At 44.2% G+C, this 72,089-nt stretch overlaps 1 protein-coding gene across 1 annotated transcript; it reads left to right on the top strand.

Moving 5' to 3' along the window:
• Positions 1-20,055: 20,055 nt before the first annotated feature.
• On the top strand, positions 20,056-43,882 carry LOC121566248 (receptor-type tyrosine-protein phosphatase F-like). The gene is made up of 9 exons (XM_045218112.1): positions 20,056-20,246; positions 33,903-34,048; positions 34,268-34,509; positions 36,413-36,606; positions 37,839-37,981; positions 38,283-38,409; positions 41,275-41,420; positions 41,641-41,879; positions 43,666-43,882. Exons 1-9 carry the CDS (start codon positions 20,147-20,149, stop codon positions 43,880-43,882), a joined length of 1,554 nt encoding a protein of 517 aa, XP_045074047.1. The 5' UTR covers positions 20,056-20,146.
• Positions 43,883-72,089: the final 28,207 nt, after the last annotated feature.

The raw sequence follows: 72,089 nt of genomic DNA, 5'->3' as shown, positions 1-72,089 counted from the left end.
GGACATTAGGAAGGATGACTGGTTTTAGTGGTGTAATCCCCCCTCATGATGATTAATCTCTGGACATTAGGAAGGATGACTGGTCTTAGTAGAGTAATCCCCCTCATGATGATTAATCTCTGGACATTAGGAAGGATGACTGGTCTTAGTAGAGTAATCCCCCTCATGATGATTAATCTCTGGACATTGGGAAGGATGACTGGTTTTAGTGGTGTAATCCCCCTCATGATGATTAATCTCTGGACATTAGGAAGGATGACTGGTTTTAGTGGTGTAATCCCCCTCATGATGATTAATCTCTGGACATTAGGAAGGATGACTGGTCTTAGTAGAGTAATCCCCCTCATGATGATTAATCTCTGGACATTAGGAAGGATGACTGGTTTTAGTGGTGTAATCCCCCTCATGATGATTAATCTCTGGACATTAGGAAGGATGACTGGTTTTTAGTGGTGTAATCCTCCTCATGATGATTAATCTCTGGACATTAGGAAGGATGACTGGTTTTAGTGGTGTAATCCCCCTCATGATGATTAATCTCTGGACATTAGGAAGGATGACTGGTTTTAGTGGTGTAATCCCCCTCATGATGATTAATCTCTGGACATTAGGAAGGATGACTGGTTTTAGTGGTGTAATCCCCCTCATGATGATTAATCTCTGGACATTAGGAAGGATGACTGGTTTTAGTGGTGTAATCCCCTCATGATGATTAATCTCTGGACATTAGGAAGGATGACTGGTCTTAGTAGAGTAATCCCCCTCATGATGATTAATCTCTGGACATTAGGAAGGATGACTGGTTTTAGTGGTGTAATCCTCCTCATGATGATTAATCTCTGGACATTAGGAAGGATGACTGGTTTTAGTGGTGTAATCCCCCTCATGATGATTAATCTCTGGACATTAGGAAGGATGACTGGTTTTAGTGGTGTAATCCCCCTCATGATGATTAATCTCTGGACATTAGGAAGGATGACTGGTCTTAGTAGAGTAATCCCCTCATGATGATTAATCTCTGGACATTAGGAAGGATGACTGGTTTTAGTGGTGTAATCCCTCCTCATGATGATTAATCTCTGGACATTAGGAAGGATGACTGGTTTTAGTGGTGTAATCCCCCTCATGATGATTAATCTCTGGACATTAGGAAGGATGACTGGTTTTAGTGGTGTAATCCCCCTCATGATGATTAATCTCTGGACATTAGGAAGGATGACTGGTTTTAGTGGTGTAATCCCCCTCATGATGATTCATCTCTGGACATTAGGAAGGATGACTGGTTTTAGTGGTGTAATCCCCCTCATGATGATTAATCTCTGGACATTAGGAAGGATGACTGGTTTTAGTGGTGTAATCCCCCTCATGATGATTAATCTCTGGACATTAGGAAGCATGACTGGTTTTAGTGGTGTAATCCCCCTCATGATGATTCATCTCTGGACATTAGGAAGGATGACTGGTTTTAGTGGTGTAATCCCCCTCATGATGATTAATCTCTAGACATTAGGAAGGATGACTGGTTTTAGTGGTGTAATCCCCCTCATGATGATTAATCTCTGGACATTAGGAAGCATGACTGGTTTTAGTGGTGTAATCCCCCTCATGATGATTAATCTCTGGACATTAGGAAGGATGACTGGTCTTAGTAGAGTAATCCCCCTCATGATGATTAATCTCTGGACATTAGGAAGGATGACTGGTTTTAGTGGTGTAATCCCCCTCATGATGATTAATCTCTAGACATTAGGAAGGATGACTGGTTTTAGTGGTGTAATCCCCCTCATGATGATTAATCTCTGGACATTAGGAAGGATGACTGGTCTTTGTGGTGTAATCCCCCTCATGATGATTAATCTCTGGACATTAGGAAGGATGCCTGGTCTTTGTGGTGTAATCCCCCTCATGATGATTAATCTCTGGACATTAGGAAGGATGCCTGGTCTTTGTGGTGTAATCCCCCTCATGATGATTAATCTCTGGACATTAGGAAGGATGACTGGTTTTAGTGGTGTAATCCCCCTCATGATGATTAATCTCTGGACATTAGGAAGGATGACTGGTCTTAGTAGAGTAATCCCCCTCATGATGATTAATCTCTGGACATTAGGAAGGATGACTGGTTTTAGTGGTGTAATCCCCCTCATGATGATTAATCTCTGGACATTAGGAAGGATGACTGGTTTTAGTGGTGTAATCCCCCTCATGATGATTAATCTCTGGACATTAGGAAGGATGACTGGTTTTAGTGGTGTAATCCCCCTCATGATGATTAATCTCTAGACATTAGGAAGGATGACTGGTTTTAGTGGTGTAATCCTCCTCATGATGATTAATCTCTGGACATTAGGAAGGATGACTGGTTTTAGTGGTGTAATCCCCCTCATGATGATTAATCTCTGGACATTAGGAAGGATGACTGGTTTTAGTGGTGTAATCCTCCTCATGATGATTCATCTCTGGACATTAGGAAGGATGACTGGTTTTAGTGGTGTAATCCCCCTCATGATGATTAATCTCTAGACATTAGGAAGGATGACTGGTTTTAGTGGTGTAATCCTCCTCATGATGATTAATCTCTGGACATTAGGAAGGATGACTGGTTTTAGTGGTGTAATCCCCCTCATGATGATTAATCTCTGGACATTAGGAAGGATGACTGGTTTTAGTGGTGTAATCCCCCTCATGATGATTAATCTCTAGACATTAGGAAGGATGACTGGTTTTAGTGGTGTAATCCTCCTCATGATGATTAATCTCTGGACATTAGGAAGGATGACTGGTTTTAGTGGTGTAATCCCCCTCATGATGATTAATCTCTGGACATTAGGAAGGATGACTGGTTTTAGTGGTGTAATCCCCCTCATGATGATTAATCTCTGGACATTAGGAAGGATGACTGGTTTTAGTGGTGTAATCCCCCTCATGATGATTAATCTCTGGACATTAGGAAGGATGACTGGTTTTAGTGGTGTAATCCCCCTCATGATGATTAATCTCTGGACATTAGGAAGGATGACTGGTCTTAGTAGAGTAATCCCCCTCATGATGATTAATCTCTGGACATTAGGAAGGATGACTGGTTTTAGTGGTGTAATCCTCCTCATGATGATTAATCTCTGGACATTAGGAAGGATGACTGGTTTTAGTGGTGTAATCCTCCTCACGATGATTAATCTCTGGACATTAGGAAGGATGACTGGTCTTAGTGGTGTAATCCCCCTCATGATGATTAATCTCTGGACATTAGGAAGGATGACTGGTCTTAGTGGTGTAATCCTCCTCATGATGATTAATCTCTGGACATTAGGAAGGATGACTGGTTTTAGTGGTGTAATCCCCCTCATGATGATTAATCTCTGGACATTAGGAAGGATGACTGGTTTTAGTGGTGTAATCCTCCTCATGATGATTAATCTCTGGACATTAGGAAGCATGACTGGTTTTAGTGGTGTAATCCCCCTCATGATGATTAATCTCTAGACATTAGGAAGGATGACTGGTCTTAGTAGAGTAATCCCCCTCATGATGATTAATCTCTGGACATTAGGAAGGATGACTGGTCTTAGTAGAGTAATCCCCCTCATGATGATTAATCTCTGGACATTAGGAAGCATGACTGGTTTTAGTGGTGTAATCCCCCTCATGATGATTAATCTCTGGACATTAGGAAGGATGACTGGTTTTAGTGGTGTAATCCCCCTCATGATGATTAATCTCTGGACATTAGGAAGGATGACTGGTCTTAGTGGTGTAATCCACAAGATCCCACAACATAGGTGGGCAACATGGCTGCCTAAGTATGATCCCCAATCAGAGACAACGATCGACAGCTGCCTCTGATTGGGAACCACACCCGGCCAACATAGATATAGAATATCTAGACCTACACATAGAACTTCACACCCTGACCAAACCAAATAAAGAAAACCGGGCTCTCAAGGCCAGGGCGTGACAGTGGTGTAATCCTCCTCATGATGATTCATCTCTAGACATTAGGAAGGATGACTGGTTTTAGTGGTGTAATCCTCCTCATGATGATTCATCTCTAGACATTAGGAAGGATGACTGGTCTTAGTAGAGTAATCCCCCTCATGATGATTCATCTCTGGACATTATCTGACAGTCACTCTGAACTAGAGCCCTCAGCCCTGAATGTTATGTGATAATGTCAATCAGAGGCCACTGCCTGCATTATCTGATCATCGTCACATGGGCTACTGTCACCCAGGAGACAGGAGAGGAGAGGAGGACATGATAAGGGCAGAGCTGGTGTTGAGGGATCAGCAGAGTTATGACAGGAGAGACGTCCTGATACACTCTAGTCGTTATTAGGAGTTACTGCTGGAGATCAGTGTCCTGATACACTCTAGTCGTTATTAGGAGTTACTGCTGGAGATCAGTGTCCTGATACACTCTAGTCGTTATTAGGAGTTACTGCTGGAGATCAGTGTCCTGATACACTCTAGTCGTTATTAGGAGTTACTGCTGGAGATCAGTGTCCTGATACACTCTAGTCGTTATTAGGAGTTACTGCTGGAGATCAGTGTCCTGATACACTCTAGTCGTTATTAGGAGTTACTGCTGGAGATCAGTGTCCTGATACACTCTAGTCGTTATTAGGAGTTACTGCTGGAGATCAGTGTCCTGATACACTCTAGTCGTTATTAGGAGTTACTGCTGGAGATCAGTGTCCTGATACACTCTAGTCGTTATTAGGAGTTACTGCTGGAGATCAGTGTCCTGATACACTCTAGTCGTTATTAGGAGTTACTGCTGGAGATCAGTGTCCTGATACACTCTAGTCGTTATTAGGAGTTACTGCTGGAGATCAGTGTCCTGATACACTCTAGTCGTTATTAGGAGTTACTGCTGGAGATCAGTGTCCTGATACACTCTGAGTCGTTATTAGGAGTTACTGCTGGAGATCAGTGTCCTGATACACTCTAGTCGTTATTAGGAGTTACTGCTGGAGATCAGTGTCCTGATACACTCTAGTCGTTATTAGGAGTTACTGCTGGAGATCAGTGTCCTGATACACTCTAGTCGTTATTAGGAGTTACTGCTGGAGATCAGTGTCCTGATACACTCTAGTCGTTATTAGGAGTTACTGCTGGAGATCAGTGTCCTGATACACTCTAGTCGTTATTAGGAGTTACTGCTGGAGATCAGTGTCCTGATACACTCTAGTCGTTATTAGGAGTTACTGCTGGAGATCAGTGTCCTGATACACTCTAGTCGTTATTAGGAGTTACTGCTGGAGATCAGTGTCCTGATACACTCTAGTCGTTATTAGGAGTTACTGCTGGAGATCAGTGTCCTGATACACTCTAGTCGTTATTAGGAGTTACTGCTGGAGATGAGTGTCCTGATACACTCTAGTCGTTATTAGGAGTTACTGCTGGAGATCAGTGTCCTGATACACTCTAGTCGTTATTAGGAGTTACTGCTGGAGATCAGTGTCCTGATACACTCTAGTCGTTATTAGGAGTTACTGCTGGAGATCAGTGTCCTGATACACTCTAGTCGTTATTAGGAGTTCCGTCTGGAGATCAGTGTCCTGATACACTCTAGTCGTTATTAGGAGTTACTGCTGGAGATCAGTGTCCTGATACACTCTAGTCGTTATTAGGAGTTACTGCTGGAGATCAGTGTCCTGATACACTCTAGTCGTTATTAGGAGTTACTGCTGGAGATCAGTGTCCTGATACACTCTAGTCGTTATTAGGAGTTACTGCTGGAGATCAGTGTCCTGATACACTCTAGTCGTTATTAGGAGTTACTGCTGGAGATCAGTGTCCTGATACACTCTAGTCGTTATTAGGAGTTACTGCTGGAGATCAGTGTCCTGATACACTCTAGTCGTTATTAGGAGTTACTGCTGGAGATCAGTGTCCTGATACACTCTAGTCGTTATTAGGAGTTACTGCTGGAGATCAGTGTCCTGATACACTCTAGTCGTTATTAGGAGTTACTGCTGGAGATCAGTGTCCTGATACACTCTAGTCGTTATTAGGAGTTACTGCTGGAGATCAGTGTCCTGATACACTCTAGTCGTTATTAGGAGTTACTGCTGGAGATCAGTGTCCTGATACACTCTAGTCGTTATTAGGAGTTACTGCTGGAGATCAGTGTCCTGATACACTCTAGTCGTTATTAGGAGTTACTGCTGGAGATCAGTGTCCTGATACACTCTAGTCGTTATTAGGAGTTACTGCTGGAGATCAGTGTCCTGATACACTCTAGTCGTTATTAGGAGTTACTGCTGGAGATCAGTGTCCTGATACACTCTAGTCGTTATTAGGAGTTACTGCTGGAGATCAGTGTCCTGATACACTCTAGTCGTTATTAGGAGTTTCTGCTGGAGATCAGTGTCCTGATACACTCTAGTCGTTATTAGGAGTTACTGCTGGAGATCAGTGTCCTGATACACTCTAGTCGTTATTAGGAGTTACTGCTGGAGATCAGTGTCCTGATACACTCTAGTCGTTATTAGGAGTTACTGCTGGAGATCAGTGTCCTGATACACTCTAGTCGTTATTAGGAGTTACTGCTGGAGATCAGTGTCCTGATACACTCTAGTCGTTATTAGGAGTTACTGCAGGAGATCAGTGTCCTGATACACTCTAGTCGTTATTAGGAGTTACTGCTGGAGATCAGTGTCCTGATACACTCTAGTCGTTATTAGGAGTTACTGCTGGAGATCAGTGTCCTGATACACTCTAGTCGATATTAGGAGTTACTGCTGGAGATCAGTGTCCTGATACACTCTAGTCGTTATTAGGAGTTACTGCTGGAGATCAAATAAGCCACATGAATGTGTACAAGCATGACACACACACGACCACGCGTTCAGTTCATGTATTGCTCAAGTTCTCTGAACAGCATACAGATACTAGAATACTATAGATAACGCAGTGAAGTCAAGGAAAACAAAGGACCTTGTAGTTTTCTTATTGCCAATCTTTTTGGGGGAAGCCTGGTTGTGTAGCCTATTGATATAGACTGTGGTGTGTAGTACCTGGATCATAATCTTATGCTAATTAGCGTATTTGTTCTTAGGTGTTTAGCTCCTCACCCTTGTTATAAGATCCATATTTATTTACGCCTTATTTGTCTCTGTGTAGTAAGCCTAGCACGCCGCCACCGCCACCATTTAGCGCTTAAATATATATATATATTTTTTTGGGTCACATTTAGCTCTACGGCGGGTGGCTGTGTGGTCGGTCGTCCCAACGGAAGGGGAGGAAGCATAAATCCGCTTTGTGGGAAGTGACATTTCCCTGCTCGCCTCGCTAAAACTAATTTCAAATCATGCCATTACTCCTCTGCTGATTTTTAGCAGCATCCATTTGGAAGCAGATGCATTGTGTGTGTGTGTGTGTGTGTGTGTGTGTGTGTGTGTGTGTGTGTGTGTGTGTGTGTGTGTGTGTGTGTGTGTGTGTGTGTGTGTGTGTGTGTGTGTGTGTGTGTGTGTGTGTGTGTGTGTGTGTGTGTGTGGTACAGTGCCTTCTGAAAGTTTTAAAACCCCTTGACTTATTCCACATTTTGTGTTTCAGCCTGAATTCAAAATAGATTAAATTGATTTTTTTCTCACCCATCTACACACAGTACCCCATAATGACCAAGTGAAAACATGTTTTTAGAAATGTTAGGAAATGTATTGAAAATGAAATACAGAAATATCTCATTTACATAAGTATTCACACCCCTGAGTCAATACTTTGTAGAATCACCTTTGGCAGCGATTACAGCTGTGAGTCTTTCTGGGTAAGTCTCTAAGAGCAACATTTGTGCAACATTTGCCTATTATTATTTTCAAATTCAATTCTTCCACCTTGCCGTAGATTTTCAAGTAGATTTAAGTCAAAACTGTAACTTGGCCACTCAGGAACATTCACTGTGTTCTTGGTAAGCAACTCCAGTGTAGATTTGGCCTTGTGTTTTAGGTTATTGTCCTGCTGAAAGGTGAATTCATCTCACAGTGTCTGGTGGAAAGCAGACAGAACCAGGTTTTCCTCTAGGATTTAATTTTTTATCCTGAAAAACTCTCCAGTCCTTAACGATTACAAGCATACCCATAATATGATGCAGCCACCACTATGCTTGAAAATATGGCGAGTGGTACTCAGAGATGTGTTGTATTGGATTTGCCCCAAACATAACACTTTGTATTCAGCACAAAACATTTAATTGCTTTGCCACATTTCTTTGCAGGAATACTTTAGTGCCTTGTTGCAAACAGGATGCATGTTTTGGAATTTTTTATTTTTTTTTAAAGGCTTCCTTCTTTTCACTCTGTCATTTTGGTTAGTATTGTCGTGTAACTACAATGTTGTTGATCCATCCTCAGTTTTCTCCTATCACAGCCATTAATCTGTAACTGTTTTAAAGTCACCATTGGCCTCATGGTGAAATCTCTGAGCGGTTTCCTTCCACTCCGGCAACTGAATTAAGAAGGACGCCTGTATCTTTGTAGTGACTGGGTGTATTGATACACCATCCAAAGTGTAATTAATAACTTCACCATGTTCAAAGGGATATTCAATGTCTGCTTTTTTTTCATTTATTCCCCATCTACCAATAGGTGCCCTTCTTTGTGAGGCATTGGAAAACCTCCCTGGTCTATGTGGTTGAATCTGTGTTTGAAATTCACTGCTCAACCGAGGGACCTTACATATAATTGTATGTGTGGAGTACAGAGAAGAGGTAGTCATTCAAAAATCATGTTAAACACTGTTATTGCAGTCCATGCAACTTATTATCTGACTTGTTAAGCAATTTATACTCCTGAATGTATTTAGGCTTGCCATAACAAAGGGGTTGAATACTTATTGACTCAAGACATTTCAGCTTTTAATTTTGAATAAATTTGTAAACATTTTGAAAAACATAATTCTACTTTGACATTATGGGGTATTGTGTGTTAGGCCAGTGTACATTTTTCCAATTTAATCCATTCTAAATTCAGGCTGTAACACAACAAAATGTGGAAAAAGTCAAGAGTGTGAATACTTTCTGAAGGCACTGTATGCATGGCAGGCGTATGTAGTTAGGAGCAATGTTATGGTGGCATTTTTATTAAGAGCAGGTTAGAAAAGAGGCAGGTGATGCAAATGAAAAACCATGGATACAATATGGAGGAGATGGAATGAGTTCTGTTCCATGGAGCAAGCTCGGCTTTGTTATGCAATAAAGTCTAATTCTTGGATTCACAAGCTCTGGTGTCTTGAGAGATGTTTTAGAGTTGATTAATTATTAGTCAAATATTTCTACGACACCATCAACTGTGGGGAGAAACCTTTACAGATAACCAAGGTGTGTGCCACTTCGTTGGCTCTCCATTGAACCCGCGGATTTCACGCATTTTGGACCAGTGGGAGGAGCTTAGGCTGCATTTTGCAGTCACCAAGTCCAGTGAACACTGCTACATTGCTGTGGTTTTATACTCCATGTACAGTGATCCTCAAAACATATTGTATTTTGAAGTCAGTGCTGGGTGAGGTACAGTTGGCCATCAAGGCTTTTGAGGGAGAGCAAGTAGAACCTTTTAAGCTACTTGACAGCTTGGTTAAGCCTGATCAAGTCTGTGTGCAGCAGGGTGCTGAATCCACTGGCAAATGTTGATGTACTCAAAGGGTCAATAGATGGATACATCAGTCCCAAACCGTACCATGGTTACCTTTTTTGAGTCAAAGGCAGCTGAGCTCCACCTTCCGCCTGAGGATGAAAACAATGTCCAAAGCGGTGTGTAGCCTTCTCCTCACTAATGAGTTGAGGGTGAGACTGCCGGACAACATCGAAGCATTGTAATACATGTCAGTTTTCAATGTGGAGGAAACTCTAAAGCACAATAAGAGCCCTGGAGAAATATAAAAAAATAGCCAAGCTCCTTGCAGAGATAGACAATGGAATGAGACAACTTCTGGATGCAGCTGATATCAACCCGTTTCAAGAACTTGCCATGGCTGCTGTGTCTGTGTTGTCCTTGCCACACTGGAATGCTGAAGTCGAGAGAGTATTCAGCCAGATGAGTGTGGTAAAAAGCAAACTTAGAAATCGGATGTCCTTGCAGACCCTTAACTCCATCCTGACCAAAATGACGATGACCCACTCTTTCTGTGAGCTAGCACAGCCTGTGTGTGTGGGGGGGGGTCTGAAAAAAAATATACAATTAACCTAAATTAGGCCAGACTAGTTACCATCATTTTCTCCCATTGCCATTGACAGTTTTTTATTTTGTCTATTTTTGGTCCATTTTGATTGTTAATGTAGATTGTATACCTTTTTTTTGTTTTATGTTATGGTTAAAAATGTTAATGTTTTACTGTGACTTGTTGTAGGCTCCTAAGTGGACCATAAGGTTAAAACCAAACCAAACTTAAGAAAACTAAACTAAAAAAATAAAATAAAAAATAGGTAACTCTGTCAGCTCAGTGTGTGATCAACCTTTGGTGCTGAAGGGTCTCTCTGCAAACTGCTATAGACTCTCTCCTCCGTAATACTGAGTAGTAGAGTGGAGGGAGGGAGGGAGGGAGGAGGGAGAGAGAGAGATAGAGAGAGAGAGAGAGAGAGAGACAGAGAGAGAGAGAGAAGAGAGAAGAGAAGACAGAGAGAGAGAGAGAGAGAGAGAGAGAGAGAGAGAGAGAGAGAGAGAGAGAGAGAGAGAGAGAGAGAGTTTCCTTCAGCCTTGTGAACTGTTAGTAGTGGTTAAGCTAAGCAGGGGGAAGAGTGACTTGAGTTCTATAAGGAGAGATTTCTTTAAGGAATCTCTTAACCTTCCCTGGATTCTGGAGGATATTCCTTAAAGATTTCTGGAAGGATTTGGATATTCTGGTAGAACATTCTTGGGACTAACTGCCAAAAGAAGGTTTCTCACAGGAATAAAAAGATATATATTTTCTAGGGATTTTTATAGATCTATGCAAGTGACATTTTGAATGTTTCTGTTGTAAAACATGGTAATGGAAGTGACTGAAACTAAGACTGAAACTTTGGACTAGTAGGTTACTTCAGTTTTTTCCCTTCAGCACAGTCCCCCCCAAAAAGATCCTTGTTAACTTGGCTCTTAAAAGAACTAGGTTGATGTGATTCACGTCTTCAACACTGAGGTGTTTCCTTTCTATTCTTTTGTGGCCTTTTTATTTTGTCCTTCGTTCACTCTTCCTCGTTAAGCCAAAAACAATAGTTTAACCTTCTCCTGGCTCAGCTCTATTGGCTGGCGCAAACCCTCCCCTGTTTTTTTTAACAGGACTTTGAATAGCGGGTCCGGGGTACGTCCTGTTTTTCCAGTTGTCTGTTTGCTGCGTCCCAAATGGCACCCTATTCTACGGCCCATTAGGGGCTCTGGTCAAAAGAAGTGCACTATGTTGGGAATAGGGTGCCATTTGGGATGCAGGGTTTATCTCCCCTGGCAATCTACAGGCTGGACATAACAGTTTACCATCACAGGTCAATGTCTGGGAAGGTAAACGGACCCACGGTCACAACATTATGATGGGCATGTGACTTAGACTGCTGTGGACACACACTCAATACAAAGGTTTTTGCCATCATTATGAGGACTATTGAATTATATTAAAAAAACGCTGTTTTGCTGTTGTTCTCCACTTAATGTAGGTCACTTAATTTATATTAAGAATTTGTACTGAGACTGCAAAAGTATTTGTTATGCTGTTAGAAAAATGTGTTATTACGCAAGGAAGGATGACTGGTTTTAGTGGTGTAATCCCCCTCATGATGATTAATCTCTGGACATTAGGAAGGATGACTGGTCTTAGTAGAGTAATCCCCCTCATGATGATTAATCTCTGGACATTAGGAAGCATGACTGGTTTTAGTGGTGTAATCCCCCTCATGATGATTAATCTCTGGACATTAGGAAGCATGACTGGTTTTAGTGGTGTAATCCCCCTCATGATGATTAATCTCTGGACATTAGGAAGCATGACTGGTTTTAGTGGTGTAATCCCCCCTCATGATGATTCATCTCTGGACATTAGGAAGCATGACTGGTTTTAGTGGTGTAATCCCCCTCATGATGATTAATCTCTGGACATTAGGAAGGATGACTGGTTTTAGTGGTGTAATCCTCCTCATGATGATTAATCTCTGGACATTAGGAAGGATGACTGGTTTTAGTGGTGTAATCCTCCTCATGATGATTAATCTCTGGACATTAGGAAGGATGACTGGTTTTAGTGGTGTAATCCTCCTCATGATGATTAATCTCTGGACATTAGGAAGGATGCCTGGTCTTAGTAGAGTAATCCCCCTCATGATGATTAATCTCTGGACATTAGGAAGGATGACTGGTTTTAGTAGAGTAATCCCCCTCATGATGATTAATCTCTGGACATTAGGAAGGATGACTGGTCTTAGTAGAGTAATCCCCCTCATGATGATTAATCTCTGGACATTAGGAAGGATGACTGGTCTTAGTAGAGTAATCCCCCTCATGATGATTAATCTCTGGACATTAGGAAGGATGACTGGTTTTAGTGGTGTAATCCCCCTCATGATGATTAATCTCTGGACATTAGGAAGGATGACTGGTTTTAGTGGTGTAATCCCCCTCATGATGATTAATCTCTGGACATTAGGAAGGATGACTGGTCTTAGTAGAGTAATCCTCCTCATGATGATTAATCTCTGGACATTAGGAAGGATGACTGGTTTTAGTGGTGTAATCCTCCTCATGATGATTAATCTCTGGACATTAGGAAGGATGACTGGTCTTAGTGGTGTAATCCCCCTCATGATGATTAATCTCTGGACATTAGGAAGGATGACTGGTTTTAGTGGTGTAATCCCCCTCATGATGATTAATCTCTGGACATTAGGAAGGATGACTGGTCTTAGTGGTGTAATCCCCCTCATGATGATTAATCTCTGGACATTAGGAAGCATGACTGGTTTTAGTGGTGTAATCCCCCTCATGATGATTAATCTCTGGACATTAGGAAGGATGACTGGTTTTAGTGGTGTAATCCCCCTCATGATGATTAATCTCTGGACATTAGGAAGGATGACTGGTTTTAGTGGTGTAATCCCCCTCATGATGATTCATCTCTGGACATTAGGAAGGATGACTGGTCTTAGTGGTGTAATCCACAAGATCCCACAACATAGGTGGGCAACATGGCTGCCTAAGTATGATCCACAATCAGAGACAACGATCTCCTCTCCTCTCCTCTCCTCTCCTCTCCTCTCCTCTCCTCTCCTCTCCTCTCCTCTCCTCTCCCTCTCCTCTCCTCTCCTCTCCTCTCCTCTCCTCCTCTCCTTTCCTCCCCCCTGCCAATGGGCTCTCCTCTCCTCCCCCTGCCACTGGGCTCTCTCCTCTCTCTCCTCCTCTCCTGTCCTCCCCCTGGCACTGGGCTCTCTCCTCCTCTCCTCCCCCCTGCCACTGGGCTCTCTCCTCTCCCTCTCCTCTCCTCTCCTCTCCTCTCCCTCTCCTCTCCTCTCCTCTCCTCTCCTCTCCTCTCCTCTCCTCTCCTCTCCTCCTCTCCTCTCCCCCCCTGCCACTGGGCTCTCTCCTCTCCTCTCTCTCCTCCTCTCCTCTCCCCCCTGCCACTGGGCCCTCTCTCTCCTCTCCTCTCCTCTCCTCTCTCTCCTCTCCTCTCCTCTCCTCTCCTCTCCTCTCCTCTCCTCTCCTCTCCCTCTCCTCTCCTCTCTCTCCTCCTCTCCTCTCCCCCCCTGCCACTGGGCCCCTCTCCTCTCTCTCCTCTCCTCTCCTCTCCTCTCCTCTCCTCTCCCTCTCCTCTCTCTCTCCTCTCCTCTCCCTCTCTCCTCTCCTCTCTCTCCCTCTCTCTCCCCCCCTCCCACTGGGCTCTCTCTCTCCTCTCTCTCTCTCCTCTCCTTCTCCCTCCTCCCACTGGGCTCTCTCTTCTCTCTCTCTCTCTCTCTCTCTCGCTCTCTCTCGCTCTCTCTTTCTCTCTCTCTCTCTCTCTCTCTCTCTCTCTCTCTCTCTCTCTCTCTCTCTCTCTCTCTCTCTCTCTCTCTCTCTCTCTCTCTCTCTCTCTCTCTCTCTCTCTCTCTCTCTCTGTCTAAAATGTAAATGTAAATGTAGATATACCCCATCAAGGAGGGGTTAGAGGGGTAGATATACCCCGTCAAGGAGGGGTTAGAGGGGTAGATATACCCCGTCAAGGAGGGGTTAGAGGGGTAGATATACCCCGTCAAGGAGGGGTTAGAGGGGTAGATATACCCCGTCAAGGAGGGGTTAGAGGGGTAGATATACCCCGTCAAGGAGGGGTTAGTTTTCTTAGTTTTCTTGTCTCACCACGATTCTCTGTTGATTGTTATACCACATTTATACCATCTACTAACCTGGTGTGTAACGATCCCTGCAGTCTGAGTCGGTTTCTGTCTGGGTATTAGTTTTTCTGCTCGGGATCTCCAGTTTCCCGAGGGTTCTGGAACGCTCCCTGCCTGGTTGCCGGGCAACGCTTGCTAGGCGGAGCTCTCTTGATTTCCGCACCTGCATCCCATCAGCAATCTGCACACCTGGTCCTGATCATCACCCTTCTTAGGCTCTGTCCTAACATCCATTCCCTGCCGGATCGTTAGCCATGAACAGTATGTTTGTCCGTGTATCAGCCTTGGAACTTCTAGCGTTAGTTTTGTTGTTTTGCACCTTTTTGACTTGCTGTATACTTACCTCCGTTTTGTTCTATCTGCAGTCACTCACCCGGAACCTTCACCCAACCTCTGCCTGATGGTCGGCGGCTGCCGAGCAATTACTGGACCTACCACTGCACCCTCAACAACCCATCCACGCCACCCGCTCTGTTCCCTGGATTATTCAGCCTCACTCGTGGATCTATTAAATAAACACTCACCTTTGTTTCAATTTACCTTGTCCTGGTCTGCTTCTGGGTTCTGGCTTAGTAAACCGTGACAGAACGATCCGGCCAGTAATGAACCCAGCGGACCTGGACTCTGTTCGCCATGCCATTACCCATCAGGAGAAGATGTTGGGCCATCATAGCACGGAGCTACAGGAGATCGCGTTGGCAGTTCGGAACCTTTCTACCGGTCTGACGGAGGTCCAGAACCAGCGCAAGTTTCCGGTGGAGGATCCACTACCGGTTTCACCCATCTCGCCTGCCGCTTCTGGAGCTGTGTCCTTCCCGTGAGCCCAAGGTTCCGACGCCGGATAAATATGAGGGGAGCTGGGAAGATGCCGTTCTTTCCTTATGCAGTGTGGGTTAGTGTTCGATCTACAGCCCTACTCTTATGCCACAGACAAGGCTAGGATAGCCTTTGTGATTGAGTTGCTGCGTGGTCGAGCGCTGGAGTGGGCTTCAGCCGTTTGGGAACGACAAGACCTCTGCATGGCGTCATACCAGGGGTTCACGGCCGAGATGAGGAAGCTCTTCGACCATTCCGTCCGAGGGAGGGACGCAGCTAGGCGCCTGTTTTCGCTTCACCAAGGAACTCGCAGCGTGGCCGACTTCGTGATCGAGTTCAAGACGTTGGCTGTGGAGAGTGGGTGGAATGAGGAGTCTCTGCAAGCGGCCTTTTACCAGGGTCTGTCGGAGCAGCTCAAGGATGAGTTGATCTCCTATCCGAGCCTAGTGACCTGGACAGCTTGGTAGCCTTGTCTATTCGGGTGGATAATCGAGTCCGAGAGCGAAGGAGGGAGAAGCAATGGGTTCCGTCCAATCGATCAGCTTCTCAGGTTCCAGTCGGGTCGGGATTGGACCAGAATACGTCGATCATCGTCCACCACACAGGATTAGTGGAGAGGTCCTGTCTCCCGATTCTGAACCAATGCAAGTAGGGCGGCACGGGTTAACCAAGGAGGAACGCCAACTCAGACGTAGGACTAACTGTTGCCTCTACTGTGGTGGTTCGGGACAGTACCTCGCCACCTGTTCCCGGCGCGTCGCCAAACTGCGCGGCTCGCTAAAGTTGGGAGGACTTTTAGCGAGCCAGTTTCGACCTCTCAATACCTCTGTCAGACCCCGTTTCCCGGCTACCCTTATGAACAGGAATCAGAGCTTAGCGATTAACGCTTTATCGATTCAGGTGCCGGTGGAAGCTTTCTTGATGCGAAGTTGGTGGAACAGCTGGGGCTTTCCAAGGAGCAATTGCCGGAAGCCATTGAAGCGACCACTCTGAACGGCAGTAGTCTGGCACGTATCACGATGAGGACTGAACCGGTTAAGATGCTGTTGTCGGGGAATCATTCGGAGATGATTTCATTCTTCATTCTGCCGTCTTCCCATGTTCCTCTGGTCCTTGGATACCCCTGGCTGAAGGAACACAATCCCACGTTCGATTGGGTGACGGGCAAGGTAACGAGTTGGAGCCTTGATTGTCATGCTAACTGTCTCAAGACTGCCTGTCCCCATTCGGTTCCCAGTCAGGTGATTGAGGCTAAACCCCCAGATTTGTCCCTGGTTCCCGAGACATATCACGATTTGGGGGAAGTGTTCAGTAAGCAGAAGGCTCTGTCACTCCCTCCCCCACCGACCATATGATTGTGCCATCAACCTGTTCCCTGGAGCTGTCTACCCCAAGGGAAGGTTATACAGTATCTCCCGACCTGAACGTGAGGCTTTGGAGACCTACATCAAGGAGTCCCTAGCTGCTGGTCTCGTTCGTCCCTCGTCATCACCCCCTGGGGGTAGGATTCTTCTTTGTGGGTAAGAAGGATGGCTCTCTTCGACCGTGTATTGATTATCGGGGGTTGAATGACATCACGGTCAAGAACAAGTATCCCCTGCCCTTGATGAGTTCTGCCTTCGACTCCTTACAGGGTGCTACGGTGTTCACCAAGCTAGACCTACGCAATGCGTATCACATGGTCCGGATCAGAGAGGGGGACGAGTGGTTGACGGGTTTCAATACACCGATGGGTCACTTCGAGTATCAGGTGATGCCGTTTGGACTGACCAATGCTCCAGCGGTATTCCAGAGTATGGTGAACGACGTCCTGAGAGATATGATCGGTCTCTTTGTGTTTGTTTACCTGGATGACATTCTGATCTTCTCGAAGGAACCTTCCGACCACGTCCAGCATGTCCGGCAGGTTCTGCAGCGATTGTTGGAGAATCGCCTGTTCGTGAAGGCCGAGAAGTGCGAGTTTCACGCCCACACAACATCCTTTCTCGGGTACATCATCTCCAGGGGAGAGATTAGGATGGACCAGGAGAAGGTTAGAGCGGTTCTGGAATGGGCCCAGCCCGGTACGAGATTGCAGCTCCAGAGATTTTTGGGGTTTGCGAATTTCTACCGCAGATTCATCCGGGATTACAGCCGTGTGGCCGCTCCGTTAACTGCCTTGACTTCCAGTATCAGGATCTTCAAGTGGAATCCGGAGGCGGATCGAAGCGTTTCTGGATTTGAAGAGGCGATTCACCAACGCACCGATTCTCTCTCAACCGGACACGGCCCGTCAGTTCGTCGTTGAAGTGGACCGCGTCTGATGTGGGAGTTGGCGCCATCCTGTCGCAGCGATGCTCCACGGACAGTAAACTCCATCCCTCGCCTACTACTCGCCGCCTTTCGCCTGCGGAGAGGAATTACGATGTGGGTAACCGGGAGCTTCTCGCGGTGAAACTTGCCTTGGAGGAGTGGCGCCACTGGTTGGAGGGGCGGAGCAACCGTTTATTGTCTGGACTGACCACAAGAATCTTGCTTACGTGCAATCGGCTAGACGTCTCAACTCCCCGTCAGGCCAGGTGGGCGTTGTTTTTCGGACGATTCAATTTTTCCCCTGACGTTCCGACCTGGATCTAAGAACGGCAAGGCGGACGCCTTGTCCCCGGATGTTCTCCAAGACGGAGGAGAGTGGGTCCAAGACCGAGACAATTCTCCCCCGGAACTGCGTCGTGGGAGCAGTTAGGTGGAAGATTGAGGAGGAGGTGATGGCGGCCCTTCGGACGCAGCCCGGTCCCGGTAACGGTCCACCCGGTCGGTTGTTTGTGCCTGAGTCGGTTCGTCCTGCTGTCCTCAAATGGTCCCACGCCAGCAAGATGGCTTGTCACCCTGGCGTGGCTCGGACGATGGCGTTTCTTCGCAGACGTTTTGGTGGCCTGCCATGGCCGAGATACTCGGGGTTATGTTGCTGCCTGTCCAGTGTGTGCGCAGAATAAGAGTACCAATCGGCCCAGCTCTGGACTACTTCACCCCCTTCCTATTCCCCGCGACCATGGTCGCATCTGGCCCTGGACTTTGTCACTGGGTTGCCCGCTTCTGAGGGAAACACGGTCGTTCTGACTATCGTGGACAGATTCAGCAAGTTCGCCCACTTTGTGCCTATTGCCAAGCTTCCCTCTGCCTCGGAGACGTCCGAGATCCTGGTTAGGGGAGGTTTTCAGGGTCCACGGTTTGCCCAGTGATATCGTTTCCGACCGTGGCCCTCAGTTTACCTCTGCTGTCTGGAAGTCCTTCTGTTTGGCCATTGGAGCTACAGTCAGCCTCACATCTGGTTTTCACCCCCAATCTAATGGTCAGGCGGAGAGAGCCAACCAGAAGATGGAATCCACGCTACGCTGCCTTGTCTCCTCCAACCCCACCTCCTGGGTCTCTCAGTTGCCTTGGGTTGAGTATGCCCACAATACTCTCCCTACATCTGCCACTGGGATGTCTCCCTTCCAGTGCCTGTATGGCTACCAACCTCCCTTGTTCCCTTCTCAGGAGAAGGAGCTCTCAGTGCCCTCTGTTCAGGCCCATATTCGTCGTTGCCACCGGACCTGGCATCGGGCCAGAAAGGCACTCCTTAGAGTTTCGGACCAGCTATCAGCTCCAGGCGAATCGTCGCCGGATCCCCGCTCCCACCTATACCATCGGAGATAGGGTCTGGTTGGCCACACGGGATCTTCCTTTACGGACTGAGTCTAGGGAAGTTGTTACCGAAGTTCATTGGTCCGTTTGTGGTGGAGAAGGTGATCAATCCGGTGGCAGTTCGACTCAAACTACCGAGACGCTCAGAGTCCATCCCACCTTTCATGTCTCCTGCCTCAGCCTGTTCTCCTCAGTCCTCTGTTGCCTCCTCCGCCTCCTCCTCCTCCTCCTCGGATGATCGGAGGTGGTCCTGCCTACACGGTGCGACCGCATCATGGATTCCAGACGGCGGGGCCGGGGTTTCCAGTATCTCGTGGACTGGGAGGGTATGGTCCTGAAGAGAGGAGTTGGATTCCGCGCGACAGATCCTAGATGCTGACCTCATTCGTGACTTCTACCGCCTCCATCCTGGCGCTCCGGGGAGTCCGCCCGGTGGCGTTCGTCGGAGGGGGGTACTGTAACGATCCCTGCAGTCTGAGTCGGTTTCTGTCTGGGTATTAGTTTTTCTGCTCGGGATCTCCAGTTTCCCGAGGGTTCTGGAACGCTCCCTGCCTGGTTGCCGGGCAACGCTTGCTAGGCGGGAGCTCTCTTGATTTCCGCACCTGCATCCCATCAGCAATCTGCACACCTGGTCCTGATCATCACCCTTCTTAGGCTCTGTCCTAACATCCATTCCCTGCCGGATCGTTAGCCATGAACAGTATGTTTGTCCGTGTATCAGCCTTGGAACTTCTAGCGTTAGTTTTGTTGTTTTGCACCTTTTGACTTGCTGTATACTTACCTCCGTTTTGTTCTATCTGCAGTCACTCACCCGGAACCTTCACCCAACCTCTGCCTGATGGTCGGCGGCTGCCGAGCAATTACTGGACCTACCACTGCACCCTCAACAACCCATCCACGCCACCCGCTCTGTTCCCTGGATTATTCAGCCTCACTCGTGGATCTATTAAATAAACACTCACCTTTGTTTCAATTTACCTTGTCCTGGTCTGCTTCTGGGTTCTGGCTTAGTAAACCGTGACATGGTGCTGCTAATGCTGAGGGATCTTAGGTGATATATTCTGGATATTGTTGTTACCGATTGTGTCTTTGATGGATCCAAGCTACTCTTTTCTTGTCTGGCTTTTGTACCAGCATTTTGCATTTTGCAGATGTTGTTGTTAACTTCCGTCAGTTCAGATCAGATCAGTTCAGATCATATCAAATTAAAGTGTTTGAATGAAAACACTAACGTCCTGTCTTCTCTCTGTCTCCTCCCAGGTGTCTGTGTTTGATCGTGTGAGGTGAGGTGTGAGGTGTCTGTCTTCGTTGAGGGGAGCGAGTAGGAGTCGCTGTGCCTACCTTGACCATCATGGTGCCTAACATTCACCCTGCAGTTCCCCTCCTGCCCAGGGGGGCGGCGCCACTCCTGCTGCTTCTCAGCTGCCTGGTGCTCTCCTCTCAGGCTGACAGTAAGTGCTGTACTTTATATATGACTAAAAACATGCTTTTAAACTATACCCTAAGATCATGCCAGAATACATACTAACCTACAGTGAGGGAAAAAAGTATTTGATCCCCTGCTGATTTTGTACGTTTGACCACTGACAAAGACATGATCAGTCTATAATTTTAATGGTAGGTTTATTTGAACAGTGAGCGACAAAATAACAACAAAAAAATCCAGAAAAACGCATGTAAAATTTTTTGGGAATTGATTTGCATTTTAATGAGGGAAATAAGTATTTGACCCCTCTTCAAAACATTACTTAGTACTCGGTGGCAAAACCCTTGTTGGCAATCACAGAGGTCAGACATTTCTTGTAGTTGGCCACCAGGTTTGCACACATCTCAGGAGGGATTTTGTTCCACTCCTCTTTGCAGATCTTCTCCAAGTCATTAAGGTTTCGAGGCTGACGTTTGGCAACTCGAACCTTCAGCTCCCTCCACAGATGTTCTATGGGATTAAAGTCTGGAGACTGGCTAGGCCACTCCAGGACCTTAATGTGCTTCTTCTTGAGCCACTCCTTTGTTGCCTTGGCAGTGTGTTTTGGGTCATTGTCATGCTGGAATACCCATCTACGACCCATTGTCAATGGCCTGGCTGAGGGAAGGAGGTTCTCACCCAAGATTTGACGGTACATGGCCCCGTCCATCGTCCCTTTGATGCGGTGAAGTTGTCCTGTCCCCTTAGCAGAAAAACACCCCCAAAGCATAATGTTTCCACCTCCATGTTTGACGGTGGGGATGGTGTTCTTGGGGTCATAGGCAGCATTCCTCCTCCTCCAAACACGGCGTGTTGAGTTGATGCCAAAGAGCTCGATTTTGGTCTCATCTGACCACAACACTTTCACCCAGTTCTCCTCTGAATCATTCAGATGTTCATTGGCAAACTTCAGACGGCCCTGTATATGTGCTTTCTTGAGCAGGGGACCTTGCGGGTGCAGCAGAATTTCAGTCCTTCACGGGGTAGTGTGTTACCAAATGTTTTCTTGGTGACTATGGTCCCAGCTGCCTTGACATCATTGACAAGATCCTCCCGTGTAGTTCTGGGCTGATTCCTCACCGTTCTCATGATCATTGCAACTCCACAAGGTGAGATCTTGCATGGAGCCCCAGGCCGAGGGAGATTGACAGTTATTTTTGCGTTTCTTCCATTTGCGAATAATCGCACCAACAATTGTCACCTTCTCACCAAGCTGCTTGGCGATGGTCTTGTAGCCCATTCCAGCCTTGTGTAGGTCTACAATCTTGTCCCTGACATCCTTGGAGAGCTCTTTGGTCTTGGCCATGGTGGAGAGTTTGGAATCTGATTGATTGATTGCTTCTGTGGACAGGTGTCTTTTATACAGGTAACAAGATGAGATTAGGAGCACTCCCTTTAAGAGTGTGCTCCTAATCTCAGCTCGGTACCTGTATAAAAGACACCTGGGAGCCAGAAATCTTTCTGATTGAGAGGGGGCTCAAATACTTATTTCCATCATTAAAATGCAAATCAATTTATAACATGTTTTTCTGGATTTTTTTGTTGTTATTCTGTCTCTCACTGTTCAAATAAACATACCATTACAATTATAGACGGATCATTTCTTTGTCAGTGGACAAACGTACAAAATCAGCAGGGGATCAAATACTTTTTTCCCTCACTGTATGTTGCATGGCATTAGTAACACTAAGTTTGTGGCTTTGATTCCTGTTGGAGTCACTTACTAAAATGCACTCACTCTACTGGAAGTTGCTTTGGATAAAAGCATTTGCCAAATGGCATATAGTATAGTACATGAACAAATCTGTATGTTTCTTTAGATTTAAACAGATTGAGGGGACCAAATAGAACAACTCGTAGTTCATCATATAATTTGTTCAGTCAGTCTGCCTCTTAACAGAAGTGCACTAATACGGGCGGCAGGTAGCTTAGTGGTTAAGATCGTTGTGCCAGTAACCGAAAGGTCGCTGGTTCTAATCCCCGAGCTGACTAGGTGAAAAATCTGTCGATGTGCCCTTGAGCAAGGCACTTAACCCTAATTGCTCCTGTAAGTCGCTCTGGATAAGAGCGTCTGCTAAATGACTAAAATGTAAATACAGTAAATTAAACTGTATTGCTGAATTAATTTGCTCTCTAGCTTGTTTGTTGGTTGGTTTCTTAAGGAGACTCTGCTCATGCTGCGCAATTTGCTGCTTAATTTAACTCCGTACGTACCACTCCAGGGCCCATTTTCCCGACGGCGCTGTAACTTAGGCTTAGCGGGCGTTTCAACGATGCAAGGCCGAAGATGTAAAACACGTGATTCCCAAAACACCCCGCAGAGAGAACGTTCACTAAGTTGGAGCGTGTGTCGATACTGAGAGGATAGAAAGAAAGGGAGCGCTGCAAATATTGAGGCAGCTTATTCTAATGCTTAACCAAGGAAAATGCGCAAAAACACAGATTTGGCACATCATTGCGCATGTTAGGCTACATGTCATGAAATATATTGAGACAAATTACAGACAGTAGCCTACAAGTAGCAAAATAGAACTCAATTGATTGAACATGAAATGTAGCCTATTTCAATATGATTGAAATAGACCTATGGCTTACTGTTTATATTTTAATGCAGTCATCTCTGTTTTCATTTGAAGCATCTTTTTATATTTTGCTTGCTTATATCAATTGCAAAGACATTGGCAACTTTGTATTTGTAGTCAACTTTGTTCTGAAGTCATCGGTGGTCACATAGAGACGGATAAAGCCATGTGATTCCATTTAGCGGAGGTCTTCTGCCTTTAAAGTAACGCGGGAGGGCAAAACAACGGACTTAGCTGTTCTACGAGTGGTCTGAGGCAGGCGTTAGCGTGCACGAGCGCTTTCAAGTGCAACGTTAATAAAGATATTCTTAAGAAACAGCATGGGAGATTTAACGATGCTCCTACGAAGTCTGTAACGATGGACTTAGCCTTAAGATGCTTTTTGGGGAAACCGGGCCCAGTCCATTTCCACTTGGTCTCCTTGGTGAACATACTGTTCCAGTCCACTTGGTCTCCTTGGTGAAGATACTGTTCCAGTCCACTTGGTCTCCTTGGTGAACACACTGTTCCAGTCCACTTGGTCTCCTTGGTGAAGATACTGTTCCAGTCCACTTGGTCTCCTTGGTGAAGATACTGTTCCAGTTCACTTGGTCTCCTTGGTGAACACACTGTTCCAGTTCACTTGGTCTCCTTGGTGAACACACTGTTCCAGTTCTCTTGGTCTCCTTGGTGAACACACTGTTCCAGTTCACTTGGTCTCCTTGGTGAAGATACTGTTCCAGTCCACTTGGTCTCCTTGGTGGATTATTTTAGCAACATAATCAGCTGCTTTCTAAATGCACTCAGTCTGCTGGTGTTCTGTAGAATATTCCCTTGCATTATATAAACAGTACATGGAGAGAGAGCAAGAGAAATTGAGGAGAGAGAGAGAGAGAGTGTGTGTGTGTGTGTGTGTGTGTGTGTGTGTGTGTGTGTGTGTGTGTGTGTGTGTGTGTGTGTGTGTGTGTGTGTGTGTGTGTGTGTGTGTGTGTGTGTGTGTGTGTGTGTGTGTGTGTGTGTGTGTGTGTGTGTGTGTGTGTGTGTGTGTGTGTGACCTCAGTACCCTGCTGTCCATCTTAATGAAGGTTGGGGTCTGGAGAAGTGCTCTCTTCGAGATGTGTCACTGTCGCTAGTCTCTGGGGCCCCTGGGGTCTCTGGGGCCCCTGGGGTCTGTGTGGCCCCCTGGGGGTCGAGCGTGGAGAGATGCCCTGTAGAAGCGGAGGGTTCCGGGACCAAATTAATTCAGCACATGACCTCAACTACAGCTCTGTCACAGGGTCACTGTAATTCAGTTAGACCACGCACTCATTTTTCTCTCACGTTTCAACCCTCCCTGCCGCTCTCTGTGTGACCGATAGCTTCAGATTTTAACACGTGTCAATGCATTACCTTCAGAACATATTCTATTCTCTGCTATTCTACTCCCTCTATAATCCTGACAGCATGCAGTATGCCAAGGCCTCCATTTCCTCGACAATAATGTAGAGATGAGTCATTTCAGCCCTTTATCACCTCTGACCCCCTGACCCCAACATATAGAATGGGTGCATGTGTGAAAATGAAGTGGTTATGTAATGTTTGAGTGGTAAATAAATTAAACTCAACCCTGCATTAGTCAGAAACAGAAACAAAGATAGACAAAAGACTGGAATATATATTTTTCCTGTTAATCAGCCTGTTCATTCTGATGTGGTAGCTTCTATCTAGCTATGTGGTCCTCTAATCTACTCTCTACTGTGTGTTGTAAGCCTTACCTCTCTATAGGCCCAGACAGACAGACAGACAGACAGACAGACAGACAGACAGACAGACAGTTAGTTAGTTAGTTAGTTAGTTAGTTAGTTAGTTAGTTAGTTCTCCTCTGTTCCCTAACTACAGTAATGCTATTGATACGAGGTGGATGCTTTGATCTTATCATGGTTGATGTGGTACTCTGAAGTCCTCTCTATACTATGTATTTGAGGCTTGTCTCTATAGGCCCAGACAGACCCCTTCTAAAGCTGCTCCCTTCTGTTCTGCTGCCTAACGCACTCCAGTAATCATCAGATCATTACCAGATAAAACCACCCAATACAAAATACACGTAGCTGAACCGAGCTACTCTCTCCTCACAATAAACAATCACCCACAAGGACAAGGGGGGCAGAGGGAACACTTATACACGGACTAATGAGGGGGTATAAACCAGGTGTGTGTAATAAACAAGACAAAATAAATGGAATGATGAGATGAGGAGATATGGAGCGGCAGTGGCTAGAAGGCCGGTGACGACGAACGCCAAGGCCTGCCCGAACAAGGAGAGGAGGCAGCTTCAGAGGATGTTGTGAGAGTACCGGTCAGGTATTTTCCGGTCAGGTAGCGCACTGTACGACCGATACCTGGGTGACCAGAGGAGGGTGACGTGTGCCCAGTAGATCAGACGGTCACAGACAAGAGCAGGCACGTACTGCAGCCCAGCTGGTCACTGAGGTGGAGATGGCTCTGTGCGTAACGCCCGCTCTATGTCCACGTCTATCGCCCATACTACCGGCGCCATAATGCAGGAGGCCGGGAGTATGGGGGTGTTGTCTCTGGGCCTCTCCTCTGTGTCATACAGCAGTGACAGTGGGTCTGCCTTCACGTTCTTCGTACCCGGGATGTATGAGAGTGTAAAATCAAACCGGGTGAAGAATAGGGCCCTCCTCGCCTGGCGAGGATTCAGCCTCCTTGCTGCCCGAATGTACTCCAGGTTACGGTAGTCTGTCCAGACGAGGAAAGGGTGTTTCGCCCCTTCGAGCCAATGCCTCCACAACGTCAAAGCTCGGACAACAGCCAGCAGCTCCCGATCACCAACGCCGTAGTTCTGCTCCGCCGAGCTGAGCTTCTTCGAAAAGAAGGCACAGGGGCGGAGCTTGGGTGGCGTGCCCGAGCGTTGGGATAAGACAGCGCCTATCCCTACCTCGGATGCATCCACCTCCACTACGAACTGTAAAATAAAAAAAATAAAAAATTAGTGATGGATCGGGGTGAGCCAGTACCGGGGTTGAGGTGAACAGACCCCGTAATCTACTGAAGGCCAAATCAGGCCAAATCAGTCTCAGCAGACCAGCGGAGCCGGGACGGCCCACCCTTCAACAAGGAGGTAATGGGAGCTGCGACCTTGCCAAAGCCCTGAATAAACCTCAGATAGTAGTTGGCAAAGCCAAGGAAGCACTGCACCGCCTTCACCGTGGTTGGAGTCAGCCAATTACGCACGGCTGAAATGCAATCTCCCTCCATCTCCACACCTGTGGTAGTAATGCAGTATCCGAGGAAGGAGATTGACTGCTGGAAAAACTCACACTTCTCTGCCATGGCATAAAGATCATTTTCCAGCAGTCGGACCAGTACCTTGCGAACCAGGGACAGATGCTCGGCGCGCGTAGCATAATACACCAGGATGTCATCGATGTAGACCACCACACCGCGACCAAGCATGTCCCGAAATACCTTGTTTACAAAGGACTGGAAGACAGATGGAGCATTCATCAAACCGTCGGTCATCCCCAGGTATTCATGATGCCCCGTGGTTGTGCTGAATGCTGTCTTCCACTCATCCCCATCTCGAACACGCACCAGGTTGTAGGCACTCCTGAGATCTAATTTGGTGAAAAAACAGGCCCCATGCATTGACTCAATCACTGAAGGAATGAGGGGAAGAGGATAGCTAAATCGTACTGTCACCTTATTCAGTGGTCGATAATCAATGCACGGGCGTAAACTGCCATCTTTCTTCTTCACAAAAAAGAAACTTGAGGAAGCAGGTGAAGTGGAGGGACGTATATATACCCCTGGCGCAGGGACTCGGTGACGTATGTTTCCATAGCCTCCGTTTCAGCCTGCGACAGGGGATACACATGACTCCTGGGAGGTACAGCGTCTACCCAAAGGTTTATCGTGCAATCCCCCTCCCGATGAGGTGGTAATTTAGTCGCTTGCGTCTTGGAAAACGCGAGCGCCAGATCATGGTATTCGGGGGGAATGCGCATGGTGGGGGTACCGTCTGGACTTTCCACCGTGGTCGCACCAACGGAAACACCTAGACACCTACCAGGACACTCACGCGACCACCCCGTAAGAACCCTCTGCGGCCATGAAAATTTGGGGTTGTGAAAGGCTAACCACGGAATACCTAAGACTACAGGGTAAGCAGGAGACTCAATAATCAAAAAAGTGATCTGCTCAACATACGTCTCCTGTGTAATCATGGTGACTGGTACAGTAACCTCCTTAACCAACCCGGACCCTAATGGTCGACTATCAAGTGTTCTTGTTCTCACCTTTATTTAACCAGGTAAGCCAGTTGAGAACAAGTTCTCATTTACAACTGCGACCTGGACAAGATAAAGCAAAGCAGTGCGATAAAAACAACAACACAGAGTTACATATGGGGTAAAACAAAACAAAGTCAAAAATACAACAGAAATAAATATATATACAGTGTGTGCAAATGTAGCAAGTTATGGAGGTAAGGCAATAAATAGGCTATAGTGCAAAATAATTACAATTAGTATTAACACTGGAATGATAGATGTGCAAGAGATTATGTGCAAATAGAGATACTGGGGTACAAATGAGCAAAATAAATAACAATATAGTGATGAGGTAGTTGGGCGGGCTAATTTCAGATGGGCTGTGTACAGGTGCAGTGATCGGTAAGGTGCTCTGACAACTGATGCTTAAAGTTAGTGAGGGAGATAAGTGTCTCCAGCTTCAGAGATTTTTGCAATTTGTTCCAGTCATTGGCAGCAGAGAACTGGAAGGAATTGCGGCCAAAGGAGGTGTTGGCTTTGGGGATGACCAGTGAGATATACCTGCTGGAGCGCAGACTACGGGTGGGTGTTGCTATGGTGACCAATGAGCTAAGATAAGGTGGGGATTTGCCTAGCAGTGATTTATAGATGGCCTGGAGCCAGTGGGTTTGGCGACGAATATGTAGTGAGGACCAGCCAACAAGAGCGTACAGGTCACAGTGGTGTGTATTATATGGGGCTTTGGAGACAAAACGGATGGCACTGTGATAGACTACATCCAATTTGCTGAGTAGAGTGTTGGAGGCTATTTTGTAAATGACATCGCCGAAGTCAAGGATCGGTAGGATAGTCAGTTTAACGAGGGCATGTTTGGCAGCATGAGTGAAGGAGGCTTTGTTGCGAAATAGGAAACCGATTCTAGATTTAACTTTGGATTGGAGATTCTTAATGTGAGTCTGGAAGGAGAGTTTACAGTCTAACCAGACACCTAGATATTTGTAGTTGTCCACATACTCTAGGTCAGACCCGTCAAGAGTAGTGATTTTAGTCGGGTGGGCGGGTACAAGCAGCGTTCGGTTGAAGAGCATGCATTTAGTTTTACTAGTGTTTAAGAGCAGTTGGAGGCTACTGAAGGAGTGTTGTATGGCATTGAAGCTCGTTTGGAGGTTTGTTAACACAGTGTCCAATGAAGGGCCAGATGTATACAAAATGGTGTCGTCTGCGTAGAGGTGGATCTGAGAGTCACCAGCAGCAAGAGCGACGTCATTGATATACACCCAGAAAAGAGTCGGCCCGAGAATTGAACCCTGTGGCACCCCCATAGAGACTGCCATAGGTCCAGACAACAGGCCCCCCGATTTGACACATTGAACTCTATCTGAGAAGTAGTTGGTGAACCAGGCGAGGCAGTCATTTGAGAAACCAAGGCTATTTAGTCTGCCAATAAGAATGCGGTGGTTGACAGAGTCGAAAGCCTTGGCCAGGTCAATGAAAACGGCTGCACAGTACTGTCTATTATCGATCGCGGTTATAATATCGTTTAGGACCTTGAGCGTGGCTGAAGTGCACCCATGACCAGCTCGGAAACCGGATTGCATAGCGGAGAAGGTACGGTGGGATTCGAAATGGTCGGGGATCTGTTTGTTTACTTGGCTTTCAAAAACTTTTGAAAGGCAGGCAGGATGGATATGGGTCTGTAACAGTTTGGATCTAGAGTGTCACCCCCTTTGAAGAGGGGGATGACCGCGGCAGCTTTCCAATCTCTGGGGATCTCAGACGTTACGAAAGAGAGGTTGAACAGGCTAGTAATAGGGGTTGCGACAATTTCAGCGGCTAGTTTTAGAAAGAAAGGGTCCAGATTGTCTAGCCCAGATGATTTGTAAGGGTCCAGATTTTGCAGCTCTTTCAGAACATCAGCTGTCTGGATTTGTGTGAAGGAGAAGCGGGGGGGGGGCATGGGCAAGTTGCAGCGGAGGGTGCAGAGCTGGTGGCCAGGGTAGTGGTAGCCAGGTGGAAAGCATGGCCAGCCGTAGCAAAATGCTTGTTGAAATTCTCGATTATTGTAGATTTATCGGTGGTGATAGTGTTTCCTAGCCTCAGTGCAGTGGGCAGCTGGGAGGAAGTGCTCTTATTTTCCATGGACTTTACATTGTCCCAAAACTTTTTGGAGTTAGTGCTACAGGATGCAAATTTCTGTTTGAAAAAGTTAGCCTTTGCTTTCCTAACTGCTTGTGTATATTGATTCCTAACTTCCCTGAAAAGTTGCATATCGCGGGGGCTATTTGATGCTAATGCAGTACGCCACAGGATGTTTTTGTGCTGGTAAAGGGCAGTCAAGTCTGAGGAGAACCAGGGGCTATATCGGTTCTTAGTTCTGTATTTTTTGAATGGGGCATGTTTATTTAAGATTGAGAGGAAATTACTTTTAAAGAACAACCAGGCATCCTCTACTGACGGAATGAGATCTATATCCATCCAGGATACCTGGGCCAGGTCAATTAGGAAGGCCTGCTCGCTGAAGTGTTTTTGGGTGCGTTTGACAGTGATGAGGGGTGGTCGTTTGACCGCGGACCCGTTACGGACGCAGGCAATAAGGCAGTGATCGCTGAGATCCTGGTTGAAGACAGCGGAGGTGTATTTAGAGGGTAAGTTAGTCAGGATGATATCTATGAGGGTACCCATGTTTACGGATTTAGGGTTGTACCTGGTAGGTTCGTTGATAATTTGTGTGAGATTGAGGGCATCTAGTTTAGATTGTAGGATGGCCGGGGTGTTAAGCAGATCCCAATTTAGGTCACCAAGCAGTACGAACTCTGAGGATAGATGGGGGGCAATCAATTCACATATGGTGTCCAGGGCACAGCTGGGGGCTGAGGGGGGTCTGTAGCAAGCGGCAACAGTGAGAGATGTATTTCTGGAAAGGTGGATTTTTAGAAGTAGAAGCTCAAACTGTTTGGGCACAGACCTGGATAGTATGATAGAGCTCTGCAGGCTATCTCTACAGTAGATTGCAACTCCACCCCTTTGGCAGTTCTATCTAGACGGAAAATGTTATAGTTGGGGATGGACATTTCTGAATTTTTGGTGGCCTTCCTAAGCCAGGATTCAGACACTGCTAGAACATCAGGGTTGGCGGAGTGTGCTAACGCAGTGAATAACTCAAACTTAGGAAGGAGGCTTCTGATATTTACGTGCAGAAAACCAAGACTTTTACGGTTACAGAAGTCAACAAATGATAGCTCCTGGGGAGTAGGAGTGATACTGGGGGCTGCAGGGCCTGGGTTAGCCTCTACATCACCAGAGGAACAGAGGAGGACTAGAATAAGGATACGACTAAAGGCTTTAAGAACTGGTCTTCTAGTGCGTTGGGTACATAGAATAAAGGGGGCAGTTCTCCGGGCGTTGTAGAAAAGATTCAGGGCATTATGTACAGAAAAGGATATGGAAGGATATGAGTACAGTTCAGGTAACCCTAAGCATTGGGTAACAATGAAAGAGATAGCCTCCACTGGAGCCACCGATTGAGCCGGTCTCGGCGTGTATGGGGGGTGGAACAAAGGAACTATTTGAGGCAGTTTGAGAGGGACTAGGGGTTCTACAGTGAAATTGTATAATAAGAACTAACCCAAACAGCAATAGGCAAGGCATAATTGACATGGGAGAGAGGCATAAAGCAGTCACAGGTGTTATTAGAGAGAGCTAAAACAACAACTGGAAATAGCGATAACGTTTGGGCTAATGCTAAACAGAATAAACAGGACAGGGTACCGTGTAAAGGAACAGTCCAGCAGGCATCAGCTGTGCAGCTGAGTGATCATAAGGTCCAGTGAACAGCAATATGTGAGTCCGAGAGCAGTTCAAATTGGTTCTTCAGCACAGCTAGCTAGCAGGGAGCACAGCTAGCAGGGAGCACAGTTGTAGTTTGCGTGTGCTAGCGGGCCGGGGATGACTCTGTTAACATCCATGGACTCAGAGAATGTCAGTGTCATTTACATAGTCAGGAGCTATGCTGCTGGACTCTATTAACATCCATGGACTCAGAGAATGTCATTGTCATTTATATAGTCAGGAGCTATGCTGCTGGACTCTGTTAACATCCATGGACTCAGAGAATGTCAGTGTCATTTACATAGTCAGGAGCTATGCTGCTGGACTCTGTTAACATCCATGGACTCAGAGAATGTCAGTGTCATTTACATAGTCAGGAGCTGTTCTGCTGGACTCTGTTAACATCCATGGACTCAGAGAATGTCAGTGTCATTTATATAGTCAGGAGCTATGCTGCTGGACTCTGTTAACATCCATGGACTCAGAGAATGTCAGTGTCATTTATATAGTCAGGAGCTATGCTGCTGGACTCTGTTAACATCCATGGACTCAGAGAATGTCAGTGTCATTTATATAGTCAGGAGCTGTGCTGCATTTATATAGTCAGGAGCTGTTCTGCTGGACTCTATTAACATCCATGGACTCAGAGAATGTCAGTGTCATTTATATAGTCAGGAGCTATGCTGCTGGACTCTGTTAACATCCATGGACTCAGAGAATGTCAGTGTCATTTATATAGTCAGGAGCTATGCTGCTGGACTCTATTAACATCCATGGACTCAGAGAATGTCAGTGTCATTTATATAGTCAGGAGCTATGCTGCTGGACTCTGTTAACATCCATGGACTCAGAGAATGTCAGTGTCATTTACATAGTCAGGAGCTATGCTGCTGGACTCTGTTAACATCCATGGACTCAGAGAATGTCAGTGTCATTTATATAGTCAGGAGCTGTGCTGCATTTATATAGTCAGGAGCTGTTCTGCTGGACTCTATTAACATCCATGGACTCAGAGAATGTCAGTGTCATTTATATAGTCAGGAGCTATGCTGCTGGACTCTGTTAACATCCATGGACTCAGAGAATGTCAGTGTCATTTATATAGTCAGGAGCTATGCTGCTGGACTCTGTTAACATCCATGGACTCAGAGAATGTCAGTGTCATTTATATAGTCAGGAGCTATGCTGCTGGACTCTATTAACATCCATAGACTCAGAGAATGTCAGTGTCATTTATATAGTCAGGAGCTATGCTGCTGGACTCTATTAACATCCATAGACTCAGAGAATGTCAGTGTCATTTATATAGTCAGGAGCTGTTCTGCTAGACTCTGTTAACATCCATGGACTCAGAGAATGTCAGTGTCATTTATATAGTCAGGAGCTGTTCTGCTGGACTCTATTAACATCCATAGACTCAGAGAATGTCAGTGTCATTTATATAGTCAGGAGCTATGCTGCTGGACTCTATTAACATCCATAGACTCAGAGAATGTCAGTGTCATTTATATAGTCAGGAGCTGTGCTGCATTTATATAGTCAGGAGCTGTTCTGCTAGACTCTATTAACATCCATAGACTCAGAGAATGTCAGTGTCATTTATATAGTCAGGAGCTGTGCTGCATTTATATAGTCAGGAGCTGTGCTGCATTTATATAGTCAGGAGCTGTGCTGCATTTATATAGTCAGGAGCTGTTCTGCTGGACTCTATTAACATCCATGGACTCAGAGAATGTCAGTGTCATTTATATAGTCAGGAGCTATGCTGCATTTATATAGTCAGGAGCTGTGCTGCTGGACTCTATTAACATCCATGGACTCAGAGAATGTCAGTGTCATTTATATAGTCAGGAGCTATGCTGCTGGACTCTGTTAACATCCATGGACTCAGAGAATGTCAGTGTCATTTATATAGTCAGGAGCTGTTCTGCTGGACTCTATTAACATCCATAGACTCAGAGAATGTCAGTGTCATTTATATAGTCAGGAGCTGTTCTGCTGGACTCTGTTAACATCCATGGACTCAGAGAATGTCAGTGTCATTTATATAGTCAGGAGCTGTTCTGCTGGACTCTGTTAACATCCATGGACTCAGAGAATGTCAGTGTCATTTATATAGTCAGGAGCTGTTCTGCTGGACTCTGTTAACATCCATGGACTCAGAGAATGTCAGTGTCATTTATATAGTCAGGAGCTGTTCTGCTGGACTCTGTTAACATCCATGGACTCAGAGAATGTCAGTGTCATTTATATAGTCAGGAGCTGTTCTGCTGGACTCTATTAACATCCATGGACTCAGAGAATGTCAGTGTCATTTATATAGTCAGGAGCTGTTCTGCTGGACTCTGTTAACATCCATGGACTCAGAGAATGTCAGTGTCATTTATATAGTCAGGAGCTATGCTTCTGGACTCTGTTAACATCCATGGACTCAGAGAATGTCAGTGTCATTTATATAGTCAGGAGCTGTTCTGCTGGACTCTATTAACATCCATGGACTCAGAGAATGTCAGTGTCATTTATATAGTCAGGAGCTGTGCTGCATTTATATAGTCAGGAGCTGTTCTGCTAGACTCTATTAACTCCATAATGGATAGACTCTCTTTCTTTCTTTTTCTTTGTTCTTGTTTGTCATTTTCTTTAAATGTGATTGTCCGCTTGGTCTGTAATCTTCTGTGATTTTCAATCATGTCTGGCTGTGTTATGATGGTTTTAATATGGGGGACTGAGGAGATTTGGATGTGAATATAGCATGTCCATTACTTTAATTAATAGTCCATGAAACAGTCTTTAATAGGTGTGTCCCTTTTAGAGTTATGGGGGTCAATCATCTGTTGTCTTAGAACTCAGATCTATCAAGTACCGAATGATCGCCTTGATTTCATTTCATATAACAAACATCTCCATCTCTCTCTCTCTCTCTCTCTCTCTCTCTCTCTCTCTCTCTCTCTCTCTCTCTCCTCTCCACCTCTCCTCCTCCAGCCCTCCCCAAGCCCCCAACCTCTCTCATAGTGACTGAGACCACAGCCACCAATGTGACCCTCTCCTGGGACTCTGGGAACCCTGAACCTGTGTCCTTCTACATTATCCAGTACCGGCCTAAAACCACCTACAAAGGCTTCCAAGAGGTAGGTTCCAATGCTTCACTGGGTTACAACATGGTTAGGGTTGCAAAATCCCGGTCACTTTCCCCAAATTCCCAGGTTTTTCAGAAATCCTGGTTCGAGGACTCCAGATTTCCTGCTTTTTCCCCTCCTGATTCTGGGAAACACCAAGGTTGATAGTTCTGTAAGTAGCTTTGGATATACTGTAAGTGTTCGCTAAATAACCATATTATGATATTGTAGGTGGACGGAGTAGCTACCACCCGTTACAGCATCGGCGGGCTCAGCCCCTACTCAGAGTATGAGTTCCGTGTGATGGCGGTGAACAACATTGGGCGGGGGCCACCCTCTGACCCGGTAGAGACACGTACGGGGGAGCAGGCTCCCTCTTCACCCCCACTGTATGTCCAGGTCCGCATGATATCTTTCTCCCACTTGATGGTCGAATGGGAACCACCCGAGGAACCTAACGGACAGATCATGGGGTAAGATGAAAATGAATATGTCTTATGTAGGCTTAATGAAGGATTCCTAGACACTTCATAGCATGTGAATATGAATGCGTCCCAAATGGCATCCTAATCCCTATATAGTGAACTACTTTTGACCAGAGTCATATGGGCCATTTGGGACACAGCTTTTGTCTTATGAAGGCTTAATGATAGATGTTTCACAAGTCCTTTATAAGCAAATGTCATACGTACAGTGCCTTCAGAAAGTATTCATACCGCTTGACCGTTCCACGTTTTGTTGTGTTACTGCCTGAATTCAAAATAGATTGAATTGATTTTGTTGCTCTCCACCAATCTACACACAATACCCCATAATGACGAAGTCAAAACATGTTTTTAGAAATGTTTGCAAATGTATTGAAAATGCAATACAGAAATATCTAATGTACATAAGTAATCACACCCCTGAGTCAATACATGTTATGTCAATACCGGAGTGCCCACCCGGTCCCTCCCCTGTGGTGTTTAGTTGGCGCGGTCGGAGTCCGCGCCTTTAGGGGGGGGTACTGTCACGCCCTGGCTCTGGGGACACTGTTATGTTGAGCCAGGGTGTGAAATTCTATGTTTGTATTTCTATGTTGGCCTGAGTGACTCCCAATCAGAGGCAACGAGTGTCAGCTGGTTGTCTCTGATTGGGAGCCATATTTAACTGTCTGTCTTTCACTTTGTGTTTGTGGTTTCTTGTTCTATTTTGGTTTGTGTTTAACCGTAGACATCACGTTATCGTCCGTTGTTTTGATCGTGTGATCAGTATTATTAATAAATATGTACGCATTCAACGCTGCGCCTTGGTCTCTCCCTGACGATCGTGACAGTTGAATCTGTGTTTGAAATTCACTGCTTGACTGAGGGACCTTACAGATAAGTACAGAGATGAGGGTAATCATTTAAAAAATGTTAAACACTATTATCACTCACGGAATGAGTCCATGCAACTAATTATGTGACTTGTTAAGCACATTTTTACTCCTGAACTTATTTAGGCTTGCCATAACAAAGGGGTTGAATACTTATTGACTCAAGACATTTCAGCTGTTCATTGTTTATTAATTTGTTCAAATGTCTACAAACATAATTCCACTTTGACATTATGGGGTATTGTGTGTAGGCCAGTGACACAAAATCTCAACTTAATCCATTTTAAATTCAGGCTGTACCACAATGTCACGAATTCCGCCGAGGCTGCTCCTCCTCCTTGTTCGGGCAGGCTTCGGCGTTCGTCGTCCCCGGAGTACTAGCTGCCACCGTTTGATGTTATCTATGTTTGTTTGGTTTTGTCTGATTAGTGCACCTGTTCCTTATCACGTATTGATTATGTCACCTATAAGTTTCCTTTGGTTTTGTTTGTAGTTGTGTGTTGTTGTACGCCTGTCTGTTGGTGTAGGTCATTTGTTTTCTTATTGTTAGTGCTGTTCGCTCTTTACGCACTGTTCTGTGTATTCGCTCGTCTCCTGTTTATGAGGCCCGTTGGATTTGTATTTTGCTCCTGTGACTATTAAAGTCGGATCGACTAAGCTTCTGTGTCCTGCGCCTGACTCCAACACCGCATCCACATCAACCTTTTGACACACAAAACAATGTGGAAAAAGTCAAGGGTGTGAATACTTTCTGAAGGCACTGTATACAGAATAAGGTATGATATAACAGTTGTTTTCTAACTAAATAAGATGTAAAACAATCAAACAAATATACAAATCATTAAGAAATACAGACACTATTTAAAAGCCTTTGGGTGATTAATAAAGAACTATATTGTCTTATCTTATCATATCTTAAAAAGCTTATATTTTTATAAAAAGTCTCAATTGGTACAGGTCATTTCGACTGTTGCTTTTTCAAATGTTGAATGTAATGATTTCTTTGTAACTATCACCAGGTACCGTGTGTACTACGACACAGACAAGAATGACACTCTGAGTGGGTGGAAGAAACACAGCACTGAAGACAGCCAAGTGACCATCATATCAGAGCTGTATCCTAACATCATCTACAATCTCAGGGTGTTGGGGTTCACCTCTGTAGGGGACGGACCGCCCTCGGAAATACTGCAGTTCAAGTCTCGGTATGGAGGTGAGAGAGGAAGTGTGTGTTAGGGTGGAGTGTGTGTTAGGGTGGAGTGTATGTCCTCTCCTCACAGAACACTATCTAACCCTGACCTCCACACTATCCTCTCCTCTCCTCTCCTCTCCTCTCCTCTCCTCTCAACACAGAACAGAATCTAACCCTGACCTCCACACTCTCTCTCCTCTCCTCTCCTCTCCTCTCAACACAGAACAGAATCTAACCCTGACCTCCACACTCTCTCTCTCCTCTCCTCTCCTCTCCTCTCCTCTCAACACAGAACAGTATCTAACCCTGTCCTCCACACTCCCTCTCCTCTCCTCTCCTCTCCTCACAGAACAGATTCTAACCCTGACCTCCACACTCTCCTCTCCTCTCCTCTCCTCACAGAACAGATTCTAACCCTGACCTCCACACTCCCTCTCCTCTCCTCTCCTCTCCTCTCCTCTCCTCACAGAACAGATTCTAACCCTGACCTCCACACTCTCCTCTCCTCTCCTCTCCTCTCCTCACAGAACACTATCTAACCCTGACCTCCACACTCTCCTCTCCTCTCCTCCTCTCCTCTCCTCTCCTCTCAACACAGAACAGTATCTAACCCTGTCCTCCACACTCCCTCTCCTCTCCTCTCCTCTCCTCTCCTCTCCTCTCAACACAGAACAGTATCTGTCCTTGACCTCCACACTCTGGCTCCTCTCCTCTCCTCTCAACACAGAACAGTATCTAACCCTGACCTCCACACTCCCTCTCCTCTCCTCTCCTCACAGAACACTATCTAACCCTGACCTCCACACTCCCCTCTCCTCTCCTCTCCTCTCTCCTCTCAACACAGAACAGTATCTAACCCTGTCCTCCACACTCCCTCTCCTCTCCTCTCCCTCTCCTCTCCTCTCCTCTCAACACAGAACAGTATCTGTCCTGACCTCCACACTCTGGCTCCTCTCCTCTCCTCTCAACACAGAACAGTATCTAACCTGACCTCCACACTCCCTCTCCCCTCTCCTCTCCTCTCCTCTCTCCTCTCCTCTCCTCTCTCCTCTCCTCTCCTCTCCTCTCCTCTCCCTCTCCTCTCCCCTCTCCTCTCCTCTCCTCTCCTCTCCTCTCCTCTCCTCTCCTCTCCTCTCCTCTCCTCTCCTCTCCTCTCAACACAGAACAGTATCTGTCCCTGACCTCCACACTCTCTCTCCTCCTCTTGAGATCCCATCTTAACATTCTCCTCTCTCCTCTCCTCTTCTCCTCAGTACGTTGTATCCCTCCTCGGTTCTCCATCCCACCTACCAACCATGAGGTGATGCCTGGGAGCAGTGTCAATCTGATTTGTGTTGCTAAGGGAACGCCCGTGCCCTATGTCAAGTGGTTAAAGGGAGAAATTGAACTCACCAAGGTCTTTACTTTCACCGTTACTGTTTTGCTTATACTTTTTTTACCATGTTCATTCATTTTTTATTCTGTTTTATTCTGGCTTTTATTACTACAGCACAATGATATGCAGTCTCTGTATGAATTGTGTTGAATTAAGTTTAAAGGAGGGGAAGTATAGAAATAAAGCACATAGAACGGATGTACCGCTTATCAGACTTGCTTTCAATGCTAATGCTAAAGATCTATTACTTGCATTTCTATCTGAAATATGTCAGGTCAGACACAAAGCAAGATAATGGATCTTTAGGATTCTTCTTATTTAGGAGGATGAGATGCCCATTGGTTGGAATATTCTGAAGTTGACAATCGTCAAAGAGTCAGCCAACTACACCTGCGTGGCCATGTCATCACTGGGCATGATCAAGGCTACCGCTCAGGTCTCCGTCAAAGGTGAGGGGTCAAAGGTCAAGCAGTGTGTGTGTGTGTCTTTCACTCTCTTTTGGCTTTCAGGACATATTTTAGTTAGTCAGGCGGTGTGTGTGTGTTTGAATCAAGACAACATGCTGGCTAGGTCAGTGGAGGACACAGTTTCTGAGTCCCAAATGGAATCCTATTCCCTATGTACCCTGATAGTAGTGCACTATATAGGGAATAGGGTGCCATTTGGGACACAGACTGTAAGGATCTCACGGTGAGTAATCTGCTCTGGGACGGACTGTGTGTTATCACGTACATGACAAGCTGTGATGACAAAAGCTGTATCCAAAACCGCACCCTAATCCCAATGTAGTGTGCTACTTTTGACCAGAGCCCATATAGGCCCTGGGCAAAAGTAGTGCACTATATATGGAATAGTGTGCAATTTGGGATGGAGCCACTGTGTTCTCTCACGTACACTACAAGTTGTGATGACTGGGAAGTGTGGTTGATGACAAGCCAAGGAGTGTGACTCATTATGGCAGATTGTTATGAGTTTGAGCTGATCAAACAGCTTCCTAGCTGTCTAAATTTCCACCACAACGTCAATGTTGCTGCAACATGTTTTGATGCACCAGTGATCTGATCAAATGGCTATCAGGACAATGTTCCTGGGTTCACACACACACACACACACACACACCATCAACTGCCAGCAATACCACCTGACTAACTGAAATTTGGCCTGAAAGCCATAAGAGAGTGAATGGCACTGTAAACATCATTATAAAATGTTTGACTCGCTTTAGATTAGGTAAGGGATCAACTTAGCTTACCCCATGAAGTTATACATTTACATTTACATATGTGTGGACACACACACACACACACACACACACATGGTCTGAGCTCCACAATATTCTGGTGGTGTGTCTGTGTGTCTGCTCGGAACATGTGTCTGTCAGGGTTTCCGTTAACCGGTAATAGCCGGCTTTTGGCCATATTTTTTTGGGGGGTGAAAAGCCGAAAAATAAAAATTGGCACCAGAGAAGAAAAAAAAAGATAATTGCTTTTTAACGTTTTATTTTCATGTAGCCTAGGCCTACTGGTTGTATGAATATGGGATCTGTCATCCTACTACTATCCTAGAGTCTGTTTGGGCTATTTCTGTCTCAACAGAATGTCCCGAAGTAAATTGAATAAAATTGTCAAGATGATATAGCCTAATTAGCCTACTCCTGTCTATACAGAAATAAATAAAATCATTCAAAATAGAGGCTACTAAAGCATGATTTGGCCACAGAGGATCATTAGCTTCCCCTGGCCTTCAAAAAAAAATAAGAGTTGTGGATTGTTTGAAATCGTATTGCCTGTGCTGCTGGACTCTGTTAACATCCATGGACTCAGAGAATGTCAGTGTCATTTATATAGTCAGGAGCTATGCTGCTGGACTCTATTAACATCCATGGACTCAGAGAATGTCAGTGTCATTTATATAGTCAGGAGCTGTGCTGCATTTATATAGTCAGGAGCTGTTCTGCTGGACTCTATTAACTCCATAATGGATAGACTCTCTTTCTTTCTTTTTCTTTGTTCTTGTTTGTCATTTTCTTTAAATGTGATTGTCCGCTTGGTCTGTAATCTTCTGTGATTTTCAATCATGTCTGGCTCGCTCTGTTTCTCCATCGCTCTCGCTCTCTCTCTCTCTCGCTCTGTTTCTCCATCTCTCTCGCGCTCTCTCTCTCTCTCACTCTCTCTCTGTTTCTCCATCTCTCCTGCTCTCGCGCTCTCTCTCTCTCTCTCGCTCTCTCTGTTTCTCCATCTTTCTCGCTCTCGCTCTCTCTCTTTCCCCATCTCTCTCTCTCTCGCTCTCTCTCTCGCTCTCTCACTCTCTCTCTCTCTCTCTCTCTCTGTCTCGCTCTCTTCCTCGCTCTCTCGCTCTCTCTCTCTCTGTCTCGCCTTCTCTCTGTCTCGCTCTTTCGCTCGTTCGCTCTCTCTCTGTTTCTCTGTCTCGCTCTCTTTCGCTCGTTCGCTCTCTCTCTGTTTCTCCATCTCTCTCTATCTCTCTCGCTCTCGCTCTCTCTCTCTCTCTCGCTCTGTTTCTCCATCTCTCTCGCTCTCGCGCTCTCTCTCTCTCTCTCTGTCTCGTTCTCTCTCGCTCTCTCTCTCAATTCAATTCAATTAAATTTCAATTTAAGGGCTTTATTGGCATGGGAAACGTGTGTTAACATTGCCAAAGCAAGGGAAGTAGATAGTAAACAAAAGTGAAATAAACAATAAATATTAACAGTAAACATTACACTCAGAAGTTTCAAAAGAATAAAGACATTTCAAATATCATATTATGTATATATACAGTGTTGTAACAATGTGCAAATAGTTAAAGTACAAATGGGAAAATAAATAAACATAAATATGGGTTGTATTTACAATGGTGTTTGTTCTTCACTGGTTGCCCTTTTTCTTGTGGCAACAGGTCACAAATCTTGCAGCTGTGATGGCAAACTGTGGTTTTTCACCCAGTAGATAAGGGAGTTTATCAAAATTGGGTTTGTTTTCGAATTCTTTGTGGATCGCTGTAATCTGAGGGAAATATGTGTCTCTAATATGGTCATACATTTGGCAGGAGGTTAGGAAGTGCAGCTCAGTTTCCACCTCATTTTGTGGGTAGTGTGCACATAGCCTGTCTTCTCTTGAGAGCCAGGTCTGCCTACGGCGGCCTTTCTCAATAGCAAGGCTATGCTCACTGAGTCTGTACATAGTCAAAGCTTTCCTTAAGTTTGGGTCTCGCTCTCGCTCTCGCTCTCGCTCTCGCTCTCGCTCTCGCTCTCGCTCTCGCTCTCGCTCGCTCTCTCTCTCTCCATCCATCTCTCCATCTCTCCATCTCTCCTCCTCCAGCCCTCCCCAAGCCCCCAACCTCTCTCATAGTGACTGAGACCACAGCCACCAATGTGACCCTCTCCTGGGACTCTGGGAACCCTGAACCTGTGTCCTTCTACATTATCCAGTACTGGCCTAAAACCAACTACACAGGCTTCCAAGAGGTAGGTTCCAATGCTTCACTGGGTTACAACATGGTTAGGGGTTGCAAAATCCCGGTCACTTTTCCCAAATTCCCAGGTTTTTCAGAAATCCTTGTTCGAGGACTCCAGATTTCCTGCTTTTTCCCCTCCTGATTCTGGGAAACACCAAGGTTGATAGTTCTGTAAGTAGCTTTGGATATACTGTAAGTGTTCGCTAAATAACCATATTATGATATTGTAGGTGGACGGAGTAGCTACCACCAGTTACAGCATCGGCGGGCTCAGCCCCTACTCAGAGTATGAGTTCCGTGTGATGGCGGTGAACAACATTGGGCGGGGGCCACCCTCTGACCCGGTAGAGACCCGTATGGGGAGCAGGCTCCCTCTTCACCCCCTGAATGTCAAGGTTCGCAAGCTGTCTATCTCCAACATAATGGTCCAATGGGAACCACCCGAGAAACCTAACGGACAGATCATGGGGTAAGATGAAAAGGAATATGTCTTATGTAGGCTTAATGAAGGATTCCTAGACACTTCATAGCATGTGAATATGAATGCGTCCCAAATGGCATCCTAATCCCTATATAGTGAACTACTTTTGACCAGAGTCATATGGGCCATTTGGGACACAGCTTTTGTCTTATGAAGGCTTAATGATAGATGTTTCACAAGTCCTTTATAAGCAAATGTCATACGTACAGTGCCTTCAGAAAGTTTTCATACCGCTTGACCGTTCCACGTTTTGTTGTGTTACTGCCTGAATTCAAAATGGATTGAATTGATTTTGTTGCTCTCCACCAATCTACACACAATACCCCATAATGACGAAGTCAAAACATGTTTTTAGAAATGTTTGCAAATGTATTGAAAATGCAATACAGAAATATCTAATGTACATAAGTAATCACACCCCTGAGTCAATACATGTTAGAATCACCTTTGGCAGCGATTACAGCAGTGAGTCTTTCTGGGTAAGTCTCTAAGAGCTTTCCACACCTGGATGCTGCAACATTTGCCCATTATTCTTTTAAAAATTCTTCAAGCTCTGTCAAATTGGTTTGTTGGTCGTTGCTAGACAACCATTTTCAGGTCTTGCCATAGATTTTCAAGCAGATTTCAGACAAAACTGGAACTCGACCACTCAGGAATAGTCACTTTCTTCTTGGTAAGCTACTCCAGTGTAGATTTGGCCTTGTGTTTTAGGTTATTGTCCTGCTGAATGGTGAATTCATCTCCCAGGGTATGGTGAAAAGCAGACTGAACCAGGTGCCTGTGCTTAGCTCCATTCAGTTCATTTTTATCCTAAAAACTTAGTTGTACTCAGTAATGTGTTGTATTGGATTTGCCCCGAACATAACACTTTTTATTCAGGACAAAAAGTGAATTGCTTTGCCATATTTTTTTGCAGTATTACTTTAGTGCCTTGTTGCAAACAGGATGCATGTTTAGGAATATTTTTGTTCTTTACAGACTTCCTTCTTTTCACTCTGTCAATTAGGTTAGTATTGTGGAGTAACTACAATGTTGTTGATCCATCCTCAGTTTTCTCCTATCACAGTCATTAAACTCTGTAACTGTTTTAAAGCCACCATAGGACTCATGGTGAAATCCCTGAGCGGTTTCCTTCCTCTCCGGTATCTGAGTTAGGAATGAAGCCTGTGTCTTTGTAGTGACTGGGTGTACTGATACACCATCCAAAGTGTAATTAATAACTTCCCCATGCTCAAAGGGATATTCAATATCTGCTTTTTACATGTTTATCCATCTACTAATAGATGCCCTTCTTTGCAAGGCATTGAAAACCTCCCTGGTCTTTGTGGTTGAATCTGTGTTTGAAATTCACTGCTTGACTGAGGGACCTTACAGATAATTGTATGTAAGGTATGATATAACAGTTATTTTCTAACTAGATAATAATAATAATAATAATATGCAATTTAGCAGATGTTTTTATCCAAAGCGACTTACAGTCATGTGCGCATACATTTTTACGTATGGGTGGTCCCGGGGATCGAACCCACTACCCTGGCGTTACAAGCGCCGTAATCTACCAATTGAGCTACAACAATCAAACAAATATACAAATCATTAAGAAATACAGACACTATTTAAAAGCCTTTGGGTGATTAATAAAGTACTATATTGTCTTATCTTATCATATCTTAAAAAGCTTATATTTATATAAAAAGTCTCAATTGGTACAGGTCATTTCGACTGTTGCTTTTTCAAATGTTGAATGTAACGATTTCTTTGTAACTATCACCAGGTACCGTGTGTACTACGACACAGACAAGAACGTCCCTCTGAGATGGTGGAAGAAACACAGCACTGACGACAGCACAGTGACCATCATATCAGGGCTGTATCCTGACGCCACCTACAATCTCAGGGTGCTGGGGTTCACCTCTGTAGGGGTCGGACCCCCCTCGGACATACTGCAGTTCAATACTCCGCATGAAGGTGAAAGAGGAAGTGTGTGTTAGGGTGGAGTGTGTGTTAGGGTGGAGTGTGTGTTAGGGTGGAGTGTGTGTTAGGGTGGAGTGTGTGTTAGGGTGGAGTGTGTGTTAGGGTGGAGTGTGTGTTAGGGTGGAGTGTACAGTATGTTATTAGGAGTCCTTCACAGCTAACCCTCTGAAAGGTCAGACTTATTATGAGTCCTTCACAGCTAACCCTCTGAAAGGTCAGACTTATTATGAGGATTCACAGCTAACCCTCTGAAAGGTCAGACTTATTATGAGGATTCACAGCTAACCCTCTGAAAGGTCAGACTTATTATGAGACCTTCACAGCTAACCCTCTGAAAGGTCAGACTTTTTAAGAGGATTCACAGCTAACCCTCTGAAATGTCAGACGTATTATGATGATTCACAGCTAACCCTCTGAAATGTCAGACGTATTATGAGGATTCACAGCTAACCCTCTGAAAGGTCAGACGTATTATGAGGATTCACAGCTAACCCTCTGAAAGGTCAGACTTATTATGAGTCCTTCACAGCTAACCCTCTGAAAGGTCAGACCTATTATGAGGATTCACAGCTAACCCTCTGAAAGGTCAGACGTATTATGACGATTCACAGCTAACCCTCTGAAAGGTCAGACTTATTATGAGGATTCACAGCTAACCCTCTGAAAGGTCAGACTTATTATGAGTTTTTCAAATATAACCCTCTGAAAGGACAGATTTCTTATGAGATCTTCACAGCTAACCCTCTCATAGGTCAGACTTATTATGAGTCCTTCACAGCTAACCCTCTGAAAAGTGTGACTCATTATGAGGATTCACAGCAAACCCTCTGAAATGTCAGACTTACTATGAAGTCTTCACAGCTAACCCTCTGAAAGGTCAGACTTATTATGAGGATTCACAGCTAACCCTCTGAAATGTCAGACTTATTATGAGTCCTTCACAGCTAACCCTCTGAAAGGTCAGACTTATTATGAGGATTCACAGCTAACCCTCTGAAATGTCAGACTTATTATGAGTCCTTCACAGCTAACCCTCTGAAAGGTCAGACCTATTATGAGGATTCACAGCTAACCCTCTGAAAGGTCAGACGTATTATGACGATTCACAGCTAACCCTCTGAAAGGTCAGACTTATTATGAGGATTCACAGCTAACCCTCTGAAAGGTCAGACTTATTATGAGTTTTTCAAATATAACCCTCTGAAAGGACAGATTTCTTATGAGATCTTCACAGCTAACCCTCTCATAGGTCAGAGTTATTATGAGTTCTTCACAGCTAACCCTCTGAAAGGTCAGACTTATTATGAGTCCTTCACAGCTAACCCTCTGAAAAGTGTGACTCATTATGAGGATTCACAGCAAACCCTCTGAAATGTCAGACTTACTATGAAGTCTTCACAGCTAACCCTCTGAAAGGTCAGACTTATTATGAGGATTCACAGCTAACCCTCTGAAATGTCAGACTTATTATGAGTTTCACAGCTAACCCTCTGAAAGGTCAGACTTATTATGAGGATTCACAGCTAACAATCTGAAATGTCAGACTTATTATGAGTCCTTCAGAGCTAACCCTCTGAAAGGTCAGACTTATTATGAGTTCTTCACAGCTAACCCTCTGAAAGGTCAGACTTATTATGAGTCCTTCACAGCTAAGCCTCTCAAAGGTCAGACTTATTAAGAGTTTCAAAGCTAACCCTCTGAAAGGTCAGACTTATTATGAGTTCTTCACAGCTAACCCTCTGAAAGGTCAGACTTATTAAGAGTTTCACAGCTAACCCTCTGAAAGATCAGACTTATTATGAGATCTTCACAGCTAACCCTCTGAAAGCTCAGACTTATTGTGAGTTCTTCACAACTAACCCTCTGAAAGGTCAGACTTATTATGAGTCCTTCAGAGCTAACCCTCTGAAAGGTCAGACTAATTATGAGTCCTTCACAGTTAACCCTCTGAAAGGTCAGACCTATTAAGAGTCCTTCAGCTAAGCCTCTGAAAGGTCAGACTTATTATGAGTCCTTCAGAGCTAACCCTCTGAAAGGTCAGACTTATTAAGAGTCCTACACAGCTAAGCCTCTCAAAGGTCAGACTTATTAAGAGTCCTTCACAGCTAACCCTCTGAAAGGTCAGACTTATTATGAGGATTCACAGCTAACCCTCTGAAATGTCAGACTTATTATGAGTCCTTCAGAGCTAACCCTCTGAAAGGTCAGACTTATTATGAGTTCTTCACAGCTAACCCTCTGAAAGGTCAGACTTATTAAGAGTTTCAAAGCTAACCCTCTGAAAGGTCAGACTTATTATGAGTTCTTCACAGCTAACCCTCTGAAAGGTCAGACTTATTAAGAGTTTCACAGCTAACCCTCTGAAAGATCAGACTTATTATGAGACCTTCACAGCTAACCCTCTGAAAGCTCAGACTTATTGTGAGTCCTTCACAACTAACCTCTGAAAGGTCAGACTTATTATGAGTCCTTCAGAGCTAACCCTCTGAAAGGTCAGACTAATTATGAGTCCTTCACAGTTAACCCTCTGAAAGGTCAGACCTATTAAGAGTCCTTCACAGCTAAGCCTCTGAAAGGTCAGACTTATTATGAGTCCTTCAGAGCTAACCCTCTGAAAGGTCAGACTTATTAAGAGTCCTACACAGCTAAGCCTCTCAAAGGTCAGACTTATTAAGAGTCCTTCACAGCTAAGCCTCTGAAAGGTCAGACATATTATGAGGATTCACAGCTAACCCTCTGAAAGGTCAGACGTATTATGACGATTCACAGCTAACCCTCTGAAAGGTCAGACTTATTATGAGTTCTTCACAGCTAACCCTCTGAAAGGTCAGACTTATTAAGAGTTTCAAAGCTAACCCTCTGATAGGTCAGACTTATTATGAGTCCTTCAGAGCTAACCCTCTGAAAGGTCAGACTAATTATGAGGATTCACAGCTAACCCTCTGAAAGGTCAGACTTATTAAGAGTCCTTCACAGCTAAGCCTCTGAAAGGTCAGACTTATTAAGAGTCCTTCACAGCTAAGCCTCTGAAAGGTCAGACTTATTATGAGTCCTTCAGAGCTAACCCTCTGAAAGGTCAGACTAATTATGAGGATTCACAGCTAACCCTCTGAAATGTCAGACTTATTATGAGTCCTTCACAGCTAACCCTCTGAAAGGTCAGACTTATTATGAGTTTTTCAAATATAACCCTCTGAAAGGTCAGATTTCTTATGAGATCTTCACAGCTAACCCTCTCATAGGTCAGAGTTATTATGAGTTCTTCACAGCTAACCCTCTGAAAGGTCAGACTTATTATGAGTTCTTCACAGCTAACCCTCTGAAAGGTCAGACTTATTATGAGGATTCACAGCTAAGCCTCTGAAAGGTCAGACTTACTAAGAGTCCTTCACAGCTAAGCCTCTGAAAGGTCAGACTTATTATGAGTCCTTCAGAGCTAACCCTCTGAAAGGTCAGACTAATTATGAGGATTCACAGCTAACCCTCTGAAATGTCAGACTTATTATGAGTCCTTCACAGCTAACCCTCTGAAAGGTCAGACTTATTATGAGTTTTTCAAATATAACCCTCTGAAAGGTCAGACTTCTTATGAGACCTTCACAGCTAACCCTCTATAGGTCAGAGTTATTATGAGTTCTTCACAGCTAACCCTCTGAAAGGTCAGACTTATTATGAGTTCTTCAAAGCTAACCCTCTGAAAGGTCAGACTTATTATGAGGATTCACAGCTAACCCTCTGAAATGTCAGACTTATTATGAGTCCTTCACAACTAACCCTCTGAAAGGTCAGACTTATTATGAGTCCTTCACAGCTAACACTCTGAAAGGTCAAACTTATTATGAGTTTTTCACAGCTAACCCTCTGAAAGGTCAGACTTATTATGAGACCTTCACAGCTAACCCTCTGAAAGCTCAGACTTATTAAGAGTCCTACACAGCTAAGCCTCTCAAAGGTCAGACTTATTAAGAGTCCTTCACAGCTAACCCTCTGAAAGGTCAGACTTATTATGAGGATTCACAGCTAACCCTCTGAAATGTCAGACTTATTATGAGTCCTTCAGAGCTAACCCTCTGAAAGGTCAGACTTATTATGAGTTCTTCACAGCTAACCCTCTGAAAGGTCAGACTTATTAAGAGTTTCAAAGCTAACCCTCTGAAAGGTCAGACTTATTATGAGTTCTTCACAGCTAACCCTCTGAAAGGTCAGACTTATTAAGAGTTTCACAGCTAACCCTCTGAAAGATCAGACTTATTATGAGATCTTCACAGCTAACCCTCTGAAAGCTCAGACTTATTGTGAGTTCTTCACAACTAACCCTCTGAAAGGTCAGACTTATTATGAGTCCTTCAGAGCTAACCCTCTGAAAGGTCAGACTAATTATGAGTCCTTCACAGTTAACCCTCTGAAAGGTCAGACCTATTAAGAGTCCTACACAGCTAAGCCTCTCAAAGGTCAGACTTATTAAGAGTCCTTCACAGCTAAGCCTCTGAAAGGTCAGACATATTATGAGGATTCACAGCTAACCCTCTGAAAGGTCAGACGTATTATGACGATTCACAGCTAACCCTCTGAAAGGTCAGACTTATTATGAGTTCTTCACAGCTAACCCTCTGAAAGGTCAGACTTATTAAGAGTTTCAAAGCTAACCCTCTGATAGGTCAGACTTATTATGAGTCCCTTCAGAGCTAACCCTCTGAAAGGTCAGACTAATTATGAGGATTCACAGCTAACCCTCTGAAAGGTCAGACTTATTAAGAGTCCTTCACAGCTAAGCCTCTGAAAGGTCAGACTTATTAAGAGTCCTTCACAGCTAAGCCTCTGAAGGGTCAGACTTATTATGAGTCCTTCAGAGCTAACCCTCTGAAAGGTCAGACTAATTATGAGGATTCACAGCTAACCCTCTGAAATGTCAGACTTATTATGAGTCCTTCACAGCTAACCCTCTGAAAGGTCAGACTTATTATGAGTTTTTCAAATATAACCCTCTGAAAGGTCAGATTTCTTATGAGATCTTCACAGCTAACCCTCTCATAGGTCAGAGTTATTATGAGTTCTTCACAGCTAACCCTCTGAAAGGTCAGACTTATTATGAGGATTCACAGCTAAGCCCTCTGAAAGGTCAGACTTATTAAGAGTCCTTCACAGCTAACCCTCTGAAAGGTCAGACTTATTATGAGTCCTTCAGAGCTAACCCTCTGAAAGGTCAGACTAATTATGAGGATTCACAGCTAACCCTCTGAAATGTCAGACTTATTATGAGTCCTTCACAGCTAACCCTCTAAAAGGTCAGACTTATTATGAGTATACTCCTAGTAGACTTATGACTTCACAGCTAACCCTCTGAAATGTCAGACTTATTATGAGTCCTTCACAACTAACCCTCTGAAAGGTCAGACTTATTATGAGTCCTTCACAGCTAACACTCTGAAAGGTCAAACTTATTATGAGTCTTCTTTCACAGCTAACCCTCTGAAAGGTCAGACTTATTATGAGACCTTCACAGCTAACCCTCTGAAAGCTCAGACTTATTGTGAGTTCTTCACAGCTAACCTTCTGAAAGGTCAGACATATTATGAGTTTTCACAGCTAACCCTCTGAAAGGTCAGACTTATTATGAGTCCTTCAGAGCCAACCCTCTGAAAGGTCAGACTAATTATGAGTCCTTCACAGCTAACCCTCTGAAAGTTCAGACTTATTCTGAGTCCTTCACAGCTAACCCTCTGAAAGGTCAGACTTATTATGAGGATTCACAGCTAACCCTCTGAAATGTCAGACTTATTATGAGTCCTTCACAGCTAACCCTCTGAAAGGTCAGACTTATTATGAGTTCTTCACAGCTAACCCTCTGAAAGGTCAGACTTATTAAGAGTTTCAAAGCTAACCCTCTGAAAGGTCAGACTTATTATGAGTTTTTCACAGCTAACCCTCTGAAAGATCAGACTTATTATGAGATCTTCACAGCTAACCCTCTGAAAGCTCAGACTTATTGTGAGTTCTTCACAACTAACCCTCTGAAAGGTCAGACTTATTATGAGTCCTTCAGAGCTAACCCTCTGAAAGGTCAGACTAATTATGAGGATTCACAGCTAACCCTCTGAAATGTCAGACTTATTAAGAGTTTCACAGCTAACCCTCTGAAAGATCAGACTTATTATGAGATCTTCACAGCTAACCCTCTGAAAGCTCAGACTTATTGTGAGTTCTTCACAACTAACCCTCTGAAAGGTCAGACTTATTATGAGTCCTTCAGAGCTAACCCTCTGAAAGGTCAGACTAATTATGAGTCCTTCACAGTTAACCCTCTGAAAGGTCAGACCTATTAAGAGTCCTTCACAGCTAAGCCTCTGATAGGTCAGACTTATTATGAGTCCTTCAGAGCTAACCCTCTGAAAGGTCAGACTTATTAAGAGTCCTACACAGCTAAGCCTCTCAAAGGTCAGACTTATTATGAGTCCTTCAGAGCTAACCCTCTGAAAGGTCAGACTAATTATGAGGATTCACAGCTAACCCTCTGAAATGTCAGACTTATTATGAGTCCTTCACAGCTAACCCTCTGATAGGTCAGACTTATTATGAGTTCTTCACAGCTAACCCTCTGAAAGGTCAGACTTATTATGAGACCTTCACAGCAAACCCTCTGAAAGGTCAGAGTTATTATGATTTCTTCACAGCTAACCCTCTGAAAGGTCAGACTTATTATGAGTTCTTCACAGCTAACCCTCTGAAAGGTCAGACTTATTATGAGGATTCACAGCTAAGCCTCTGAAAGGTCAGACTTACTAAGAGTCCTTCACAGCTAAGCCTCTGAAAGGTCAGACTTATTATGAGTCCTTCAGAGCTAACCCTCTGAAAGGTCAGACTAATTATGAGGATTCACAGCTAACCCTCTGAAATGTCAGACTTATTATGAGTCCTTCACAGCTAACCCTCTGAAAGTTCAGACTTATTATGAGGATTCACAGCTAACCCTCTGAAAGGTCAGACTTATTATGAGTTTTTCAAATATAACCCTCTGAAAGGTCAGATTTCTTATGAGATCTTCACAGCTAACCCTCTCATAGGTCAGAGTTATTATGAGTTCTTCACAGCTAACCCTCTGAAAGGTCAGACTTATTATGAGTTCTTCACAGCTAACCCTCTGAAAGGTCAGACTTATTATGAGGATTCACAGCTAACCCTCTGAAATGTCAGACTTATTATGAGTCCTTCACAACTAACCCTCTGAAAGGTCAGACTTATTATGAGTCCTTCACAGCTAACCCTCTGAAAGGTCAAACTTATTATGAGTTTTTCACAGCTAACCCTCTGAAAGGTCAGACTTATTATGAGACCTTCACAGCTAACCCTCTGAAAGCTCAGACTTATTGTGAGTTCTTCACAGCTAACCTTCTGAAAGGTCAGACATATTATGAGTTCTTCACAGCTAACCCTCTGAAAGGTCAGACTTATTATGAGTCCTTCAGAGCCAACCCTCTGAAAGGTCAGACTAATTATGAGTCCTTCACAGCTAACCCTCTGAAAGTTCAGACTTATTATGAGTCCTTCACAGCTAACCCTCTGAAAGGTCAGACTTATTATGAGTTCTTCACAGCTAACCCTCTGAAAGGTCAGACTTATTAAGAATTTTCAAAGCTAACCCTCTGAAAGGTCAGACTTATTATGAGTTTTTCACAGCTAACCCTCTGAAAGATCAGACTTATTATGAGATCTTCACAGCTAACCCTCTGAAAGCTCAGACTTATTGTGAGTTCTTCACAACTAACCCTCTGAAAGGTCAGACTTATTATGAGTCCTTCAGAGCTAACCCTCTGAAAGGTCAGACTAATTATGAGTCCTTCACAGTTAACCCTCTGAAAGGTCAGACCTATTAAGAGTCCTTCACAGCTAAGCCTCTGAAAGGTCAGACTTATTATGAGTCCTTCAGAGCTAACCCTCTGAAAGGTCAGACTTATTATGAGACCTTCACAGCAAACCCTCTGAAAGGTCAGACTTATTATGAGTCCTTCACAGCTAAGCCTCTGAAAGGTCAGACTTATTATGAGTCCTTCAGAGCTAACCCTCTGAAAGGTCAGACTAATTATGAGGATTCACAGCTAACCCTCTGAAATGTCAGACTTATTATGAGTTTTTCAAATATAACCCTCTGAAAGGTCAGATTTCTTATGAGATCTTCACAGCTAACCCTCTCATAGGTCAGAGTTATTATGAGTTCTTCACAGCTAACCCTCTGAAAGGTCAGACTTATTATGAGTTCTTCACAGCTAACCCTCTGAAAGGTCAGACTTATTATGAGGATTCACAGCTAAGCCTCTGAAAGGTCAGACTTACTAAGAGTCCTTCACAGCTAAGCCTCTGAAAGGTCAGACTTATTATGAGTCCTTCAGAGCTAACCCTCTGAAAGGTCAGACTAATTATGAGTCCTTCACAGCTAACCCTCTGAAAGTTCAGACTTATTATGAGTTCTTCACAATTAACCCTCTGAAAGGTCAGACTTATTATGAGTTTTTCAAATATAACCCTCTGAAAGGTCAGATTTCTTATGAGATCTTCACAGCTAACCCTCTCATAGGTCAGAGTTATTAAGAGTCCTTCACAGCTAACCCTCTGAAAGGTCAGACTTATTAGGAGTCCTTCACAGCTAACCCTCTGAAAAGTGTGACTCATTATGAGGATTCACAGCTAACCCTCTGAAATGTCAGACTTATTATGAGTCCTTCACAGCAAACCCTCTGAAATGTCAGACTTATTATGAGTTTTTCACAGCTAACCCTCTGAAATGTCAGACTTATTATGAGTTTTTCACAGCTAACCCTCTGAAAGATCAGACTTATTATGAGATCTTCACAGCTAACCCTCTGAAAGGTCAGACTAATTATGAGTCCTTCACAGTTAACCCTCTGAAAGGTCAGACTTATTAAGAGTCCTTCACAGCTAAGCCTCTGAAAGGTCAGACTTATTAAGAGTCCTTCACAGCTAAGCCTCTGAAAGGTCAGACTTATTTTGAGACCTTCACAGCTAACCCTCTGAAAGGTCAGACTTATTAAGAGTCCTTCACAGCTAAGCCTCTGAAAGGTCAGACTTATTTTTAGACCTTCACAGCTAACCCTCTGAAAGGTCAGACTTATTAAGAGTCCTTCACAGCTAAGCCTCTGAAAGGTCAGACTTACTAAGAGTCCTTCAGAGCTAACCCTCTGAAAGGTCAGACTTATTATGAGTCCTTCACAGCTAACCCTCTGAAAGGTCAGACGTATTATGAGTCCTTCACAGCTAACCCTCTGAAAGGTCAGACTTATTATGAGTCCTTCACAGCTAAGCCTCTGAAAGGTCAGACTTATTATGACGATTCACAGCTAACCCTCTGAAAGGTCAGACGTATAATGAGGATTCAAAGCTAACCCTCTGAAAGGTCAGACCTATTATGAGTTTTTCACATATAACCCTCTGAAAGGTCAGACTTATTATGAGACCTTTACAGCTAACCCTCTGAAAGGTCAGACTTATTATGAGGATTCACAGCTAACCCTCTGAAAGGTCAGACTTATTATGAGACCTTTACAGCTAACCCTCTGAAAGGTCAGACTTATTATGAGGATTCACAGATAACCCTGTGAAAGGTCAGACCTATTGTGAGTTCTTCACAACTAACCCTCTGAAATGTCAGACTTATTATGAGATTTTCACAGCTAACCCTCTGAAAGGTCAGACTTATTGTGAGTTCTTCACAACTAACCTTCTGAAATGTCAGACTTATTATGATTTCTTCACAGCTAAGCATCTGAAAGGTCATACTTTTTATGAGGATTCACAGCTAACCCTCTGAAAGGTCAGACTTATTAAGAGTCCTTCACAGCTAAGCCTCTGAAAGGTCAGACTTATTTTGAGTCCTTCAGAGCTAACCCTCTGAAAGGTCAGACTAATTATGAGTCCTTCACAGCTAACCCTCTGAAAGGTCAGACTTATTATGAGACCTTCACAGCAAACCCTCTGAAAGGTCAGACGTATTATGAGTGCTTCGCAGATAACCCTCTGAATGGTCAGACTTATTACGAGTCCTTCACAGCTAAGCCTCTGAAAGTTCAGACTTATTATGGGTCCTTCAGAGCTAACCCTCTGAACGGTCAGACTAATTATGAGTCCTTCACAGCTAACCCTCTGAAAGGTCAGACTAATTATGAGTCCTTCAGAGCTAACCCTCTGAAAGGTCAGACTTATTATGAGACCTTCACAGCAAACCCTCTGAAAGGTCAGACTTATTATGAGTCCTTCACAGCTAACCCTCTGAAAGGTCAGACGTATTATGAGTATTCAAAGCTAACCCTCTGAAAAGTCAGACTTATTGTGAGTTCTTCACAACTAACCCTCTGAAAGGTCAGACTTATTATGAGACCTTCACAGCAAACCCTCTGAAAGGTCAGACTTATTAAGAGTCCTTCACAGCTAAGCCTCTGAAAGGTCAGACTTATTAAGAGTCCTTCACAGCTAAGCCTCTGAAAGGTCAGATTTATTATGAGTCCTTCAGAGCTAACCCTCTGAAAGGTCAGACTTATTAAGAGTCCTTCACAGCTAAGCCTCTGAAAGGTCAGACTTATTTTGAGACCTTCACAGCTAACCCTCTGAAAGGTCAGACTTATTAAGAGTCCTTCACAGCTAAGCCTCTGAAAGGTCAGACTTACTAAGAGTCCTTCAGAGCTAACCCTCTGAAAGGTCAGACTTATTATGAGTCCTTCACAGCTAACCCTCTGAAAGGTCAGACGTATTATGAGTCCTTCACAGCTAACCCTCTGAAAGGTCAGACTTATTATGAGTCCTTCACAGCTAAGCCTCTGAAAGGTCAGACTTATTATGACGATTCACAGCTAACCCTCTGAAAGGTCAGACGTATAATGAGGATTCAAAGCTAACCCTCTGAAAGGTCAGACCTATTATGAGTTTTTCACATATAACCCTCTGAAAGGTCAGACTTATTATGAGACCTTTACAGCTAACCCTCTGAAAGGTCAGACTTATTATGAGGATTCACAGATAACCCTGTGAAAGGTCAGACCTATTGTGAGTTCTTCACAACTAACCCTCTGAAAGGTCAGACTTATTATGAGATTTTCACAGCTAACCCTCTGAAAGGTCAGACTTATTGTGAGTTCTTCACAACTAACCTTCTGAAATGTCAGACTTATTATGAGTTCTTCACAGCTAAGCATCTGAAAGGTCATACTTTTTATGAGGATTCACAGCTAACCCTCTGAAAGGTCAGACTTATTAAGAGTCCTTCACAGCTAAGCCTCTGAAAGGTCAGACTTATTTTGAGACCTTCACAGCTAACCCTCTGAAAGGTCAGACTTATTATAAGGATTCACAGCTAACCCTCTGATAGGTCAGACTTATTATGAGTGCTTCGCAGATAACCCTCTGAATGGTCAGACTTATTACGAGTCCTTCACAGCTAAGCCTCTGAAAGTTCAGACTTATTATGGGTCCTTCAGAGCTAACCCTCTGAACGGTCAGACTTATTATAAGGATTCACAGCTAACCCTCTGATAGGTCAGACTTATTATGAGTGCTTCGCAGATAACCCTCTGAATGGTCAGACTTATTACGAGTCCTTCACAGCTAAGCCTCTGAAAGTTCAGACTTATTATGGGTCCTTCAGAGCTAACCCTCTGAACGGTCAGACTAATTATGAGTCCTTCACAGCTAACCCTCTGAAAGGTCAGACTAATTATGAGTCCTTCACAGCTAAGCCTCTGAAAGGTCAGACTTATTATGAGTCTTTCAGAGCTAACCCTCTGAAAGGTCAGACTTATTATGAGACCTTCACAGCAAACCCTCTGAAAGGTCAGACTTATTATGAGTCCTTCACAGCTAACCCTCTGAAAGGTCAGACGTATTATGAGGATTCAAAGCTAACCCTCTGAAAAGTCAGACTTATTGTGAGTTCTTCACAACTAACCCTCTGAAAGGTCAGACTTATTATGAGACCTTCACAGCAAACCCTCTGAAAGGTCAGACTTATTAAGAGTCCTTCACAGCTAAGCCTCTGAAAGGTCAGACTTATTAAGAGTCCTTCACAGCTAAGCCTCTGAAAGGTCAGACTTATTATGAGTCCTTCAGAGCTAACCCTCTGAAAGGTCAGACTTATTAAGAGGTCCTTTACAGCTAAGCCTCTGAAAGGTCAGACTTATTTTGAGACCTTCACAGCTAACCCTCTGAAAGGTCAGACTTATTAAGAGTCCTTCACAGCTAAGCCTCTGAAAGGTCAGACTTACTAAGAGTCCTTCAGAGCTAACCCTCTGAAAGGTCAGACTTATTATGAGTCCTTCACAGCTAACCCTCTGAAAGGTCAGACGTATTATGAGTCCTTCACAGCTAAGCCTCTGAAAGGTCAGACTTATTATGAGTCCTTCACAGCTAAGCCTCTGAAAGGTCAGACTTATTATGACGATTCACAGCTAACCCTCTGAAAGGTCAGACGTATAATGAGGATTCAAAGCTAACCCTCTGAAAGGTCAGACCTATTATGAGTTTTTCACATATAACCCTCTGAAAGGTCAGACTTATTATGAGACCTTTACAGCTAACCCTCTGAAAGGTCAGACTTATTATGAGGATTCACAGCTAACCCTCTGAAAGGTCAGACTTATTATGAGACCTTCACAGCTAACCCTCTGAAAGGTCAGACTTATTATGAGGATTCACAGCTAACCCTGTGAAAGGTCAGACCTATTGTGAGTTCTTCACAGCTAAGCATCTGAAAGGTCATACTTTTTATGAGGATTCACAGCTAACCCTCTGAAAGGTCAGACTTATTTTGAGTCCTTCAGAGCTAACCCTCTGAAAGGTCAGACTTATTATGAGTTCTTCACAGCTAAGCATCTGAAAGGTCATACTTTTTATGAGGATTCACAGCTAACCCTCTGAAAGGTCAGACTTATTTTGAGTCCTTCACAGCTAACCCTCTGAAAGGTCAGACTTATTTTGAGTCCTTCAGAGCTAACCCTCTGAAAGGTCAGACTAATTATGAGTCCTTCACAGCTAACCCTCTGAAAGGTCAGACTTATTATGAGACCTTCACAGCTAAACCTCTGAAAGTTCAGACTTATTATGAGTTCTTCACAGCAAACCCTCTGAAAGGTCAGACGTATTATGAGGATTCAAAGCTAACCCTCTGAAAAGTCAGACTTATTATGAGTTATTCACAGCAAAGCCTCTGAAAGGTCAGACTTATTATGAGGATTTCACAGCTAACCCTCTGAAAAGTGTGACTAATTATGAGGATTCACAGCTAACCCTCTGAAATGTCAGACTTACTATGAAGTCTTCACAGCTAACCCTTTGAAAGGTCAGACTTATTGTGAGTCCTTCACAGCTAACCCTCTGAAAGGTCAGACTTATTATAAGGATTCACAGCTAACCCTCTGATAGGTCAGACGTATTATGAGTGCTTCGCAGATAACCCTCTGAATGGTCAGACTTATTACGAGTCCTTCACAGCTAAGCCTCTGAAAGTTCAGACTTATTATGGGTCCTTCAGAGCTAACCCTCTGAACGGTCAGACTAATTATGAGTCCTTCACAGCTAACCCTCTGAAAGGTCAGACTAATTATGAGTCCTTCAGAGCTAACCCTCTGAAAGGTCAGACTTATTATGAGACCTTCACAGCAAACCCTCTGAAAGGTCAGACTTATTATGAGTCCTTCACAGCTAACCTCTGAAAGGTCAGACGTATTATGAGTATTCAAAGCTAACCCTCTGAAAAGTCAGACTTATTGTGAGTTCTTCACAACTAACCCTCTGAAAGGTCAGACTTATTATGAGACCTTCACAGCAAACCCTCTGAAAGGTCAGACTTATTAAGAGTCCTTCACAGCTAAGCCTCTGAAAGGTCAGACTTATTAAGAGGGTCCTTCACAGCTAAGCCTCTGAAAGGTCAGATTTATTATGAGTCCTTCAGAGCTAACCCTCTGAAAGGTCAGACTTATTAAGAGTCCTTCACAGCTAAGCCTCTGAAAGGTCAGACTTATTTTGAGACCTTCACAGCTAACCCTCTGAAAGGTCAGACTTATTAAGAGTCCTTCACAGCTAAGCCTCTGAAAGGTCAGACTTACTAAGAGTCCTTCAGAGCTAACCCTCTGAAAGGTCAGACTTATTATGAGTCCTTCACAGCTAACCCTCTGAAAGGTCAGACGTATTATGAGTCCTTCACAGCTAACCCTCTGAAAGGTCAGACTTATTATGAGTCCTTCACAGCTAAGCCTCTGAAAGGTCAGACTTATTATGACGATTCACAGCTAACCCTCTGAAAGGTCAGACGTATAATGAGGATTCAAAGCTAACCCTCTGAAAGGTCAGACCTATTATGAGTTTTTCACATATAACCCTCTGAAAGGTCAGACTTATTATGAGACCTTTACAGCTAACCCTCTGAAAGGTCAGACTTATTATGAGGATTCACAGATAACCCTGTGAAAGGTCAGACCTATTGTGAGTTCTTCACAACTAACCCTCTGAAAGGTCAGACTTATTATGAGATTTTCACAGCTAACCCTCTGAAAGGTCAGACTTATTGTGAGTTCTTCACAACTAACCTTCTGAAATGTCAGACTTATTATGAGGATTCTTCACAGCTAAGCATCTGAAAGGTCATACTTTTTATGAGGATTCACAGCTAACCCTCTGAAAGGTCAGACTTATTAAGAGTCCTTCACAGCTAAGCCTCTGAAAGGTCAGACTTATTTTGAGACCTTCACAGCTAACCCTCTGAAAGGTCAGACTTATTATAAGGATTCACAGCTAACCCTCTGATAGGTCAGACTTATTATGAGTGCTTCGCAGATAACCCTCTGAATGGTCAGACTTATTACGAGTCCTTCACAGCTAAGCCTCTGAAAGTTCAGACTTATTATGGGTCCTTCAGAGCTAACCCTCTGAACGGTCAGACTTATTATAAGGATTCACAGCTAACCCTCTGATAGGTCAGACTTATTACGAGTGCTTCGCGAGATAACCCTCTGAATGGTCAGACTTATTACGAGTCCTTCACAGCTAAGCCTCTGAAAGTTCAGACTTATTATGGGTCCTTCAGAGCTAACCCTCTGAACGGTCAGACTAATTATGAGTCCTTCACAGCTAACCCTCTGAAAGGTCAGACTAATTATGAGTCCTTCACAGCTAAGCCTCTGAAAGGTCAGACTTATTATGAGTCTTTCAGAGCTAACCCTCTGAAAGGTCAGACTTATTATGAGACCTTCACAGCAAACCCTCTGAAAGGTCAGACTTATTATGAGTCCTTCACAGCTAACCCTATGAAAGGTCAGACATATTATGAGGATTCAAAGCTAACCCTCTGAAAAGTCAGACTTATTGTGAGTTCTTCACAGCTAACCCTCTGAAAGGTCAGACTTATTATGAGACCTTCACAGCAAACCCTCTGAAAGGTCAGACTTATTAAGAGTCCTTCACAGCTAAGCCTCTGAAAGGTCAGACTTATTAAGAGTCCTTCACAGCTAAGCCTCTGAAAGGTCAGACTTATTATGAGTCCTTCAGAGCTAACCCTCTGAAAGGTCAGACTTATTAAGAGTCCTTCACAGCTAAGCCTCTGAAAGGTCAGACTTATTTTGAGACCTTCACAGCTAACCCTCTGAAAGGTCAGACTTATTAAGAGTCCTTCACAGCTAAGCCTCTGAAAGGTCAGACTTACTAAGAGTCCTTCAGAGCTAACCCTCTGAAAGGTCAGACTTATTATGAGTCCTTCACAGCTAACCCTCTGAAAGGTCAGACGTATTATGAGTCCTTCACAGCTAAGCCTCTGAAAGGTCAGACTTATTATGAGTCCTTCACAGCTAAGCCTCTGAAAGGTCAGACTTATTATGACGATTCACAGCTAACCCTCTGAAAGGTCAGACGTATAATGAGGATTCAAAGCTAACCCTCTGAAAGGTCAGACCTATTATGAGTTTTTCACATATAACCCTCTGAAAGGTCAGACTTATTATGAGACCTTTACAGCTAACCCTCTGAAAGGTCAGACTTATTATGAGGATTCACAGCTAACCCTCTGAAAGGTCAGACTTATTATGAGACCTTTACAGCTAACCCTCTGAAAGGTCAGACTTATTATGAGGATTCACAGATAACCCTGTGAAAGGTCAGACCTATTGTGAGTTCTTCACAACTAACCCTCTGAAAGGTCAGACTTATTATGAGATTTTCACAGCTAACCCTCTGAAAGGTCAGACTTATTGTGAGTTCTTCACAACTAACCTTCTGAAATGTCAGACTTATTATGAGTTCTTCACAGCTAAGCATCTGAAAGGTCATACTTTTTATGAGGATTCACAGCTAACCCTCTGAAAGGTCAGACTTATTAAGAGTCCTTCACAGCTAAGCCTCTGAAAGGTCAGACTTATTTTGAGTCCTTCAGAGCTAACCCTCTGAAAGGTCAGACTAATTATGAGTCCTTCACAGCTAACCCTCTGAAAGGTCAGACTTATTATGAGACCTTCACAGCTAAACCTCTGAAAGTTCAGACTTATTATGAGTTCTTCACAGCAAACCCTCTGAAAGGTCAGACGTATTATGAGGATTCAAAGCTAACCCTCTGAAAAGTCAGACTTATTATGAGTTTTTCACATATAACCCTCTGAAAGGTCAGAATTATTATGAGACCTTCACAGCTAACCCTCTCATAGGTCAGAGTTATTATGAGTTCTTCACAGCTAACCCTCTGAAAGGTCAGACTTATTATGAGTTCTTCACAGCTAACCCTCTGAAAGGTCAGACTTATTATGAGTTATTCACAGCAAAGCCTCTGAAAGGTCAGACTTATTATGAGGATTTCACAGCTAACCCTCTGAAAAGTGTGACTAATTATGAGGATTCACAGCTAACCCTCTGAAATGTCAGACTTACTATGAAGTCTTCACAGCTAACCCTTTGAAAGGTCAGACTTATTGTGAGTCCTTCACAGCTAACCCTCTGAAAGGTCAGACTTATTATAAGGATTCACAGCTAACCCTCTGATAGGTCAGACTTATTATGAGTGCTTCGCAGATAACCCTCTGAATGGTCAGACTTATTACGAGTCCTTCACAGCTAACACTCTGAAAGGTCAGACTTATTATGAGACCTTCACAGCTAACCCTCTGAAAGGTCAGACTTATTATGAGGATTCAAAGCAAACCCTCTGAAAAGTCAGACTTATTATGAGTTTTTCACATATAACCCTCTGAAATGTCAGACTTATTATGAGACCTTCACAGCTAACCCTCTCATAGGTCAGAGTTATTATGAGGATTCACAGATAACGCTCTGAAAGGTCAGACTTATTAAGAGTCCTTCACAGCTAAGCCTCTGAAAGGTCAGACGTATTCTAAGTATTTCACAACTAACCCTCTGAAAGGTCAGACTTATTTGGAGTCCTTCAGAGCTAACCCTCTGAAAGGTCAGAATAATTAGGAGTCCTTCACAGCTAACCCTCTGAAAGGTCAGACTTATTATGAGTCCTTCACAGCTAACCCCCTGAAAGGTCAGACTTATTAAGAGTCCTTCACAGCTAAGCCTCTGAAAGGTCAGACTTATTATGTCCTTCAGAGCTATCCCTCTGAAAGGTCAGACTAATTATGAGTCCTTCACAGCTAACCCTCTGAAAGGTCAGACTTATTATGAGTCCTTCACAGCTAACCCTCTGAAAGGTCAGACTAATTATGAGACCTTCACAGCTATCCCTCTGAAAGGTCAGACCTATTATGACGATTCACAGCTAACCCTCTGAAAGGTCAGACTTATTATGAGGATTCACAGCTAACCCTCTGAAAGGTCAGACTTATTATGAGTCCTTCAGAGCTATCCCTCTGAAAGGTCAGACTAAATATGAGTTCTTCACAGCTAACCCTCTGAAAGGTCAGACTTATTATGAGTCCTTCACAGCTAACCCTCTGAAAGGTCAGACCTATTATGACGATTCACAGCTAACCCTCTGAAAGGTCAGACTTATTATGAGTTCTTCACAGCTAACCCTCTGAAAGGTCAGACTTATTATGAGACCTTCAGAGCTATCCCTCTGAAAGGTCAGACTTATTATGAGTCCTTCACAGCTAACCCTCTGAAAGGTCAGACCTATTATGACGATTCACAGCTAACCCTCTGAAAGGTCAGACTTATTATGAGTTCTTCACAGCTAACCCTCTGAAAGGTCAGACTTATTATGAGTTCTTCACAGCTAACCCTCTGAAAGGTCAGACTTATTGTGAGATCTTCAGAGCTATCCCTCTGAAAGGTCAGACTTATGAGTCCTTCACGCTAACCCTCTGAAAGGTCAGACCTATTATGACGATTCACAGCTAACCCTCTGAAAGGTCAGACTTATTATGAGTTCTTCACAGCTAACCCTCTGAAAGGTCAGACTTATTATGAGTTCTTCACAGATAACCCTCTGAAAGGTCAGACTTATTATGAGGATTCACAGCTAACCCTCTGAAAAGTCAGACTTATTAAGAGTACTTCACATATAACCCTCTGAAAGGTCAGACTTATTATGAGACCTTCACAGCTAACCCTCTCATAGGTCAGAGTTATTATGAGTTCTTCACAGCTAACCCTCTGAAATGTCAGACTTACTATGAAGTCTTCACAGCTAACCCTCTGAAAGGTCAGACTCATTATAAGGATTCACAGCTAACCCTCTGAACGGTCAGACTTATTATGAGTCCTTCAGAGCTATCCCTCTGAAAGGTCAGACTAATTATCAGTCCTTTACAGCTAACCCTCTGAAAGGTCAGACTTATTATGAGACCTTCACAGCTAAACCTCTGAAAGGTCAGACTTATTATGAGGATTCACAGCAAACCCTCTGAAAGGTCAGACGTATTATGAGGATTCACAGCTAACCCTCTGAAAGGTCAGAGTTATTATGAGGATTCACAGCTATCCCTCTGATAGGTCAGATTTATTATGAGACCTTCACAGATAACCCTCTGAAAGGTCAGGCTTATTATGAAGCCTTCACAGATAACCCTCTGAAAGGTCAGACTTATTATGAGTTTTTCACAGATAACCCTCTGAAAGGTCAGACCTATTATGAGGATTCACAGCTAACCCTCTGAAAGGTCAGATGTATTATTAGTCCTTCACAGATAACCCTCTGAAAAGTCAGACTTATTAGGTGTCCTTCACAACTAACCCTCTGAAAGGTCAGACTTATTATGAGTCCTTCACAGCTAACCCTCTGAAAGGTCAGACTTATTATGAGTTCTTCACAGCTAACCCTCTGAAAAGTCAGACTTATTATGAGGATTCACAGCAAACCCTCTGAAAGGTCAGACTTATTATGTGGATTCACAGCTAACCCTCTTAATTGTCAGACTTATTATGAGGATTCACAGATAACCCTCTGAAAGGTCACACTTATTATGAGGATTCACAGCTAACCCTCTGAAAGGTCAGACTTATTATGAGACCTTCACAGCTAACCCTCTGAAAGGTCAGACGTATTATGAGGATTCACAGATAACCCTCTGAAAGGTCAGAGTTATTATGAGGATTCACAGCTATCCCTCTGATAGGTCAGATTTATTATGAGACCTTCACAGATAACCCTCTGAAAGGTCAGGCTTATTATGAAGCCTTCACAGATAACCCTCTGAAAGGTCAGACTTATTATGAGGATTCACTGCTAACCCTCTGAAAGGTCAGACTTATTATGAGTTTTTCACAGATAACCCTCTGAAAGGTCAGACTTATTTGGAGTCCTTCAGAGCTAACCCTCTGAAAGGTCAGAATAATTAGGAGTCCTTCACAGCTAACCCTCTGAAAGGTCAGACTTATTATGAGTCCTTCACAGCTAACCCTCTGAAAGGTCAGACGTATTCTAAGTATTTCACAGCTAACCCTCTGAAAGGTCAGACGTATTCTAAGTATTTCACAACTAACCCTCTGAAAGGTCAGACTTATTTGGAGTCCTTCAGAGCTAACCCTCTGAAAGGTCAGAATAATTAGGAGTCCTTCACAGCTAACCCTCTGAAAGGTCAGACTTATTATGAGTCCTTCACAGCTAAGCCTCTGAAAGGTCAGACTTATTATGAGTCCTTCACAGCTAACCCTCTGAAAGGTCAGACTAATTATGAGACCTTCACAGCTATCCCTCTGAAAGGTCAGACCTATTATGACGATTCACAGCTAACCCTCTGAAAGGTCAGACTTATTATGAGGATTCACAGCTAACCCTCTGAAAGGTCAGACTTATTATGAGTTCTTCACAGCTAACCCTCTGAAAGGTCAGACTTATTATGAGTCCTTCACAGCTAACCCTCTGAAAGGTCAGACCTATTATGACGATTCACAGCTAACCCTCTGAAAGGTCAGACTTATTATGAGTTCTTCACAGCTAACCCTCTGAAAGGTCAGACTTATTATGAGACCTTCAGAGCTATCCCTCTGAAAGGTCAGACTTATTATGAGACCTTCAGAGCTATCCCTCTGAAAGGTCAGACCTATTATGACGATTCACAGCTAACCCTCTGAAAGGTCAGACTTATTATGAGGATTCACAGCTAACCCTCTGAAAGGTCAGACTTATTATGAGTTCTTCACAGCTAACCCTCTGAAAGGTCAGACGTATTATGAGGATTCACAGCTAACCCTCTGAAAGGTCAGACGTATTATGAGGATTCAAAGCTAACCCTCTGAAAAGTCAGACTTATTATGAGTTTTTCACATATAACCCTCTGAAAGGTCAGATGTATTATGAGACCTTCACAGCTAACCATCTCATAGGTCAGAGTTATTATGAGTTCTTCAGAGCTATCCCTCTGAAAGGTCAGTGTTACGGATACAGGTATCCTGTGTTTTTGTGTGTTTCTACTCTTTCTGCCCTAATCACAGGTGTCCTGTATGTTCCTGATTGGTGGTCGTTGATGTGTCTGCTGATTGGACCAATCAGTGAACATTCCTGTTAATTGCACCACCTGTTATTCGTTTGTTCAATCACACATCCCATTTTATAAAAACCAGACTTGTGTTTGTTGAGAAAGAGAGACTTTTTGCCATATGTGAGTATGGACACGGTGGTGTCCTGTGTGTTTGTGTACTCGCTAGTTGCTGATTACCCTGTTTAGTAGTTTTGTGTTTTTTTGGGAAAAGGGGGTTTAAGCTAGTTGCCCTTGGGCGTACATTACCCGTAGGAAGAAATCTGTCTATAAACACCAGTTAGACCTGAGCGGACCACCCACTGTATTTTTTGTATGGTAGCAGTAGCCTAGCGGTTCTTCAGGCAGGCTAGATCAGTTTAGGGGTTTTACACTATTGTTTCATTTCTTGGGTCCTGCTCAGCCCTTTTTCCCAAACCCTTACCGTGTGTTCATAAATAAACACTTTGTGTTTGACGGTAGTTCATGGTAGTTGTGTCTTATTTGTTCTCACTATTCCATGCCACACTTATAATTTACATGAATTTATGTTACGGGTCTCATGTCCATCCGCCCTAGATGTTTAGAGCCACGGGGGTTCGTAACATAAAGTGGGGCTCGTCTGGGATCCTATCTATCCCATGCTACTCATGTAAATTAGTTAGTGTCTGGTTCAGTGTTGAGCTTAGCAGCTGTAACTACCTGTTTTTTTTTGTGTGTTCAGTAGTCGACGGCTCGTGTTGCTAGTAGGATGGCTACTTTTGAGTTGGGGCTTTTTGGAAAACCCCTACGTGGGAGGTTTTTGATAATTGCCGTGAGAGTGGATCTACAGGCTTTGGCTGACCACTTTTCTGTACCCATACCGAGGGGTATAGTGAAAGCAGAAGTTAGGGAAGTAGTGCTAGCGATATTGTTGAGCGAAGCGAGTGCTTGAGTTACCGCCGCCTGAGTCTGCTGCTCCTGTAGGGGGATGTGGTTGCTGTTCCTGTAAGCCCATCAGTGTCTGAGAACGAGGCTAAGGCTCCAGCCACATTGCCCCGTTATGACCCACTCTCCCCACTGACTGACAGTGATGCCAGGATGGATGTCCGCTCGACACGGCTCCAAATAGAGGCGGAAGAGCGGGCACAAATCAGGCAAGACAAGCTGGAGATGCGTAAAATGGAACTAGAGGCAGAACAGGAGACGCGTAAGCTAGAGGCAGAACAGGAGACGCGTAAGATGGAACTGGAGACGCGTAGGCTTGATCAAGAACTGGAGACGCGTAAGATGGAACTGGAGATGCGTAAAATGGAACTAGAGGCAGAAACAGCGAGGTTAGTCTCTGCTCATACTATGCCTGCTAGTGAGCCAGCCTCACCAGCGGTGTCGTCTGCTACATTTGATATTAGTAGACAGATCACCTTGGTACCTGTGTTTAGGGAGTCAGAGGTTGATTCCTATTTCAGTGTGTTTGAGCGTATATCGGTAGCATTGAAATGGCCCGACGAGGTATGGTGCCTATTACTTCAGTGTAAGCTAACAGGTAAAGCCCAAGAGGTTCTGGCGCGCTACCTCTTGAAGACAGTTTGAATTATGAAGTGGTCAAAGCTACTGTTCTTCGTGCCTATGAGCTTGTTCCTGAGGCATATCGACAGAGAATTTAGGTCTCATAAAAAGTCTCCTACTCAGACTTATGTGGAGTTTGCTAGAGACAAAGGAAATCTGTTTGACAAATGGCACAGTGCTAGTAAGGTAACTGATTTTAACTCTCTACGGGAGTTAATCTTGTTAGAGGAGTTTAAAAATTGTTTACCGGAACGCATTGTAGTTTATCTGAACGAACAGAAAGTATCCCTTACTGTCGGAAGCGTCTGTATTGGCAGACGAGTTTGTGTTGGCGCATAAGAGCGTGTTTTTCGGCTCACATGCGAGAGCAGGGCTGCGGAGTTGCTAACTCCTAGTCCTAGTCGACCAGCAGTACATCCAGCACGCCCAAAGATGTGCGTCACTGTTTCTATTGTCATAAGGTGGGACATATAGTTAATGATTGCTTTCTGCTAAAACGCAAACCGGGGATGCCTCAGCACGCCAGGCCGCCAACGGGTGTTGGGCTGATTCGATGCGGTTGTAGGGCCGGAATCAAGACAGAAGCCTCATAGTGAATGTGGTTTGAAAGTCCCTGTCCCAGATCACAGTTATGAACCGTTCATTTTGAGGGGTTTGTTTCTATATCAGATGATGAAGCGTCTCAGCGTCCAGTTAGAATCCTCAGAGATACTGGTGCGGCGCAGTCGTTCATACTAGCTGATGTGTTGCCCTTGTCTAATAATACATATTGTGGTTCCAGTGTGTTAGTACAAGGAATTGAAATGGGTTTCGTCCCAGTGCCATTGCACTTTGTGAACGTACACTCTGAGTTAGTCAGTGGATTGTTCAGAGTGGCGTATGTCTATGTTGCCAGTAAGGTGTGACATTTATAATGGGCAACGATATTGCCGGAGGAAAGGTAATACCCATATTGGAGGTATTGGATAAAAGTGACCAGTCTCTCTCCGAGGAGCTGGCACAGGGTTATCCAGATGTGTTCCCCGCTTGTGCTGTCACACGTGCTCAAGCACGACAAGTGGGTGAAGTGGTAGATTTGTCAGACACGATTCTATTCAGAGAGTGTGACCCAGAGGATAGTTCGAGTGCTACCTCTGGTAAGCTGGTGCCAGTCTGACCAACAGCCCAGAGAAAGGAAGAAGGAGGTGGAACTTGTTGCTGAAGCAATACAGTTACCAGTTACTCGTGAGCAGCTGATCGCTAACCAACAGGTTGACATTAGCCTGGCTAAATGTTTTTCTAGTGTTGTCTCAGAGGACGAGCTAAAGAAGAAAAACATGGCATACTTCATTGATGGTAATCTCCTCATGCGTAAATGGACATCCCATGTTACCGCTGGCGGAGATTGGAATGCTGTTTACCAAATAGTGATTCCTACAGCCTTTCCGACAAAATGTTTATCCCTCGCTCATGATCACCAGTGGTCCGGACATCTGGGGGTCACCAAGACTTATGATCGTGTTTTTACGACATTTCTTTTGGCCTGGTTTAAAACAAGATGTGGCTCAGTTCTGTCGGACTTGCCACACCTGTCAAGTAGTTGGGAAACCGAACCAGGTTATTTCCCCCGCGCCTCTTTGTCCCATACCGGCCATAGGTGAACCATTCGAACATGTGATGGTTGATTGTGTTGGACCATTACCAAAAACAAAATCTGGTAACCAGTTTATGTTGACAATTATGTGTGTGGCCACCAGGTACCCAGAGGCCATTCCTCTGCGAAGGATTACTGCTCGGTGGTGAGTAAAGCGTTGATCAAATTCTTCTCAACTTTTGGATTACCTAAGGTGATACAAACTGATCAGGATACGAATTTCCTTTCTAAACTTTTCAAACAAGTGTTAAAATCCTTGTCAGTTACACACCGTGTGTCAAGCGCATATCACCCAGAGTCTCAGGGTGCGCTTGAGCGTTGGCATCAGACCCTGAAGTCTATGCTCCGTAAATATTGTTTGGAATCTGAGAAAGATTGGGATGAGGGAGTTCCTCTAGTGTTGTTTGCTGTCCGTGAGACAGTACAGGAATCCCTAGGGTTCAGCCCAGCTGAACTGGTGTTTGGACACACCATGAGAGGACCTATGAAAGTCCTTAAGGATCAGTTTTGTCACAAGAGTTGTGTGTGAAAGAAAATGTGTTAGAACATGACATTAATGTTGGAAACGCTGCACCTATCAAGCAACATCCTTATCGTGTCAGCGTCGCTAAGAGAAAGATAATGAGGGTGAGGTCGGTTATTTTGCTGGAGAATAACCTGGCTATGCCAAGTTCAAGTCCTTGGAGTTCTCCGTGCATTCTGGTTCCTAAACCTGATGGGACATCCAGATTATGTACGGACTATCGGAAAGTCAATGCTGTCACAGTGCCCGACTTCGTTCCCGTTACCCAGACTGGATGACTGTATTGATACTGTTGGTGCTGCTACCTATGTAACCAAATTAGATCTTCTAAAGGTTACTGGCAGGTGCCGTTAACCCCACGTGCCTCCGACATCTCTGCATTTGTGACCCCAGATCACTTCCTACAATATGCTGTCATGGCATTTGGGATGCGGAACGCACCAGCCACTTTCCAACGCCTGGTTAACACAGTATTGGCTGGAGTTCCTAATTGTAGTGCTTACCTTGATGATCTGGTCATTTATTCAACTGAGTGGTCTGATCATGTTAACACTCTAAGGGTAGTGTGTGAACGTCTAGCAACCGCTTCTCTAACCCTGAACTTAGCAAAGTGCGAGTTTGGGAAGGCTACTGTTACTTATCTTGGTAAACAGGTCGGCCATGGTCAGGTGCGCCCTGTAGATGCCAAGGTCTCAGCTATAAACGCATTTCCGCACCTACCACCAGAAGAGAGCTACGCCGTTTTTAGGGATGGTTGGCTACTACCGTAGTTTCTGTAAAAATTTCTCTGCGGTAGTTGCTCCATTAACGGATTTGCTCAGTCCGGCGAGAAAATTTGTATGGTCTGAAGATTGTTGTACTGCTTTCAACACTGCTAAAGCACTCTTGTGTAGTACTCCTGTTCTTGCTGCGCCAGATTTTGAGCGGCCGTTTAAACTGGAGGTAGATGCAAGTGCCAGAGGTGCTGGTGCTGTTCTACTGCAGCAAGACCAGAGTGGAGTGGACCATCCTGTCTGTTATTTTTCACGGAAATTTAACAAATGTCAGACAAACTATTCCACCATTGAACAAGAAGCTCTAGCTTTGTTGTTAGCTCTGCAGTACTTTGAAGTTTATGTTGGTTCCAGTGCATTACCAGTGGTAGTGTATACTGACCATAACCCCTTAGTTTTTCTCCACCGGATGTACAACCAGAACCAACGCCTTATGCGTTGGGCACTTGTCATGCAAAATTATAATTTGGAGATCCGCCACAAAAAGGGGGTTAGATAATGTGTTGGCAGATGCTTTGTCTCGTGTGTAATGATCTAGGTTTTTTTGTTATCCCGATAGGATGATTTGTGAATTTGGGTGTTGTGATAGTGACATGTGTCGCAAACCATTTTGGTTTGCTCTTTTAAGGGTGGGAGTGTTAGGATACAGGTATCCTGTGTTTTTGTGTGTTTCTACTCTTTCTGCCCTAATCACAGGTGTCCTGTATGTTCCTGATTGGTGGTCGTTGAGGTGTCTGCTGATTGGACCAATCAGTGAACATTCCTGTTAATTGCACCACCTGTTATTCGTTTGTTCAATCACACATCCCATTTTATAAAAACCAGACTTGTGTTTGTTGAGAAAGAGAGACTTTTTGCCATATGTGAGTATGGACACGGTGGTGTCCTGTGTGTTGTGTACTCGCTAGTTGCTGATTACCCTGTTTAGTAGTTTTGTGTGTTTTTTGGGAAAAGGGGGGTTTAAGCTAGTTGCCCTTGGGCGTACATTACCCGTAGGAAGAAATCTGTCTATAAACACCAGTTAGACCTGAGCGGACCACCCACTGTATTTTTGTATGGTAGCAGTAGCCTAGCGGTTCTTCAGGCAGGCTAGATCAGTTTAGGGGGTTTTACACTATTGTTTCATTTCTTGGGTCCTGCTCAGCCCCTTTTTCCCAAACCCTTACCGTGTGTTCATAAATAAACACTTTGTGTTTGACGGTAGTTCATGGTAGTTGTGTCTTATTTGTTCTCACTATTCCATGCCACACTTATAATTTACATGAATTTATGTTACGGGTCTCATGTCCATCCGCCCTAGATGTTTAGAGCCACGGGGTTCGTAACAGTCAGACTAATTATGAGACCTTCACAGCTAACCATCTCATAGGTCAGACTTATTATGAGTCCTTCAGAGCTATCCCTCTGAAAGGTCAGACTAATTATGAGTCCTTTACAGCTAACCCTCTGAAAGGTCAGACTTATTATGAGACCTTCACAGCTAAACCTCTGAAAGGTCAGACTTATTATGAGGATTCACAGCAAACCCTCTGAAAGGTCAGACGTATTATGAGGATTCACAGCTAACCCTCTGAAAGGTCAGATTTATTATGAGACCTTCACAGATAACCCTCTGAAAGGTCAGGCTTATTATGAGTTTTTCACAGATAACCCTCTGAAAGGTCAGAACTATTATGAGGATTCACAGCTAACCCTCTGAAAGGTCAGATGTATTATGAGTCCTTCACAGATAACCCTCTGAAAAGTCAGACTTATTAGGTGTCCTTCACAACTAACCCTCTGAAAGGTCAGACTTATTATGAGTCCTTCACAGCTAACCCTCTGAAAGGTCAGACTTATTATGAGTTCTTCACAGCTAACCCTCTTAATTTTCAGACTTATTATGAGACCTTCAGAGCTATCCCTCTGAAAGGTCAGACTTATTATGAGTCCTTCACAGCTAACCCTCTGAAAGGTCAGACCTATTATGACGATTCACAGCTAACCCTCTGAAAGGTCAGACTTATTATGAGTTCTTCACAGCTAACCCTCTGAAAGGTCAGACTTATTATGAGACCTTCAGAGCTATCCCTCTGAAAGGTCAGACTTATTATGAGTCCTTCACAGCTAACCCTCTGAAAGGTCAGACCTATTATGACGATTCACAGCTAACCCTCTGAAAGGTCAGACTTATTATGAGTTCTTCACAGCTAACCCTCTGAAAGGTCAGACTTATTATGAGTTCTTCACAGATAACCCTCTGAAAGGTCAGACTTATTATGAGGATTCACAGCTAACCCTCTGAAAAGTCAGACTTATTAAGAGTACTTCACATATAACCCTCTGAAAGGTCAGACTTATTATGAGTTCTTCACAGCTAACCCTCTGAAATGTCAGACTTACTATGAAGTCTTCACAGCTAACCCTCTGAAAGGTCAGACTTATTATAAGGATTCACAGCTAACCCTTTGAACGGTCAGACTTATTATGAGTCCTTCAGAGCTATCCCTCTGAAAGGTCAGACTAATTATCAGTCCTTTACAGCTAACCCTCTGAAAGGTCAGACTTATTATGAGTCCTTCACAGCTAACCCTCTGAAAGGTCAGACGTATTCTAAAGTATTTCACAGCTAACCCTCTGAAAGGTCAGACTTATTTGGAGTCCTTCAGAGCTAACCCTCTGAAAGGTCAGAATAATTAGGAGTCCTTCACAGCTAACCCTCTGAAAGGTCAGACTTATTATGAGTCCTTCACAGCTAAGCCTCTGAAAGGTCAGACTTATTATGAGTCCTTCACAGCTAACCCTCTGAAAGGTCAGACTAATTATGAGACCTTCACAGCTATCCCTCTGAAAGGTCAGACCTATTATGAC

This window comes from Coregonus clupeaformis, unplaced genomic scaffold (genome assembly GCF_020615455.1).
Source record: "Coregonus clupeaformis isolate EN_2021a unplaced genomic scaffold, ASM2061545v1 scaf1374, whole genome shotgun sequence".
NCBI classification, from domain to species: domain Eukaryota; kingdom Metazoa; phylum Chordata; class Actinopteri; order Salmoniformes; family Salmonidae; genus Coregonus; species Coregonus clupeaformis.
This window is presented reverse-complemented; position numbering and strand designations above follow the sequence as displayed.

Coding starts and splice junctions, on each gene's coding strand:
- LOC121566248 (XM_045218112.1), top strand. CDS start 20,147: ATGGTGCCTAACATTCACCCTGCAGTTCCCCTCCTGCCCAGGGGGGCG. Junction 20,247..33,902: donor GCTCTCCTCTCAGGCTGACA/GTAAGTGCTGTA, acceptor CTCCTCCTCCAG/CCCTCCCCAAGCCCCCAACC. Junction 34,510..36,412: donor CCTAACGGACAGATCATGGG/GTAAGATGAAAA, acceptor AACTATCACCAG/GTACCGTGTGTACTACGACA.